Source organism: Rana temporaria, chromosome 3 (genome assembly GCF_905171775.1).
Source record: "Rana temporaria chromosome 3, aRanTem1.1, whole genome shotgun sequence".
In the NCBI taxonomy this organism is placed as follows: Eukaryota; Metazoa; Chordata; class Amphibia; order Anura; family Ranidae; genus Rana; species Rana temporaria.
Genome location: NC_053491.1, coordinates 261,702,274 through 261,774,362, shown reverse-complemented (window position 1 = coordinate 261,774,362; position 72,089 = coordinate 261,702,274).

Below are 72,089 nucleotides of genomic sequence, written 5' to 3'. Positions count from 1 at the left end.
AATGATCGTAAGAAAGGTGAGAAATCAGCCCAGGACTACACGGGAGGAGCTGGTCAATGACCTGAAAAGAGCTGGGACCACCGTTTCCAAGGTTACTGTTGGTAATACACTAAGACGTCATGGTTTGAAATCATGCATGGCACGGAAGGTTCCCCTGCTTAAACCAGCACATGTCAAGGCCCGTCATAAGTTTGCCAATGACCATTTGGATGATCCAGAGGAGTCATGGGAGAAAGTCATGTGGTCAGATGAGGGAAAGTGATTGTCACCGGCGCAAAAATAAGTTCTAAATAATACTATATTGACCTGCTGCAGTGCTGTATAAACCTTCTATGAGGTTTAGGTGAAAAAATTAGAAAGGTGTTGGTACTGCGCTGGTATATTAATGTGATATCAAAAAAATTTATAAGAAAACAAATTTTTTTTTTTTAGTTTACCCCAAAAAAATATTTTTTTCTATTTGACCCCTATAGTGATATAGTGTTAGATCCAGTATAGTGATGTACGTGATGGGTCAATATAGAAACAGCTCTTGTGAACATATGTACTAGCGTGATGCTATGTGCATATGCTGTGCCATCAAAAATAAATAAAAGAATATATAAATAAATAAATAAATATGGCTACCCCAAATGATGTGCTTGTGAAACAATATTCCAAAGTGCTATAAGTGAGTCTATAAACTATTATGAATATACATGCCCAAGTGTGCGAACATATAAATAATGAGTAATATTATTATGTGTATATATTAATAATATTATTCATTATTTATATGTTCGCACACTTGGGCATGTATATTCATAATAGTTTATAGACTCACTTATAGCACTTTGGAATATTGTTTCACAAGCACATCATTTGGGGTAGCCATATTTATTTATTTATATATTCTTTTATTTATTTTTGATGGCACAGCATATGCACATAGCATCACGCTAGTACATATGTTCACAAGAGCTGTTTCTATATTGACCCATCACGTACATCACTATACTGGATCTAACACTATATCACTATAGGGGTCAAATAGAAAAAAATATTTTTTTTTTTTGGGTAAACTAAAAAAAAAAAATTTTTCTTATAAATTTTTTTGATATCACATTAATATACCAGCGCAGTACCAACACCTTTCTAATGTGGTCAGATGAGACCAAAATAGAACTTTTTGGTCATAATTCCACTAACCGTGTTTGGAGGAAGAAGAATGATGAGTACCATCCCAAGAACACCACCCCTACTGTGAAGCATGGGGGTGGTAGCATCATGCTTTGGGGGTGTTTTTCTGCACATGGGACAGGGCGACTGCACTGTATTAAGGAGAGGATGACCGGGGCCATGTATTGCGAGATTTTGGGCAACAACCTCCTTCCCTCAGTTAGAGCTTTGAAGATGGGTCGAGGCTGGGTCTTCCAACATGACAATGACCCGAAGCACACAGCCAGGATAACCAAGGAGTGGCTCTGTAAGAAGCATATCAAGGTTCTGCCGTGGCCTAGCCAGTCTCCAGACCTAAACCCAATAGAGAATCTTTTGAGGGAGCTCAAACTCCGTGTTTCTCAGCGACAGCCCAGAAACCTGACTGATCTAGAGAAGATCTGTGTGGAGGAGTGGGCCAAAATCCCTCCTCCAGTGTGTGCAAACCTGGTGAAAAACTACAAGAAACGTTTGACCTCTGTAATTGCAAACAAAGGCTAATGTACCAAATATTAACATTGTTTTTCTCAGGTGTTCAAATACTTATTTGCAGCTGTATCATACAAATAAAGAGTTAAAAAAAATCATACATTGTGATTTCTGGATTTTTTTTTGTGATTATGTCTCTCACAGTGGACATGCACCTACGATAACAATTTCAGACCCCTCCATTATTTCCAAGTGAGAGAACTTGCAAAATAGCAGGGTGTTCAAATACTTATTTTCATCACTGTATATATATATATATATATATATATATATATATATATATATATATATATATATATATATATACGGTATATATACCACACTAACAGTTCAGCAGTCAATAATATGCTACTACTTTTTCTGCTGGCCAACTCATTGCGGACCAACTGTTGTGGTGGAGTGCTCAAGGCTCCTTAAAAAATCGATGCAGGCACTGCCACTATGTTTTTACAGAAAACTCTGTCCCTTTTTTTATCAAGGTTAAGTGCAGGGTTAGTCAGTGACCTCTCACAACTCTGTGTCAGCAGGGGGATCTCCTTCTGCTCACTGGCAAAGTGTACCCCAGTCAGTGTCCTCAGCGTCCAGCTCCTTAATCAGGCAGCAGGCTCAACGAGCATCCTGGGGATTCCACCAATGTTCTGGAATGACTGCCACTGTGTCTCTCCTTAATCCAAATGCAGCAGTCCCCTTGCATATTCGGTGCAGCCAGGACACTGTTTGTTTTTAGGGTGAAGCAGCCTATTCTCTCCTGACTAGTAACAGCTATCATCAGATTAGAAGAAATGGCACATGAGCAGGAGGAGGATAGTGCATTAGAGCAAAGTGGTTGCTGGATCACGAGATAAAGTGGTGTTGGGCTTCAATTTTAAACCTTCTATTAATCTTTTTGAGAAGTAAGTATGATTTTTATGGATTAACTCCTTAATACCTTCACATCTTGTTTATTGGTTAGACGTATAAGAAATGATCTTAACAGACTGCTAACATTTTCGCAAGAGCCAGACTCTTGACACAAAGTGGGGTTTCCCCACCATTCGCTTCTCTTGTGGTTAGTGGGTTTTGATGTGCAACAGCAGAACCAGTAGGCATTAGTGAATACTCATATTTTTGTATTCACGACTTGACTTTTGGATTTGCCAGTAAATTGCATAGTCAGACATATTTTATTTAAAATGTAATTATTTGGGATCTGCACTGGACTCAACACAAAAGCATCATATCTATGTATTCCCATCTATATAACAGTCCCATGTACAGTATATATTAAAGAGCAAAAAATAATATCTAAAAACGAATAAGTCATAATTCTGTATTGTTTACCAAATACCTTCTTACCAGAACAATGTTTTGTACCTTCCACTATAAATTGGCATTATTCATCTTATAAAAATTTGATCACTTAATGAATGGACTCATGCCACCAAATATTATTATTGGCCGTTCCACTCCTTTCAGTAGGAGTATTTTTGTTTCCCTGAAAGCATTATGTAACACCGGGAGGATATTTGGGCTGCCAAATTCTACAGTGGTTTGGAAAGTAGCTTCGGGGTGGTTTATGTTGAGCAGAAAGGAAAGTCATAGAGAGAGAATTTGTAAATTCATTTGTGCTGGTATTCTTAGTAAAAAAATTTAAAATATTACCATTTTCACTTCAGGCATTGACAATATATGTTTATATTGAGAATATGGATATATTCGAAAGATTGCTCTATGTACCAAGATTCCTGTCCTGCACGGTTGTTTACTAAGCGTCTTATTTTTATATAATTACTAGGGTTGTCCCGATACTAGTATCGGTATCGGGACCGATTCCGAGTATTTGCGGGAGTACTCGTACTCCCGCAAATACCCCCGATACCGGAATAGAATACTCCCCCCCCCCCGCACCGCCGACGCGCCGCATCCCGCCGCCGTTACGCCGCATCCCCGCTACCGCCGACTGTGTAATACGCGCCGGGAACATTACAGCTTTGAATAGCTGCAATGATTCGCGCCGCGCATAGACACTCCCCCTTGCTCAGGTGAACTGTCCAATCCCGAGCGAGGGGGAGTGTCTATACACAGCGCGGCTCCAATCATTACAGCTATTCAAAGCTGTAATATCTGCGTCGTTTTCCCCACCCAGGAGCAGACTGTCTGTCACTGACCACTTCCTGAGGTCGGAGGGTCAGTGGGTGGCACCATGTACTCCTTTCCCCCGGTTCCTCCCACCTGCCGTGCACCGCGGATCTCTCACTCCGGCTATGTGCAGAGCTTGAATAATGCCTGCAGTGGCTGAGCAGCTCCCCCGGCTCCCCAATCTCCTCTGCAGGGAGGAGGATCTGAAATGGAGGACGGTCATCACAGCTGACGCCCGGCGATCATCCAGGAGCCAGTCTGCTAACAGCCTCAAAGGTACAGTCCTGCCCATGCCTGACACTGGCATCACGTGATGTCACCTCCTGACTGAGGGCGCCCCGAGAATTACCGCTGCTTTCCTCTCATGTCCTCACAGCCCTGAGTGATGATATGCATGCTATCCGGCATATGATGACACCTACTGACCCCATGCCATCATTATCCTCCCCTTTTCCCTGTTCCTGGCATCCTACCTCCTGTAATACTTGCCAGCTTCCTACCAACTTACCCCTGGCTGTCATCTCCATCCTCATCCTAATCCCCCTGTTCCTGGCATCTCACCACCCTACAATCATCTCTGCTGTACCCACTGCCAGCTGCATACCACCTCACCCCCTGTCATCATCATCCTCTACCCCACATCTGACATCCTACCACCCTGCCTCCTGTCATCATCATCGCCATGTACATGGCTGGAATATGTGGGGGACATGGCTGGAATATGTGGGGGACATGGCTGCATTATGTGGGGGACATGGCTGGAATATGGGGGGGACATGGCTGCATATGGGGGGGACATGGCTGCATTTGGGGACACATTTAAAAAAAGTAACGGTATTCGGTATCGGTGAGTACATAAAAAAAAGTATCGGTACTTGTACTCAGTCCTAAAAAAGTGGTATCGGGACAACCCTAATAATTACCCAATACACAAGGATAGACATGCTTGAAAAACGATGAAAAATCAATTATGGGCTTATGGGTCTTTGGAAACGGACAAAGAATCAAAGAACAGTCATTTTTATTGTATATGTTGGTGAGTTCATGGGAAAGATAGGTTTCAATATTATTTTAGACTTTGTAAATTTGTAAACATTTTCTGTTTGGGCAGAAGTCAAGCCTGTGCTTAGTATTCAAGGGGCCCCACAAGATTATACAGATCAATGAAAAGGCTAACACAGCTGATTGCAAGCATCATGCAAGGTCTCTGTATTTTAATACTGTGGTCATTTCAGAAATGCTTTAGGCCCCTTTCACACTTTTCACGGTTCCAAAGTCACATGATTTTGCCACGATTTTGACAAAACAGTAATACAACTGTGGATCCGACTTTGTCCTCCGACTTAAAGTCCGACTTCAATAACCAGGGATCCAACTTTTATCCCCGAATAATTAGGGGGAACTCCACGCCGTTTTTTTTAAACCGCCATGGGTTCCCCATCCAAGAGCATACCACGCCCTTCGGTCTGGTATGAATTTGAAGGGCGAAAAAATGGCGTGGGGGTCCCCCCACAATCCATACCAGACCCTTATCCAAGCACGCAGCCTGGCAGGTCAGGAAAAGGGATGGGGACGAGCGAGCGCTCCCCCCCGAACCAATGCTAGCCGGCACTAAAAACTGTCCCTTTACAGCTGCTTCATAGAGACCTTCACCTAGTATACAAGTTAAGAGGTACCTCCCGGGAAACAATGCACCCAATCCTAGCCATTCTCTTAGAGTGCACTCTGGACTAGCTCTGTTTATTGCTGATTTTGTTGATTCCTAAATTAATCCTAGTCTAGTGGTGCAAAACTGTATTCTAAGTTACCATTACATAGTGATTAGACTGTATCTAAGCCTACCTTCTGTGTGTTAGATTATGCTTAAAGTGGGAGTTCAACCAATTCCTTTTTTTTTTTTTTCCCTTAGCTTCCTGCTCGTTTTGTCTAGGGGAATTGGCTATTTGTTTTAAAATATGATCCGTACTTACCCCCTTCTTCCGTCGCTTCCGGGTATGGGTCTTCGGGAGCGGGCGTTCCTTCTTGATTGACAGTCTTCCGAGAGGCTTCCGACGGTCTCATTCATCGCGTCACTCGTAGCCGAAAGAAGCCGAACGTCGGTGCGGCTCTATACTGCGCCTGCGCACCGGCGTTCGGCTTCTTTCGGAAAATCGTGACGCGATGGATGCGACCGTCGGAAGCCTCTCGGAAGACTGTCAATCAAGAAGGAACGCCCATACCCGGAAGCGACGGAGAGGATGCATCTCGTAAACGGGTAAGTACTGCTCGTATTTTAAAACAAATAGCCGATTCCCCTAGACAAAACAAGCAGGAATCTAAGGCTAAAAAGTGCCCTCTAAGGGTGAACCCCTGCTTTAAACCATCATTTATTCTAACCAGTACCAATACATTGAGTTAATTTACCACTAAACGGTTTAGTGTCTATTTCCTGGTGCTAATTGACAGCTAAGTTAAAGGTATCTATACTTGTGTTCCTTTAAGTGCATGCATTTACTTTCTTTCAACCAGGTGTGTTGTTGAGGTGCAGAGCAGAGAACCCAAATTACCAAGTGGCTCCTGTGGGGGTAGCAAAGTGCTACACACTAACTCATTATATACCTATATATACACATCCTATACACATGCTGTACACATGCTGTCCATAAAGTGCAATTTGTTTTCATTCTGCCTGCAGGCTAAACAAAGAAAGAAAGTAAAAGGTTCCTTCATTCACACTATTCAGTGCGCATGGATACATCTGCTGGCTATTGTATTCTGAAAGCTGGGGCTGAACAGTGTTGGCATCTGACTGGATACAACTGCTGTTTGTTTAGCAATTCTTTGCTTAACTACTTTGATTTTCTAACTAATGTCGGGTGAGAGGTTGCGGGCAGGGTCACCCACAAAGAGATTTTTATCCGATTCATCGGGAACCAGATGATATTCGATTAGTGTATAGCCAGTTTAACACATGCATTCTCTTGCACGCATTCTCTCGCAAACTCACCTACTGCTCTCACATGTGTTACTTCAGCAGCCAGATCTGCTTTTGCCCGTCCTGATTTCTCACAGTCTTCTCACAGTAGCATTTTCCAAAGCAGCTGCCTCAGTTACTGACTAGAGCTCTCTAGCCCCGTTCACACTTACGCAACATATCATGCGGCTTTAGACACATAAAGTCGCATGACAAGTCAAATTTTAATAGGTGCCATCTTAATCAATATGACTCAAATTGAAATGCCAAAAAAGGTTCCTGCACTATATTTCTGCGACTTTGGTATGATTTGAATGCCATAGACTTCACAAAATTTACAAGCAAGTCGCAGGACTTTGGGGTCGCAGCATTGTGAGCCCTTTCTTAAGCTATCAGATTAAGATCAGTAAATTGTACAAAAAATACAGTTTTTAAATCGATTGTACGATAATCTGTTTGTTAGTACAGAGCTTTCGAGAGCCAATCACGACAGGTCACGTGAAAATATCTGATGGGACAAGCATTAAAATATTTCTCATACGACGCCAGATAGTACAATTTTTATTTAATCAGTACAATTTTCGTCCGAAAATACAATACAAATACAATACAATACAATACATTACATCAATTCAGAATTTTTATTTTGTCATACAAGAATTTTTGTAACTTTAGTAACCTCTTCGTTTTCCATATGGAGACCAGCATGCAAAAAAACCTGATGATCTTTCGTCTGATAATCTGTGTGTACCAGGCTTAAAGTATACTAAAGTATACTAAACCTTCGGCTTTTTTTTTTCTAATCCTGCTCCTTTAAGATAGTGTGTTCACTCACCTTTTCCTTCATTTTCGTTTAGAACTGTGTTTTTTGGGGTCCGTTTTGCCTACTTCCTGTCCTTTTCCCAGATAGGTGCCCCATCTGCAGAGCCATTCTAAAGGATTGTCCCATGCATGTGTGCTCCCAGGGACTACATCCCTGCGGGGAGACGCTGTGTGCGCTCACAGGTACTTTGCCCCCATGCCCTTTGATTTACATGGGAATCAGGAGCACATGACCGCAACCCCAACTTTCCTTCCTTTGCTTTCTATAAATGAAAGTGGCTCTAGAAAGAATATGGTCATGCTGTGGGGCGGGAATGGGTGTGCCTATTGGGAGGAGCATCCGCCGAGTACTCGTCAGTGGCTGACAAGAACTTACGCGTTCTCAAGCAAGCAGGAATTGAAGGGAAGCGCATGCGCGATATCGCAAGGCATGTCGGGACATGTAGTCCCTAAAGTTATGTAATGTGGGAGCAAGGAGCGCACTAAATAGAACAGAAGTTACAGAGTAAACCAGGAAGAGCCTCAGATCGGTGTGTTAAAAAACATGGAAACATTTTTTGGTGCAAAAATATACACTGATATAAGATGCTAATACCACTAGTACTTAAAACAAGTTAAAAAAGCTGAGGGTTTACAACCCCTTTAAGTGTCCATGCCCCTGAGAAAGAAACATATAGCCCGTACGCAGTTTTTGAATTGTGTACTCTATTATACACTGTGTTGGATTCTGGGCAACGCAGCGGGTTGTTGTGGTAGAACTCTGTGTGGAGACAACTGAATATGAACAGGCTGGACAAACCCTGGAGGCTGCAGAACTACTGTACTTGTCTTGCCCTTTACATAGCAAAAAAAAGGTAAAGTAGGCTTCCTGTCACAGCCTACACATCAAAGACACCTCGTGCCGCGTACACACGACCGTTTTTCATGACATGGAAAAAAACTTTTTTTTTTCTCAACGTGATTCCTCTCAAGCCTGCCTTTCAAACACACGATTGTGATAAAAAATGCTCGAGAAAAGCGCAGTGACGTACAACACGTATGAAGGCACAATAAAGGGGAAGTTCCATTTGAATGGCGCCACCCTTTGGGCTTGATTATGCAAATTTCCCTTCTCATAACTTGCTTCTGAGCATGCACGTTTTGTTCCCCGTCGTTAAAACCTACACAAGACCATTTTTCACGACGGGAAAAACGTAGAGAAAAAATAGAGCAGGTTCTAAGGGCCTAATCCACAAAAACCCGGCGCAACGTATTTTTCCCGTTTAAGTTACACCGCCGCAAAATCTCTACCTAAGTGCCTGATCCACAAAGCACTTACCTAGAAATTTTGAGCGGTGTAACTTAAATCCGTCCGGCGCAAGGCGTTCCTAATTTAATGGGGCGAGTCCCATTTAAATTAGGTGCGCTCCCGCGCCGGACGTACTGCGCATGCTCCTGACGTCATTTTCCCGACGTGCTTTGCGCGGTTTCGCGTTGCGCCGGGTTTTGAGAATCGCGACGGGCGCCCGACGTGACGAAAAAAAAAAAAAAAAAAAAATTACAGCGACGCGGGATAGAAGGGTCTACTTTTACAAGGTGTAAACAGTTTAGGCCTTGTAAAAGTAGCCCTAATTTTGCGACGGCAAACTAATACTTACGGAGAAAAAATGAAGCGTAAAAGCTTTGTGGATCTCCGTAAGTGCTAATCTGCATACCCGAAGCGGCATTACGACGAGAAATGCCCCCTGCGGCGGCTGTGGTACTGCATCCTAAGATCCGACAGTGTAAGTCCCTTACACATGTCGGATCTTCTGCCTATCTATGTGAAACTGATTCTGTGGATCAGTTCCATAGATAGAAACATGGATACGACGGCGTACCATTACAGGCCCCAAAAATTAGCCGACAGGAGTTCACCTGACAGCAAACAACTTTGTATTCTGTGGCTGGAGGTACATTAAGCTATTCCCCGGATACAGAAGTAAGTGTCGGCCATTACAGGCCCCAAAAATTAACTAACAGGTGTTCACCTGACAGCAAACAACTTTGTATTCTGTGGCTGGTGGTACAATAGGCATTCACCATATACAGAAGTAAGTGTCGGCCATTACAGGCCCCAAAAATTCGCCCACGGCCACAGGCGTTCACCTGACAGCAACCAACTTTGTATTCTTTGGTTGGTGGTACATTAGGCATTCACCGTATACAGAAGTAAGTGTCGGCCATTACAGGCCCCAAAAATTAGCCCACGGCCACAGGCGTTTACCTGACAGCAAACAACTTTGTATTCTGTGGCTGGTGGTACATTAGGCATTCACCGTTTACAGAAGTAAGTGTCGGCCATTACAGGCCCCAAAAATTAGCCCACGGCCACAGGCGTTTACCTGACAGCAAACAACTTTGTATTCTGTGGCTAGTGGTACAATAGGCATTCACTGGATACAGAAGTAAGTGTCGGCCATTACAGGCCCCAAAAAGTAGCCCACGGCCACAGGCGTTTACCATGGCCGTGTAAGATCTTCTGAAATGGGCCGAGATTTTCCTGGCCTGCCACAAGACGTCCTGGACCCCAGGGTATTTGGCAACAAATCGCTGCACGACCAAGTTCAGGACGTGTGCCATGCATGGCACGTGTGTAATTTTGCCCTGTTTCAGCGCGCTCAGCAGATTGGCACCAGTGTCGCACACCACTTTACCAACTGTCAAATTGAGCGGTGTTAGCCACTTGTCTGCCTGTGAACACAAAGCTGAAAGGAGTGCAGGTCCAGTGTGGCTCTTGTCTTCCAGGCACAACAGACGCAGCACAACATGGCAACGTCTCACCTGGCATGTCGAATAGGTTCTGGGGATCTTGGGCGGCGCAACGGAAGAGACGGTAGCATCGGAAAAGGAGGAGTCAGCCGAGAAGGAGAGGGAGGATGGAGTAGGAGGAAGAGGAGAAGAAGAAGCAGGCCTGCATGCAATCTGTGGCGGTAAAACCAAATCTACATGGGTGCCACGGGTTACATGCTTGACGGCCGTCAGAAGGTTCACCCAGTGGGCAGTAAAAGTTATATACCTTCCCTGCCTGTGTTTGCTAGACCACGTGTCTGTGGTCAGATGTATCTTGGCACGGACACTTAGCTAGATTCAGGTAAATGGGCGCATTTTTGTGCCGGCGTAACGCAACGTATATGCGCTACGCTGGCATAAGTCGGAGAGCAAAATAGATGATTCACAAAGCACTTGCTCTCCTATTTGCGCCGGCCGAACCTAAATTTGAAGGCGTAACCCGGTGTAAGTGTAAGTGGGTGTGAACTTATGCAAATGATTGTCTGAGCGTGGTGCAGTGGCTTACACCCGGCTTATCTTCAACGGAGCATGCGCAGTGATGTCTAAGTCTGATCGCTTCCTTGTGCGCATGCGCGCAACTAGGCTGGCCGAAATTTCCGTTGTACGCCGGCCTATTGTCTTGCGTCGAGCGCATAAATACGCCCAGACATGCGTCCGTCCGACGCAAAATTACATCCTGCTTTTCCCTCCCTAAGCAAGGTAATTTGGCTGTTCGTTTGTTATTGGATTGCTTCTTTTGCTTTATGATGTCTGCTCCCGTCAGCAAAAGGAAGAACTTTTCTCCACAGGAGAGGGCAATAATTATTGCTGGTATGGAGCAATATGATCGCTTCCTCCATGGTGTGGAGAGTTGGGATACCACCCATGCCAGGAAGCAAGAGACATTATTGCCACTCAGGTCAATGCCCTTGGCAATGTCCCCCGCAGCAGAAAGGACATTAATAAAAAAATTTATGATCTGCGGCTCCGTGTGCGGGAGAAGCTTGCAAAAATTCGGAAGCACCAGAGCGGCATGGGGGTGGACCATCCTACAATATTGAACTGACCCCGGAGGATGAGAGGGTTCCCCGGTGTCTGCATAGGGAGCAGGTGGAGGGAGTTGAGGGGTTTGATTCCCGGGATGATGCCTTGAGGACAGGTAGGTGTTTTATATCCCCTATCCGGTGTGTAGCATGTGAGGGGGTGGAAGGGAACATGTGACAAGTGTGTGGGTCCCCCAACATGTGACTGCTTTGTGTCATCCACAGATGTGCAGGAGGGAGTGGGCCCATCTGGTGGCAGTGGCCGTCCCACCACATCTTCCGCGGAGCAGCCTCAGGAAGACCCCCAAGATGCTGCGGTGGTGGGGAGTGTCCACACTTCTCCTCTTGAGGAGGTGGTGAAGGAGTCTGTGGACCTTGGCCAGATCGGCCTCATTATAGAGGAGTCCATTTTGATGGCTGGGCCCTCTCATACCTCCACCCCCATCAGGGGAAGCCCCTCTGCGTCTCCCACCAGCAGGGGAACCACCTCAAGGGGCTCCCCCTACACCCACTCCCTTGAGTCTTCTGCCCCAAGAAAGGCGACGCGGAAGACGAGGGGTGTACCCATTAATGTCCAGGACCAAATAGCCCTGGACCAGAGCCAGCAGACCCGGCATATGGGGGAGATAGCCGGGCACCTGCAGCAGATGGCTCATGATGCTGGCCAAATCCGGGAGGCAGTGCAGGATGTAAGTTGCAACAGCTCTGCAGTGGCCACCTGTGTGGTTGACCTGCAGGCCAACACTGTCAACATGGTGGGCAAGGTTGATAGCCTTATTGAGGCTGTAAAGGCAAACACGGCTGCCATACAGGAGGAGGGGAGACGGCGGCAACAAAATGAGCGGTCTAACCTCACCCGCCAGCTGAGGATGCAGGCCCAAACCAACCTGGTCCTCAGCCGGATTGCCGTTGCCTTGGAGGGCAGGCAGCCGTCACCTGCCAGGAGTGGCCCACCTGGGGATGAGCCACCTCCAGATGTCCCCCCCCCACCCCAGGCTCCCCCCAGGCAGCTGAGGAGCCAGAGAGGTGCCAGCAGGCGCAGCCGCCGTCAGGCAAAATAAGTGCCTTTTTTTTACTATGCTCAGGTGATGAGTTTATTTTTTTTACTATGCTCAGGTGATGAGTTTATTTTTTTTACTATGCTCAGGTGATGAGTTTCCTTTTTTTTCTATGCTCAGGTGATGCTTTTTTTTAATTTTGAAAGCACACGGTGAGGAGTGCTGCTACAGTGTGACTGGTGTGTGAATGTGGGGGGGGGGGGATGACACTTCTGCCAGTAAGGTTTGTCACCCTCAGTCGTTGGGGAGAAGTGATCCCCATGACCCGTGTGAATGGTGTATGAATGTAAAGTGACATAATTGGAGCCTTGGCGTAGCGTTGCTGCTCCCAAGTCCTGTGCGGTGTACTTTGGGCTAATCCAATTTGATAAGGATGTGGGGTGTGTGTGCTAGGGACCACAGTGGTGTGCATGCGTGCATTCTCCTTGTGCCATGATGAATGTGTGTGTTTAATGTGCAAACATGTCTTCTGTGGGGCGTCTTCTGACTGCTGCTCCCTCAGCAGACGGGGGACCCTCGGTTAGGGGGGATTGTGTGGTTCTGGTGTCAGGTCATCACGTAGCTCAATCTCCAGGCCCTTTCTCATGGAGAAGTTGTGCAGAATGCAACATGCACCGATGATCTGGCACACAAAGTTTGGGGAATACATCAGGGTCCCCCCAGACTTATCCAGGCATCGGAAACAGGACTTCAGGAGGCCAAAGGTGCGTTCCACCACTCCACGGGTACGTGTGTGTGCAGCATTGTATCTTTGTTCTCCTGTGGTTTGGGGAGTCCGGTATGGAGTCATGAGATGGGGTCCAAGTGCATATGCAGAGTCACCTGGAAGGGAAAAGACAGGAGGATGTTAGTCATGCATGTGCCCCTTGTGATGTCTGCATCATGGGGTCGGACAGTCATGCCTGACACCCATGTCACTCACCAACCAGCCAGCTGTCCCCATACATGTTCTCTTCAAAATCTGTTGGGATGTTGCTTTGACGGTATATGAAGCTGTCGTGGCTGGACCCTGGGTGTTTGGCATGGACGTGCCATATGAGGCATTGGGCATCGGCTATCACCTGTACGTTGATGGAATGCCAGTGCTTTCCGATTGCGGTATATGTGCTCTGTGTCACGGGGGGGCCGTAGTGCCACATGTGTGCAATCAATGGCCCCCACAGTGCGTGGGAATCTGGCAAGTCTGTAGAAATCCTCCATTGCCTTCTGCCGCAGGTGCTCCTGGGTGGGTCTGATGAAGTGGTGGGACATGTGTCTGAGGATTGCGGGGATAACCTGGTGCACACATCTGCTCATGGTGGTTTGTGAAATCCCAGACATGACTCCACTTGTACGCTGAAAAGATCCACTGGCAAGGAAATGCAGTGTTGCCAGGACTTTGACCAGGTGCTGGTGATGTCATCCTGCAGGGTTCTGGCTAATTCCTGGATGGCATCAGGGCTGAATCTGAAGATGCGATACACCTCCGAATCACCCATGCCAAAGATGTTTATGCGCGTGCGGTATATACTCTCCCGTGCCCTCCTACGAGTCGGTGGACCCATTAGTAGTGCGAGGAGCACGCCTGCCCCTGGCATGTTGGCACACAGCTGTGTTGTCCTGCAAGTGTGGGTGCTCAGCTTGCTCAGCTCGTCCATAACGCTGCTGTAGCTTCTCTCCAGCTGACCTGTGTCCGTCTGGTGCAAAGTTATTCCACCTTTTTGATGGAATAATTTTAGGCCTGACGTACGACTTGCACGCACCAGGCTTAGCCTGCGTCGGGCGCACTAACATGCGTGAATCGGCGTATCTCCTTCATTTGCATATTTGAATAGGAAATCAATGCGAGCGTAAGATGCGTCGCGCCTAAATATGCACCCAAGTTACTACATCCGCTGAAGAAGTCCCGCCCCTGGGACGCAACGTTCGGTAGGGAAGCACGTGACGTCACCCGCTGCCATCGGATTATGCTGTTTATCTGTATTTTACTCCTGGCACTGGATATAGTGCTTTTTATGTGAGTGCATTTTCATTATTAAATGTTATTATTATTATTGCGGAAAAACACTATGTTCTGTGTTCTTTTTATATTATCATTGGACCCCATGGCTGCCATCTATGCTGATTTATCCTGAGAGGTATCCATTCCCCTGCTTGGATTATGCTGATATATGCCTTGGATTCACCCATGTGGGAAAGCGTATTTTATTTTCAGTGAGGTGAGTGGCCATTGCTATTGTTGGTGGAGGTCTCCTGCTATCCCACGCTACATCACCTGCATGTTTTTCATTACCAGTCACTTGTAAAAGGATCACCTGGATGACTTTTATTTGGACTATTATTTTAGCGCTGCACTACCTTTTTAAATGCGCCCAAGTTAGGCCGGCGTAGAAAAGTTGCGTCGGTCGGAGGAAGCCTATTTTCAGGTGTATCTTGTTCTGTGGGTACGGAACAAAAATGCGCCGGCGCATATTTACACTTACGCCGCGTATCTGTAGATAAGCCGGCCTAACTCTTTCTGAATCTAGCTAACTGTGTGCCAGAGATACATTCACTTGCTGCTGTACATGGCCCTATAGCTCTGGGATGCCCTTCTGTGAGAAAAAAATCCTTCCTGGGACCTTCCATTGTGGTGTTCCAATGGCCACAAATTTTCAAAGGGCCTCCGAGTCCACCAGTTTATATGGCAGTAGTTGGCGGGCTATCAGTTCCGACAAGCCAGCGGTCAACCATTGGGCAAGAGGGTTATCCGGCGTCATCGTTTTTTTACGATCGAACATTTGGGCCACGGAAGCCTGCCTTTTTGCAGAAAAATGTAAGGACGGCATGATGGAAGGTGGAGTGGAGGACAATTGTGAGCATAGAGGAGAAGGAGAAGGAGAAGAGGATGGACGGTGAGAGCCTGGAGTGTGGCTTTGTAGGTTCTGATGGCGTTGCTCCCACTGGGCTCAGTGATGGGAGGCCAGGTGCCTTCTTAGGTCGTCCCTAGGTGAGTGTTGGGCTTACCGTGACTTATGCGTTGACTGCAAAGGCTGCAGATGGCAACACTATTATCTGCAGCGGACACGTTAAAAAAAGCCCACACTGCGGAGCCATGGGTCGGCGTCCTGGGAGCGCCAGATGTGACCGTGCATGGTTGATGGCTCGCTCCTGATACATTAGGAGTCTGGTTTGTACCTCCTATGCAATGTAAGTTCGGCCTGCTTCTCCTCCCTATCTGCTGGTCCATCTCTCCCCCTAAATTCCCCTCCTCTTCCTCTCTTGTGGGCACCCACATGACGTCTGTAGACACGTCATCATCGATGTCACCTTCCCCATCACTAACAATAGAGATCTCGGAGTAGGCAGCAACAGCGGGCACCAACCTCCTTGGGCTGATCTGGGTACTGTCGTCAGACTGCTGAATGCCAGCTGTTGCTACCTCCTCTTCCTGATCCAATGCCAAGAATGGCTGTGCATCGGAAATGTCTTCTGATGGATTGGAAAATAATTCCTGTGACTCAAGCGGAGGGTATATGGTGGTGGTGGTGTTGTTGGTGAGCCACTCAACCAAGTCTGGTGCATCCTTTGACATAATCGAACAAACATTGTGCCACTTCCCACGTTGGCTTCGGCCTGGTGCTCCTGCCGTACCCCTACCACCCCTGCGGAAGGGCCTGCCTTTTCCCCTGCCTGTCATTTTTTAAATGACCCTGTGACAAAAGTCTCTAGAGAAGGGTCCTTTCACAGGCTTTGCAGAATCAGGGAGGCCATGCAGCATAAGGGAAGGTTGTTGCCATTGTCGCATACAACCATTCCTTGCTGAAGCTGGCGTCGCTTTAACCACCTCTGAACCTGCCCCTGCAGAGCTGTCAGGATCTCTGTCCCAGTGTGGCTCCCCCCCTGTGATGCAGTCTGTGTGCTGCCCTTAAGCTGGCCCCTGCAGGGCATCCTGTCTCGTTGGAGATGTGCCTTCTCCTCTCTCCTATCAGGCACCCATGTGGAGTCAGTGACCTCATCATCCCCTCCCTCCTCATCACTCTAGCAAACCTGGCAGTATGCTGCAGCTGGGGGAACATGACTGCCAGGTTGCTGTCATTCTTGGGCACCCCCTCTCTCTGGGCTCACTTTACTGCCATAAACGGAGCCTTCAAAAAGCTGCGCATCCTCCTGCAGCATGTACCCAATACTGTGGTCAAACAGTTCGGGGGACTCCTCAGGAGTCATGGTGGGGCTAGGGAAAGAGTGACTGATTCCATTGAGCAGAGGGAAGAGGCCGCGTTGGCAGCTGCTTTGCCAGACAAAGTACCCTGAGCCTGGGTGAGAGAGGATGAAGAGGATGAGGACGACTTGGTCATCCACTCTACCAAGTGTTCGGCATGTTGCGGCTCAACACAGCCAGCTGCTGAAAAAATAGACGAGCGTGCTGATGAGGATCCAAGTTGTCCACGACCAGCACTGTATTCAGGTAAGCTTTAGGTGCACACTGTGCAAATGACACTAAGTTAAAATACTGCAGCTAGCACAATCACCTGCCTGCCTGTCAGTATATTAGGAAGAGCATACAGGAACGGATCTAGCTAAACTCAATACCGTGTATAAATATATAACACCTGGGATGCATATATATCCTCTACACACTGTAACTGTAACTGACTCGCCTGCCTGCCTGCTCTATCTAATTTAATTGAAATGACACTGTCTCTCTGTCTATCGTTAACTACCGCCGCTACACACTACACAAGGCCGCCACGCAGGCGGCCTTATATAGTGTGGGGCGTGTACTAAATACCCTAAAGGAAAAATTGGCCAAAGCCAACCTGGCTTTGGCCAATTACGGCTCTCTGTACAGGCAAAGCTGTGATTGGCCAAGCATGCGGGTCATAGTGCATGCTTGGCCAATCATTAGCCAGCAATGCACTGCGATGCCGCAGTAAATTATGGGCCATGGCGCGCCACTCAAATTTGGCGCGAACGACCAATAATGTTCGCAATTCGACGAACGGTCGAACATGCGATGTTCGAGTCGAACATGCGATGTTCGAGTCGAACATGAGTTCGACTCGAACACGAGGCTCATCCCTAGTTGACAGACTTTGGAAGAATCTAAAAGTGGCTTATGAGAAAGCTAACAAAGCCTCTACCATCAGAGAACAGAGGAACAAGAAAAACTTTGATCTCAGAGTGAGGGATCAGGATTTACAACCTGGAGATCGAATGTTGTTGTGCAATTTAGGGGTGCCTGAAAAACATAAGCTTGCTGATCGATGGCGTTCTCAACCATTCATTGTCTGTAACAGACTACCTGAGCTCCCTGCGTTCCAGATTCAGCCTGAAGGGAAGACTGGCTCTCTAAAGACTTGGTATCTAAACCATTGGCTTCCCATATCTGAGGCTGTCTGAGTACCACCATCCTCTTGCTTAGAGACCTATCAGTCCCCTACGCTGAGGCCTAGGACCGGGAAAACTTGCCGCACCCATGCACCCTGAAGAGGAGAGCGATGATGAAGAATTAACTCTTGATTGGTTGTGGGTTTCTCCTATGGAAGACAATCCAATCACCCCTAGGACTGAGGAAGAAGACAGTTAAGGGACACCCTTTAGGAGGAAGACACGTCTCCACCTGCAGGAAATTGAAGACGAGGAAGTCAAAGTGGAATCCAATGAAGTATCTAGTGTGATGGAGACTCACACTCCTTCTACTAATACAGCAGAGAAAGAGACTGTTCCTGAACCAGAGCCTGATTCGGAACCTGAATCTGGATCTGGAGGTAGTTTCTGGGGAGCAGAACGGGGACCGGAGCCTGTGGAAAATATCTACTGTAGATGAGATATGCTAAAAGACTGACGTATGAAACATTTGGAGAAAATTCTGACAAACTTATACCTACCGCTCAATGTTCCAGTCAGTCACTTGTCTCCTTTATTGAACCTTTTAGTAAAGGATGACCTTGATCATCCTCCTGACACTATTGGGTGGGACACTGGCTTGTTATTGGCCTGTCACAAAATGAATATGACTTTGCCTGACTATGTATATAATTTACTGTTAGAACATCCTTCTTTGGGTCAATTATTGGCTGTTGCAACTTCTGGTTTGTCAGATGATTAATCATCCATTATATTATGATACAGTAAGGTGATTCCACAGGTTGTGTTCTGTCTTAAAGGACCAAAGACTTTCAAGTGGGGGGAGGATGTAGCAATGTGGACTACAATTTCAAAGTACAGTGATCCTCCGGTATTTCTATATATCGCATGTCCCTCTAGTGCCCAGTGTTACTAACTGATCTCATTTTTGTGAGCCAAACTAAATTGATTGTAGGGATAGTAGTTCCTCAGAATGGCAATTGCTCCGCATGACTATACACCTGGACTACATATCCCAGGGAACTTTGCTACCATCAGGGAGATTGCTGGGAGGAGCTACAAAAGAAGTCATAGACCTGCCCCACGCTCTCTTCCTCCTGGGCCTGATGCATGACGGACCTCTCAATGCATGGAGAGTGGGGTCGTGGCCTACCACGTGGGGTACAACAATCCAACCCAGATGAGAAGGGCCTAGCACTGCTTGCTGTTCATTAGACATCCATCCAGCACCACCTCGGTCATCCACAACCCATGCTTCAAGCTTTGCATCGGGAGATCGTCACGGCGGATCAATATGCATGAGCATCGTTTTGGGATCTGCTATCCAGAAAGCATTGAATCGGCCTGGTCATTGGTGTTTCCCACCTTTGCAAACATTTTCTTATTACTTCACTGGGACACTGTGTACAGACAGCTTTACCTTGGGAATACATTATTACACCTACAGTATCTTTCAACACTTTACATAGATATCTTTTGCTTCTTCCATTTCAATAAATCTCATTGCTTGTTATTGTACCTTATTGGGTATAATTAATGAGCTCTGACTGTTGGTGAAGACCATGAGGCCTGCAATGTTGACATTGCTGTCATTACTACTTAAAGGGCCCTCATACCATTTATTTTAAGCCTGATCTCTCATTAGGATTAAAGGTTAACAGGCCAGCCTGGGTTTCCCTTTAGAAGTTTGCCAGTATAAATACTTACTCTTTGCTTATGCTTTCATGTTCAAGTAGTATTCTACTGTTCATGTGTGTATATATACTGTTATCTACAAATGATCTTGCCTTGTGTTTTTATAGGCAGGGTTCCTCTACTGAGCTAAGACTGTTGCCCAAAGCTCAGTAGATCTGTTGCCTCAACTGTGTAACAATATCCTCTTTGAATTGTTCCAGTAAACGTTAGTAGAATATAAACGCACTGAGTTGTTTACCTTATTACTTTAAGGTGGTGCAAAGATGTCTTAACCCAGAGTGTCAGGTGGGTTGGAATGTTCACAAGGTAATGGCGGTGCAGATGAGCAGGTATATCCAAGAAGTCCCCAAAAGGGTTGTGCTACATATTCTTGATTGTTGTGCTGAGATGGTAAGAAGAATGTAAATCCCTATTGGTAGCAAATCTGGCATATTTTCAAGACCTTCATGACTGGATGCAGTTACTTTTGTTTAACCAAGGTCATTAGCTAAAAATCTGCAATAATCTGAAGACCTGAGGCTAGGGTAAGGCCAAGGTTTGGGATGTTAGGTTGAAGTTAAAAAAATAATAATAATAATTTCAGAATTTGTGTGCGATGAATGACCTGTGAAATAGAGCATGCAGAAAAAATTTACCCATTTACAAGTTGGTGTGAAAAATTTGTGTCAGAATTACAGATGATACAATTCCCATGCTTAAAACAGATATGCCATTTTTAAGAATATGGTTTAGTTACTGCAATTTGTGTGTACTCACATTGCATCTCTCATAAATGATGCCCACTGTATCTTCAGAGGTCACCAAGACTGCCTTCTTGCATTAGCCTACATATGAAAAAATCTGAAAGCTCAATACTGGGAGTAGTGCCAGCTCTCTGCATGTGTTTTCCATATTGCTCTGGCTTTAATAACAAATACTTTACGTGGCATGTGCACTACTAGATTAGAAATATTATAGTGTATCTATGACACAAAACTGAAAATGCACACTACCCGCCCCATCAGGATGTGTGGAAAGATAAGGAAATGTCGGAAGAAGGAGCTAGTGATATCAAGAATTGCACACCACGTACTGCACATAGCTCTTTCTCTACTAATTTAGCTATGTGTAGGTTGCATAGATATTTTTAAGCTGGAGAATTGTTAATGTTCCTTGGCAGTGTTTCCTTCCAAATGCTGACAGAAGGGGAAGGCTGGTAAAATCAAGGATTTCCACTTAGTCACAGTCATTTTTGGTTTCCTACAACCTAACTGCCAAATCTACTTTTGAAGCAGCTGCCTCCTGTTTCCGCCACGTCCTGTTTTGGTGCCAGCTCCCGAAGAGGAGAAGCACAGTGTGTGTGTAATACAGGAGGCCAGAGTCATAATTAGCTCTGTGTGATGTCTACCTGTAGTCAGAGGAAAGACTAGAGCTGAATAAATCATTGCTGAATGCACCTAAATATCCTTAACAGATAAAGGGGAAAACTGTAAAATAATAACATGGAATTACATTCTGAAAACAGATAAATTCCGAAGTATTTTTCTTATAAACTGTGATCCAATGTGAGATGCAGTTTCGAATTATCATTGTTAGTGTATGTAAACAATCATTTTATTTTTCACTATGTTTGCCATCATGTCTCACGGTATACATTTTTCTTAAGCAATTTGTTGTCCATTAACCACTTCAGCCCTGGAAAAATTGACTGCTCAATCGACTGCGATTCGGCATTCTGCGTCACTTTAACTGACAATTGCGCGACGATGTACCCAAACAAAGTTGACATCCTTTTTTTTAAAACCAATAGAGCTTTCTTAGAGATTTCTTTTGGTGGTATTTGAGCATCTCTGCGATTTGTATTCTTTTGCGCTATAAACAAAAAAAGAGCAACAATTTTGAAAAAAAATATATTTTTTGTACTTTTTGCTATAATAAATATCCCCATTTTTTTTTTTTTTAAAAGGATTTTTTTTTCTCAGTTTAGGCCAATATGTATTCTTATACATATTTTTGGTAACAAAAAATCGAAATAGGCGTATATTGATTGGTTTGCACAAAAGTTATAGCGGCTACAATATGGGGAATAGATTTATAGCATTTTATTATTTTTATTTTTACTAGTAATGGTGGCAATCGGACACTTTTGACAAATTTTTGGGACCATTGACATTTTTACAGCGACCAGTGCTATAAAAATGCACTGATTACTGTAAAAATGTCACTGGCAGGGAAGGGGTTAACACTAGGGGGCGATCAAGGGGTTAATTGTGTTTCCTCGTGTGTTTGTAACTGTAGGGGGATAGGACTGACCTAGAGGAAATGATAGATCGTGGCTCCTAGCTATTAGGAACTCACGATATATCTTTCCTCACAGAACAGAACAGGGATGTGTGTGTTTACACACACACACGTCCCTGTTCTGCCTCTCGTGCCCGTGATCACTCGTGGCCAGTGGTCAGTGCGACCGCTGTTCACGAGCATTGGCACCCCCGCGCCATCCTGCTTAAAGGAGCCGACGTACAGCTATGACGGCTCATGGGGACTAGCCGACCTGCTGATGTATAATGACAGCGGCTGGTTGGCAAGTGGTTAATATATTTCAAAGTATCTTACCGAGAGAACCTGATAGTAACAACAATTCTTGTTACAGGCTGACGTAGGGAAGAGCGTAGGGAGCATAAGGAATCAGGCATTATCAGACGATGAGTTAAGATTTACTGTATTATTCAAAGATACAACTATAGTAAATAAATATCCTCCTAAAACATATGCCCTGCACAACAAACACTTTCAGTATCCAAGCACTTCCTGGAGTATGGAGTATGTACAGTATCTCACAAAAGTGAGTACACCCCTCACATGTTTGTAAATATTTTATTATATCTTTTAATGTGACAACACTGAAGAAATGACACTTTGCTACAATGTAAAGTAGCGAGTGTACAGCTTGTATAACAGTGTAAACCGCTGGCAACAAAAGTGAGTACACCTCTAAGTGAAAATGTCTAAATTGGGCTTGAAGTGACAATATTTTATGTGGCCACCATTATTTTCAGCACTGTACCCCTTTGGTCATGGAGTTCACCAGAGCTTCACAGGTTGCCACTGGATGTTAGAGACCTTGCTCTCCTCCACTTCCTTTGAGGTTGCCCCACAGATGCTAAATAGGGTTTATGTCTGGAGACATGCTTGGCCAGTCCATCATCTTTACCCTCAGCTTCTTTAGCAAGGCAGTGGTTGTCTTGGAAGAGTGTGTTTGGGGTCTTTATCATGTTTATATACTGCCCTGCGGCCCAGTATCCGAAGGGAAGGCATCATGCTCTGCTTCAGTATGTCACAGTATATGTTGACATTCATGGTTTCCTCAATGAGCTGTAGCTCCCCAGTGCCAGCACTCATACAGCCCCAGACCATGACACTCCCACCACCATGCTTGACTGTAGGCAAGACACACTTGTCTTTATTGAAGCATAAATATTAAAAGCATTGGATGAGTAAAGGCATGGGAAATGCAGGTAGGTTGACACGTTTCGAAGTGCTTTGTCAAAACCACAGAAGTTGCAAAAGTTACAATCACATTTAAAACACATAAATCACATGACAGCACAAGTGCATCTCATTAAAATCAAACTCAGCTTTTGCAACTACAAACCCAATAAAATCACCTGTTCAGAAAATAGTTTAAAAACAAAAACAAAAACACAAAAAAAGAGAGAGATTATATTCCATATAACAACCTTTAGAGAGCGGAGGAGAAAAAAGGAAATGACATACTCCCCCCCCCCCACCCAATTTTAAAAAAGGTTACACACTACTCAAAAAAGTGGATGTTCCTTAAATCAAAAGGAATTAGATGCCAGATACACAGAAAATACTAATGCCGCGTACACGCGATCATTTTTCGGCATGAAAAAAAACGACGTTTTTCGGCATGTAGAAAAAAACGAAGTTTTTCCAACTTCATCATTAAAACAACGTTGCCCACACACCATCATTTTTAAAAATGCTCTAGCAAAGCCGGGTGACGTACAACGGCACTATAAAGGGGAAGTTCCATGCGGATGACGCCACCCTTGGGGCTGCTTTAGCTGATTCCGTGTTAGTAAAAGACGATTCGCGCTTTTCTGTCTGTTACAGCGTGATGAATGTGCTTACTCCATTACGAATGGTAGTTTTACCAGAACGAGCGCTCCCATCTCATAACTTGCTTCTGAGCATGCGCAGATTTTTAACGTCGTTTTAGCCTACACACGATCATTTTTTACAACCCGAAAAACGACATCGTTAAAAAATGCAGCATGTTCGGAAAAAAAATGTTGTCGTTTTTCAGAACCCAAAAAATGATGTGAAGCCCACACACGATAATATTAAATGACATTTTTTAAAAACTATGTTTTTTTCATGCCGAAAAATGATCGTGTATACGCGGCATAATAATTTGACCAGCAGAGAACAAATTATGGAAAAATAAAAAAAAAATGACCAGCAAAGGAAGAAATGACCAGCAGAGAAAAAATGACCAGCAGAAAAAGAAAAAAATATTATTAGTAGGGTTGAGCGAACCCGAACTGTAAAGTTCAGGTTCGGTACGGACTTTGTTTTTTTTTGTTCCCGGACCCGAACCCAGATAATTGGAAAAAGTTCGGGTTCAGGTTCGGAGTTTGGCTATTTTATAGCGCGGCAGGCAAGAATGGGAGAGACGCAGCCTAGTCTTTAACACCCAACCCTCCCTCCCTTCTGCCTTTGAAAGACTCAAAATTCCCCCTTACCCCCCCCCCCCTTTCTCCTGCTGTCTGTAAAGTCTGAACTGGCAGATTAACCCTGTGTTTGCTGGCAGCCTGGGTCTCTTGAGGAAAGAGAGGAAAAAAAAAAGGGGGAAATGGTTTTTAAAAAGTAAGACAGACGAGTTGCAACTGTATATATATATATATATATATATATATATATATATATATATATATATATATATATATATATGTATATGAGTTTATCTGTTTCACACTACAGCAACTGTTAATGTTGATGCATAAGTATGCAGTTTTTAGTAACTCACAATGCTTATCTTTGAAGCTCATTTTTTTTAAGATGAGCTTCATTTAACTATTGAATGATGACCAGCTTACACTGATTTTTGTCGTTTTATCAGTCAGATTGTGTGATCTGTGGGGCCCTGCCTGTATTTCTCACTGAGTTCCACACCAAGCTTCCCTCATGCCACTTCCCCTTTGCCACTTATGCCCCAGCCATCTCAGCTAAGAAAGCCTCACATGAGCTACCTACCCTGATGGTGAAATGTGACCCACAACATGATAAATATATGGCTTGTTGCCTGTTATACTGTGATAATGTGGTGCCCAGGGCTGTTACTGCAGCTATTGCCCCCTTCAAGACCATGCCTGATGTTCAGTTTATGGACTGGTGCCCCTACTGCTTTCACTGTTGGTATTACCTATCGAACACCGACTGTTGTACCGGGTGGTGATCTGACCAAGGTTTAAGCTGCTGTGTGTATGCTGAGCAACACCACTGCTATTGTGGAAGCATGGGCTCTGCACGCATTCTGTTCTATGCTGGAGGTCCCTCCCCTTGCAAACAGGCCTTGCTCCAGCCTGACCCATCCTGCCCCAACCCCATGTGCCCAGTATTGCACTACCCCCTCTACCCCCTGTGAACGCAGATGGCATCCTATCCTGCCCACTGCCCATTGCCCATACCAGATTATGTGTTCTATAACCCACCAACCCTGCTACTCTCCTTTGTTTTGTCCAAGGGGGGTATCATGCCATGTCTCTGGACATAACAGGAAGAAGAGAATGGCGCAGACCTACCTGCTCCTACCCTGGATGAACATGATTGCTTTGAACTCATGAAGGTGGAATTTCGCTCATCTACCCTGTGTCCTGTGTGCCCCGACCACAATGCCTTAACTCACCTTGTGTGTTGATTACTCCAGATTCAGATATGGGGTAACTGGGGTGATAGAGAGTGATCAAGGTCCTAGGTACCACATTAATGTTTCACACACCTTACCACCCTCAGAGTAGTGGGAAAGTGGCCCCAAGGGTGGAGCATTCGTTATCCCCTTTTGAAATCTTGTTTGAAACAGCCTCTAGATTAGTTTGTTATTTACCCATGACAGTTGAAATTACAGTCTGATACTTTGAGAAATAATGTGACCGCTCTTGAAAAATAATTTACTAATATCCATGTACGAGTATTTTGTTCCATTGCAGATCCTGATTTAGATACAGATATTTACTGCATACTCCCTGGTGATTGGGTGATGGTTAAGAAGTTCCTTCGAAAACACTCTCTGGAGATATGATGGACTGTGCTACCCGCATCAGAATGAAACTATATATCTTTTTTCTTATATTTGATTTACTGTACTTTAATCTCCTTCCCTCCATTAGACTGGCTGGCTAATATGTTCAGGAACCATATATATATATATATATATATATATATGTGTGTGATATAGGGGATGATTGTGACCACTGGGAATCTGTGGGTTGGAATACAGGTGATGCCTGGGGATATAGGCCATATGTATATATAGATGCCATAGGGGTCCCAAGGGGGGTCCCAGACAGTGGCGGTCCGTCTATAGAGGGCACTGGAGCGCCGCCCCCTCTGGTGGCTCCGCACCACCACTGAAATAACATACATTCATGCATTACATGAATGTATGTTATTGTTGCCAGCTGCCGCTGGTCTAATTCAGATGGCCGGAACTTGAGCGCTGACCACCTGAATAACAATGGATACACACATTGTTTTATGCTACATTTACCCCATGACTCTCTGCTGTTAGTCAACCAGTGCCAGCATAGGTAGATGCTATACTCGGTCAGCCTTTAAATTACTCATTTTTGTCAGCTCAATCCTTGGGGGGTTTGTCTAATTCACTCCCGGGAGTTGCGACGCACACCGCGGCGATCCCTCATACTACCGCTATTATTGTAGTCGCGGGTTCAGGGGCTCGCACTCGTTATGCGTCGACGCCACGCCCACCTGCCGCGTCAATGACGTCACCACGCGCCACCGTACGGCGGCTTGCTGGGTTCCATCTGGCGTGTAACATGAGGATGTTTAGGCGCCTATATAATGAGCGGCTGCCGCTCGTTACAGGCTGCCTCCCTCTGCACGTCCTACGTGGCGTTGGTGGGACCTTTTGGACAGATGGGCCACTGCTTCACCACCATATCACCTTGGAGCACCTACTCCAGTCCCTTCACTGCACTTTACCCACCAGGCATTTTTTTCCTGGCCCTATGGGGACTGCCCTTGTCCCCTATCTATGCACACTTGGTTCCTACTCTTTCCATCACATCTATCTACCCCTTGGTATTGGTTCTGTGGCTCTCATCTTGTCACTGGTATTTCTCCACCCTCCCCCCCCCTGTTTTTGATAGTCCTAATTAGTTGTCTCCCTATCTTTGAATAACATCACTACCATCCCTTATTTCCACAGAAGCCTTTATTGCTTCCCTCACTATCCCAACCTTGGACGAGTATGTTCCTCTTATGAGAAGTTCATCCACCTACAACTCATGGCCTTTCTGTCGCTATATGGTCGTCACCTCAACTCCCGTGGGGGTGCTTTCCACTGCCCATCATTGCTGCTTATATTTCATACCATGATATATATATACTACTGATTCTACCCATAGGTAAGAGTGCTTGGACTTTAGTTCTATGGGTCTCTCCTTCCTTGTGCTAATCAATTACCATTGATTACCAATCAATTTTCTATCTATTTTAGGTAATACCACGTATAGTCGCTCCTGATGAGTGGATTGAGTCCACGAAACGCGTAGAGCCCCCCCTGCTATGTTGACGTCATGTCACAGTAGTCATGTACATACCATGGTTTTTTTTTTCTGTTTGAATCATCTAATTAATATACCAATCATTATGTTGTTACTATTTCCTACCTGAGTCAATTGTTGGGCCATGTTTTATCACGTATAACAATGTTTTATTATATTACCAATTGTATTATATGATTACCAATCATGTGATATTTCAAGTATATGATTACTAATCATGTGCTTTTCTATTTTTTGTACTATACATGAATTGTCTATGGATACCATGATTGCACTATGTTCTATTATTTGTGAATAAACTTTTATTGCTATTTGATTCAACGTACCCCAATGTGCTGTTTCATACAAAGTCCCCCCCATTTATGGGTGTTTCTCTCCCCATTTTCACCTTTCCATCATACATTAGGGATGGAGACCTATGTACCTTTGAGTCATGGTCTCATGTAAAGTCCCACTCCTTATATATATGTGTATGCTATACACTTATATATACATATTGACTAGCTATTAGGGATGGATACACACATTGTTTTATGCTACATTTACCCCATGACTCTCTGCTGTTAGTCAACCAGTGCCAGCATAGGTAGATGCTATACTCGGTCAGCCTTTAAATTACTCATTTTTGTCAGCTCAATCCTTGGGGGGTTTGTCTAATTCACTCCCGGGAGTTGCGACGCACACCGCGGCGATCCCTCATACTACCGCTATTATTGTAGTCGCGGGTTCAGGGGCTCGCACTCGTTATGCGTCGACGCCACGCCCACCTGCCGCGTCGATGACGTCACCACGCGCCACCGTACGGCGGCTTGCTGGGTTCCATCTGGCGTGCAACATGAGGATGTTTAGGCGCCTATATAATGAGCGGCTGCCGCTCGTTACAGGCTGCCTCCCTCTGCACGTCCTACGTGGCGTTGGTGGGACCTTTTGGACAGATGGGCCACTGCTTCACCACCATATCACCTTGGAGCACCTACTCCAGTCCCTTCACTGCACTTTACCCACCAGGTATTTATTTATTCCGCCGGGGCATTTTTTTCCTGGCCCTATGGGGACTGCCCTTGTCCCCTATCTATGCACACTTGGTTCCTACTCTTTCCATCACATCTATCTACCCCTTGGTATTGGTTCTGTGGCTCTCATCTTGTCACTGGTATTTCTCCACCCTTCCCCCCCCTGTTTTTGATAGTCCTAATTAGTTGTCTCCCTATCTTTGAATAACATCACTACCATCCCTTATTTCCACAGAAGCCTTTATTGCTTCCCTCACTATCCCAACCTTGGACGAGTATGTTCCTCTTATGAGAAGTTCATCCACCTACAACTCATGGCCTCTCTGTCGCTATATGGTCGTCACCTCAACTCCCGTGGGGGTGCTTTCCACTGCCCCCCATTGCTGCTTATATTTCATACCATGATATATATATACTACTGATTCTACCCATAGGTAAGAGTGCTTGGACTTTAGTTCTATGGGTCTCTCCTTCCTTGTGCTAATCAATTACCATTGATTACCAATCAATTTTCTATCTATTTTAGGTAATACCACGTATAGTCGCTCCTGATGAGTGGATTGAGTCCACGAAACGCGTAGAGCCCCCCCTGCTATGTTGACGTCATGTCACAGTAGTCATGTACATACCATGGTTTTTTTTTCTGTTTGAATCATCTAATTAATATACCAATCATTATGTTGTTACTATTTCCTACCTGAGTCAATTGTTGGGCCATGTTTTATCATGTATAACAATGTTTTATTATATTACCAATTGTATTATATGATTACCAATCATGTGATATTTCAAGTATATGATTACTAATCATGTGCTTTTCTATTTTTTGTACTATACATGAATTGTCTATGGATACCATGATTGCACTATGTTCTATTATATGTGAATAAACTTTTATTGCTATTTGATTCAACGTACCCCAATGTGCTGTTTCATACAAAGTCCCCCCCATTTATGGGTGTTTCTCTCCCCATTTTCACCTTTCCATCATACATTAGGGATGGAGACCTATGCACCTTTGAGTCATGGTCTCATGTAAAGTCCCACACCTTATATATATGTGTATGCTATACACTTATATATACATATTGACTACCTGAATAACGGCAGCTGGTTGGCTGTGCGGAAGTGCCTATCAGAGCCAGCGGCTCTGATAGGCTTTCTGAGTACAGCCCTCATCTCCCGGAAGCTTATCCTCGGAACGTACGGGGGGTGCGTTCCTTGGATAAGACTGACGGCCGTCCCAGCCAATCAGGTTCACCAATTCTGGTTATCGGTAACCTGATTGGCTGAAGTGCCACCAAGGCGGGAGAAGACATCGAGGGACATGGAAGGAGAAAGGTAAGTGCATTTTACAGTGCACAGCAGCGACAATAGGCACAGAGGCGACAAAGGGCACAGTGGCATCAATGGGCACAGTGGCGACAAAGGGCACAGTGGGACAAAGGGCACAGTGGCATCAATGGGCACAGCGGCGACAATGGGCACAGAGGCGACAAAGGGCACAGTGGCATCAATAGGCACAGTGGCGACAAAGGACACAGTGGGACAAAGGGCACATTGGCATCAATGGGCACAGTGGTGGCAATGGGCACAGTGGCAAAAATTAAAGGGCACAGTGACATGCACAGTGGCAACAATGGGCACAGTGGTGATAATTAAAGGGCACAGTGGTGACAATTGGCACAGTGGCGACAATTAAGGGGCACAGTGGCTGCGTTTGATGGCATGGCACAGTGGTGACAATTGATGGCACAGTGGCTGTGTTTGATGGCATGGCACAGTGACTGCGTTTGATGGCATGGCACAGTGACTGCGTTTGATAGCATGGCACAGTAGCTGCGTTTGATGGCATGGCACAGTGACTGCGTTTGATGGCATGGCACAGTGGTGCAAATTGATGGCATAGTGACTGCATTTGATGGCATGGCACAGTGGTGACAATTGATGGCACAGTGGCTGCATTTGATGGGCACAGTGAGGCTGCAATTTTTTTTCCTTTGCGCCCCCCCAAAAATTTTGAGCACCAGCCGCCACTGGTCCCGGATAAGTTTAAAGCAAGAGACCAAGTAGCTGCAGGTTTTGAGTCCCTGAGTCCCATAATCACTGTGATATATTCCATAGGGTAATTAGTCAATTAATGTCAGAGTGTAAAGAAGTTATTTAATGAGGAAACTAAGTTTAATGCTGCATGTAAATGTTTATGAATATTTTTACCCTAAAACGAAATTGTGTTATTACATGTGGTCATTTAAAGCACAAACATGGGATCAGAACAAAGTTTTAAGAGAAAATTATTGATTAAGATTTTAAATTTTAAATCCAGACAATGGTAAACAACAAGGTATTTAGTATTTAACAGAAAATCCTACAGATTTGGTTGCAGTAAATAATAAGTTGAGGATTGAGCAATTTTTTACAAAAGATTCTGAACTAGGATTTGGTTGTTAAATTAAGGTAGTAGATTGCTCTAATTTACTTAAGGTTACCCAGGAAAAATATTAAAATATGAAAGTTATGTTCAATCTAAAAAATTATAAAATTATAAAAAATTGTAAACAAACAACTGTTAAAAGTTTTTGTAATTTGATATTTCTGATGAGAGTGGAGACTCTGGTTGGGAGGAGGAGTTTCTCGGGAAAATGGCCAATTCACAGTTCATTAGGCTGGAACTAATCTGTGAATTTCATGAGTTTGTCCTCTAAACAATTTTTTTTTGTCACTACTGTAGTCAAGAAACGTCATATTATAATGTAATGTACATGATTTTTGGCAGATGTACAAACCAAATATGTTTAAAAATTAAAAAAAAAACGATAAAATTAGATTGTAATCAAATTGTATAATGTATGGTATACAAAGCGTTGGATGATTGGGTCTAGCAGTAACAGCTGTTTCTTTGGAGATCATTACATGAAAGGAATGTGTTCCCAGCAAAGAGATCAGGTTACACAGCCTGAGAGTACGCTATGATCGTTTTCCCTTCTGTGAACCTTGGAATAACATTTTTGTGGAATAAGGTTCATGGATGAGGAAAATATATTTAGAGGGTATTACGATACTTACTAAAGTAATGGTTTTAAAACATTTTTTGAGCCTAAATAACTTTTCTTGAGAGTTCATTGAAATTTTTGAAGACGAAATATCTGTCTGAGTGAATGTTAATGAGTTATAAAGGCTTACTATAGGGCAAATCTTTCTTTAATAATAAAAGATAACTTGTATGCAATCATTTGAAGATCTAAAGAAAGCCCTTATTAATTTAGTATTTTTGATTAATATAGAGATCTCTCTCTCATACATTTACATTGTATGTGGGTTTTTGCACCATTTTGTTATTTTAAGGAGGACATGAGGTGTCAATATACACAGCTTTGACTGAGCTTTGTCTAGTGACAACTGGATGTTAAAAAGAAAGGTTGGTTAAAATAGTGTATAGAGACATTATGAATGAATGATGCAGTGTGATAGAGCCACAGTTGTGAATTAAAAAGTCACTTTTTCAGGCTTTTGGTTGACGAATGTATTTATTGGGGAGGAATATTGTGCTTTTATAAATGGATCCATATATTAGCACAGTGGAACTTCCTGTATGTTTGTCTACACTGAAGGATGAACTAGGACTGCCTTGGGTTTGTTTAACAGTCATAGTGTGACAAGAGCATATGTGGTTCAGTCGATCATACTGTATGATTTTTTCTGAAAAATTGTGTAAATCAACATGAATACATATTTTTTTTCAGATATAAAATATTTAGGAAAGCCCAATATAAATTAATGTTATTTTGCAAAATTAAAATGGTTATAATTGAAAGTATAGTAAGAAGAAAAATACAGTAATCCGGTAAGATTGTTGCTTTTACAAAATGTAATTTAGTAATGGGATAAAGAGGGTTCAAAAAAAGAATGTAGATTGGAATAATTATATTTACTATAACCAACAGAGGTTCATTACCTATAAACAGGGATGCACTTCAAGGTTTAGCTGAACAACTAGAGGCCACTTCACAAATGACTTTGTATGGCCCTAGACATAATTTTAGCTGACAAGGGGGACAGTATTTTGGGTGACAACGCATTTGTACTCAGATAGGTATAGCAATTTTGTTTCTGCTTATATTGGTTACGATAATGTTTTGTTGTATTGACTGTATCCTCCATTACAGTCCTTACCTGTTAAAAACACATACAGCATTCTCAAGTGAGGTAAAGAATAGTGTTTGACTGCCTCCTGACGTTTTGTTGGTAAAGGACTACGGATAAGCCCTGTCTGGTCGCTAGGCGAAACACAAAAAAGATGCTGATAGGGAGGCCAAGCACAGGGACAAAGAGAGCATAGGGACAGTACTGATAAAATAGTAATTTTAAGGGAGGACTGTGATGGAGGTAAATAAAATGATTATTTTGTGTTTATGTTTTTTTTTTCTAAACCACTCAAATATTGGTTTCCTTTCGTATATTGTTTTATTTATTTTATTTCTTGATCTATATATATATATATATATATATATATATATATATATATATATATATATATATATATATATATATATATATATATATGTATACATATATATGTGTGGGTGTATACAAGTATTATTATCCTTAAAAGTCATTATAGAGTTAAATCTCAGCCTGAAGGAAAACTGAAGACAGATGGCCCCTTCTACTCCTTACTCCAAACCCCTCCCTTTTACTCCTTACTCCAAACCCCCCTCCATCGAGTGAAGTAAGATGGCCCCCGTGAGTCTGAGTGAAAGCCACGAGGTCAAGAATAGACGTCACAATGAGAAAAGCCATATATGAATGATGTCATTCTGTCTATAAAGCTGTGATAATAAAAAAAGGTTCCGTCTCTTTACGGCTGGACACAGAAAGAAGCAGACTGTTCCTCTCTTTCTGCATGCTTTCACAATTTGAATCAGAGGCAGAATGGTTATGCCCTGGAGTTGTGCCAGGGGTTATCAATCCTTATCACCACCTGCCCATAGAAGTCAATGGGTGGGCCACTTGGATCTGCCTGAAAAACAGACAGATGGATCCGAGCGGTCCAATCGCATGAAAGGGGCCTAATACTTAATTAAATTCACCTCCGCTTCTGATCTTGTCTGTTTTGTGAACATACAATGATACATCGGGGTCCGTGAAAACAGATATTAACTGACATTAACGGACAATGTTTGTTGACGTCCGCTCAGTTAAGATCCGTTTGGAATAAATTACATTTTTTTTGTATATATGTGAAGTCAACTTTTGACCCGGGTAGTAGTTGGACAATATGAAGTACACCCCCAAGGAGAAACATGGCCAGAGATGTCTCCCATGAGCACCTAATAAACCTGGTGCATGAAAGGTCAGGCTTGTGTGACACAACATGTCAGGAGCACAGTGACAGAGTGGCAACACAGCAACTATGGGAAGAATTCTATAACCTAGCGACACCAAATTGGTCCACCATGACTGCCAAACAGCTTGAGGCACGTGTTAAGTATTGCCCAACTGTAGCTTGCTCTTTTGTCAGTGTTTTTATGGAATCATACGATTATGGAAACATGTGGGTAATGTACTGTTCATGTGGTACTCTGCTTTGTAGGTATTGTTATTTACCTTTTGCAGTAATGCACGTGAATTTGAGGTCAGTGCACATCCTTTCTGGCCTCTCTGATGAAGTGTGCACCTTGTCCCAGAAGGACATAATTTCTGTGTCTATTGCTGTCCTTGTTACACGCTGAGTTTGTGGTGACCCAAGCATAAAAATATTCAACATATACCAACTTGGTACTGCAATGATGCCTTGTTGTCCATCTGAATATGTTGACAGCATTCTGTGCACATGATGTTTAATATTGTGTATAGGCAAGGGCAAGCTGACTCCTCCACAGACTATGGTGTCCTATTGGTTATAGGTTTTTTCTTTGCCACTTTACTCAAAATCTTTCTTAATGTTTGTTACAGGATTTCAAATTAACACAAAGTGGCATTCCTTTAGAGACCGTTTTCGAAGAGATTTGAAGAATGAGTCAGAGAGTGCAAGCAGTTCCGGAGCTACCAAAAAGAAAAGTTCTGTCTTCTTTGAAATGTTGTCCTTCCTAAGGAAAGTCATGGAAGTTAGACCGTAAGTGACATTTGGATGTTCCATCTAGAAAGCGAAAAAAAGTAGGTCTCTATATGGTAAGGTTTTGTGACCAAATATTCCTCCTTTTTCTTTTAGTACATCATCAAACATCTCAGAGTGTGAGGAGAATGCTGAAGAAAACCTTAATGAGACAGAAGCAGTGCAGGAGGTGAGTGAGTGAATAACTTGTATAGCGCTACAAATGCGAACTAAATCTCCTCAAGGCGCTTGGCATCTTGAGCAAGCCATTACTCAAGAGGGAGAAGCCCAGTCCCAGTCTTTGGCTGAGACAGCACGTCTGAGTGCACGTCCAAGCCCTTTGCAATTATCCGTACATATAAGCATACTATTGATTACTAGGCTTTATCAGATGTACACCAAGGCATCATTGTAGTTCTCAATCTGCATATTATCTCTACAGGTTAGTCATGACAGGCCAACAACATTAAGATCCTTGTGATGTGTCAAAAGTAGGGTTGAGCGAACCCGAACTGTTAAGTTCGGGTTCGTACCGAATTTTTTTTTTTTTGGACCCAAACCCGAACCCTAATAATTTGCTGAAAGTTCGGGTTCGAGTTCGGAGTTCGGCTATGTAATGGCACTGCACAAAGTGTCATTTCTGAAAGGAAAAAAAAGTCATTTAAAACCGGCTTTGCGGCTATAATGAATTGTTGGCTTCGGCAATTCAGAGAGGATTCATTCATAAAAAAAAAAAATATATAGTGTGGGGGTCCCCCCAAATTCAATTACCAGGCCCTTCAGGTCTGTAATGGATATTAAGGGGAAACCCGCCATCAATTTAAAAAAAAAAATGACGTGGGGCTCCCCCCAAATATCCATTCCAGACCCTTCAGGTCTGGTGTGGATTTTAAGGGGAACTCCACCCCAAATAAAACATTTTTTTTTGCGTGGAGTTCCCCCCAAAATCCACACCAGACCCTTATCCGAGCACGTTAACCTGGCCAGCCGCAGAAAAGAGGGGGGGACAGAGTGCGGCCCCCCCCTCTCCTGAACCGTACCAGGCCACATGCCCTCAACATGGGGAGGATGTCCCCATGTTGATGGGGACAAGGGCCTCATCCCCACAACCCTTGCCCAGTGGTTGTGGGGGTCTGCGGGCGGGGGGCTTATCAGAATCTGGAAGAGCAACAAGTATGAAAGGCAGGTCTGGTCCTTCAGTTCCAGGCATGGGCTGATGAGATGTTATGTTGAATCGCCCTTCTTGCAGTCATCGACCCATTACAGACTCACATAACACTCTGGAATCAGAACTGCTGCCATATGCCCCAATGTTCACAGCGATAAATTTATAATTGCTATCGCAGATAACCATGAGTACCAGCGAAAATTATTTTTTGTAATTAGAAAAATTTGGCTCAGAACATGGAAGCTTTTGGATACAGATATGTTTCCCATCAAGGGCTCCGATACAGTTTGGAAAGTTTGCCCAATTCCAAAATCCATCTGCTATTCTTTGCCACATGTTTCCATCTGGTAATGGCATCATTGCTGGACACAGCTTTTCCCATATGGCTAAGCAAGTATTATGCATTATCTCTAAAATAGTTGAAATGCCCAGTAAAAAAAATAATGATTTAAAGAGGTAAAGGACTGGCCAGTTGCAAGAAACCTAGAACAAATTGAACATCTTTTTAGCTTTTTAAGATAAACAACATTCTTTTGGCACATCTGATGGATACAATATTTATTATATATACATATATATACACACACACAGAGTAGACCATAAAAAAAATGACACTTGATAAATGAAAGACATCTTACCTCAAGGTCAATAAGAGACGTATATCTGCAGGTACAAGCCTTCTGATTGTTGATATGTCTCTGCTGCAGCAGTGGGTGCAGCTGGTCCAGTAAGTAGTCTAATGTGCCTAAAGTCATCTTGGTGAAGTTGAAAAACTTTGTAGGATACTGTTGGAAATGAGCATAGTGCAGAGCCACAAACCCTTCAGAAGGCCGCTTCAGTAGCATGGGATGGGTCCAAAATTGACAACGTCTCCTAGCCACAATCTGCTTTTTCTTGCTCTCCTTTCTCCACATATAGGCAAATATGACAAACAATGTCATGCTGTCCCAAAAATAGTTGGAATCCATCTCACAGCGTAGATAACACACACAAGGACATGGACAAAACAGGGACACATTCACTGAAAACTGCAATGCAGCATGAGCGGAGCAATGCTTTTTGGGTAATGTCATGAAAGCCACAGAAACTGCTGTAAACAGATCAAAATGGATGCAAAAACGGATGTAAACGGGTAAAGAAACAGATGTAAACAGATGTTAATGGAACGGAAGACAGATGTAAACGGAGATTAATGAAACTTACGACAGATGAAGACGGATGAAGCAACGGATAAGAACTTATATGTTTTCACCGTGGTTAAACTGACGGCGCTTGTGTAAAAGGGGCCTAAGGGTCCTTTCACACTATCGATCCCGTGAGGATCTGTTCCTTATTTATCCATTTGCTCAGCGGGGATCGCTCCGTTGATCCCCGCTGAGCCTGCAGATGACAGGGAGCTCTCTACACACTGTGCAGGGAGCGCCCTGTCAGATCTCCACTCTCCCCTATGGGGGGATTGGATGAACCCGGACCGTCAGTACGTTTTCACCCGATCTGCTCTGCAGACGGATGGAAAAATAGGATTTTCCTCCGTCTGCAGGATCGGAGCATAGCGGACACCAATGAGATCGGGTGTCTGCGGATGTTCATCCGCTGACACCCGCTATCCCATAGGGATACATGTATGTCCCTTTTTCATCAGTAAATGAAAAAACAGACATACGTTCCGCTGGTGGGAAAGGGCCCTAAAGCTGGTTGAAAGAAAAATACTGAACTGATTTCCCCATCCACACATTTGAAATGTATGGGGAAGTCCTCCTAACTGTGTTATTGTATTCTGACAGCAAGGAGACATTAATCAGCACTGCAGTCTATAGCCTGCATTGTTTGGAGGCTTTTTTCCGACAGGGTGGTTTAACAGAAATCAAATCGGTAGATCGACTTCTGTTCAACCACAGTGGCCATAATTAGATCTGATTTCGTCCAGCCACTGCTGAACCAGCTGAATTTCGATCCAGGAATGGCCAGCTTAGGGGATTGATTTACCAAAGGAAAATAGACTGTTTACTTTGCAAGGGAAGTTGCACTTTACAGGAGCATTTGCCACAGAGCATAGTGAATGAGGTGACTTCTATCTTCCAATCATATTCAAGCAACAATTCTGTTTTATCAATTTTACTTCCAAGTGATTGAGTATTCTTTGCAAACTGAAATTTTATCACATTCATTAAGTTCTGGAGCAAATTTCCTTGGACAGTCCTACTTCCCTTGCAAAGTGAACAGCCTGTTTGTTTTTATTAAATCTATTAAATGATTGCATTTTGAAAAGTCAGTATAAAGGAAAATTATTTGTGAAATACAAGCAACCAATATTAGTTCTCCATGATCCTGGGTGGGGACATGGCACGTGTATGTGTGTGTGCCAATGACTTTTCTATGTGATACAGTGACATTTCTAGTGTAAAAAATAAGCCCTGTAACTCAGGTAGGAAGGTTTGGTTGATAGCTTTTTTCATTGCATAAGTGACTTTGGTATGTGGGCACAGTGACTCTGAAAATATGGGAAAGTAATCTGATAGGTAAGCTTAGCTACAGTGAAAGTGGCATAACTGTGTAATTTTGCATAGTGGTTTTTGGGTGTGGGTTGATGATCATGATATACATTAAGTAAAGCCTAAATGACTGGCAGGTCAACTAGCCACTTTGGAATTTCTTCACATTTAATGAAAATAAAAAGTAGCAATTTTAGGTCAATTTCAACTACTTCTCATTCACTAGGAATTGCAAATATGATTGAAAGTAATTTTCAGAAACTAAGCAATCCATCAATGGTTAGACCCACCACCAAAATGAATTCAGTTGTGAGGCCAAAATAGGCTTGTATCAATCAAATACATCTTTTGATGCACAGAATGTTATTTGCAATCAAACTAAAATGCCATTGAAATAGAACAATCATGTCAAAAGTGATCATATTTTTTCACTGTGTTCAATTAGGATCATTTCAATTCGATTTTCTTACGGGCCATTGAAACCATTATTTTCTTAAAAGCAATTGCCCAATCATTTTGCCACATGTTTGAGCAATTTAACAATACTAATATTTCTCTATCATTGCCTTTATCTAGACCACTCTGTAAAGAAAACTGTTTCTGTTGATAAGACTACGATAGTTAATTAATTTGGATAGACTACTGTACCTGTGGGAAATGCAGAGAAAAGGTCCATGCACCTTTTCTAAAATCACAGTTGCTATGTGTTTCTCAGCATGGGATAACCCACTGCAGTTTTCAATGCGTGGGAATGCCATTAGGAATTAATAGCAGCTCTGCACGTCTGCCAACAGCAGCGCATTTTTCCTGCGGGTGTGGGAAAGAGTCCCCACACCCACATAGATGGAAACCTAAAAAAATGAAATGCTATTCAACTGGTTTAAATATATGTTGTTCTAATATTGCTCGCAACTAAATATAATTTTCCTGTAAAGAGAACGAGAGAGAGAGAGAGAGGTTACAGAAAAAGAATCTTTGACTCTAGTTGTGAATTTTTAAAATTTCCAAACTGAATATTTACATTTTTTATTTCTGAACATGTTCCCCCCCTTGTCTGTATCCTGTTTACATAATGTGAAAAACGTACTACGAGGTGCTATCCCAATAGAATACGATGTAAGGTGTTTTATGCCTTCAACGTTGCCAGGGTACATTGCAGCAGTTCAGCACTAATCATCCTACAGTAAACAGGACTCTGTTTGTATTCCCGGAATAAGAGGGTTTTCATTTATATTACAAATGCAGTCATCCTTCCTATGTGGAAGAGATACTCCTGGTCACATGTAAATATTGGGCTAGGGCTCAATATTAGTAACAAGGATTATGCCATTATATAACGTTGAAAGACTTATTAAGTAACTCCTCTCTGGCATCAATTGCACATTTGCTGTACAGGCCAATTGATTTTACTATACCCAGCTATGTACACATCCTGTTCTTCTAAGTGCTTTATTTATATCCGAGGTATAGCACACACTGTGCAGTCCAAAATTTTGTACACACTGAATTCTCAAATATGTATTATCTTCTGGAGAGCACAATGTCTTATGTTCAGCAGGCCTTATATTCTGCTTGCATGCACTGAAATTGTATTTGGCAATTGCCCTTACTGTTGCTTTATTAGAGGTAAATCATTAACCTGTTGTGCTGTGATATCCAAATGTTCCCTATAATGTTTAGTCTATAGCCTCCTGCATACATTCAAGCAAACAAAATAATGAACATATTTTGTATTGTGTATATAATGTGCTAGCCACTTTTTGTTTGAATTCATAAGCACAGTTACACCATACCTGCAATCCTGTATACCAGGGGTGTCCAAACTTTTTTCAAATAGGGCCAGATTTGATGAAGTGAACATGCGTGAGGGCCGACCATTTTGCCTGACATTCTTTGAACCATTAAAATTCGGTCTAAGTGTGTTTGTTCGAGCACTAATACACAATAATTTTCTTCCCTTTGTTCCTGTGTGTGAGTAAAGAGATGAGCTTGGGCGTGTTATTTGGATATACCGTATTTATTGGCATATAACACGCGCCTTCATTTTAAGAAATTGCAAGGCAACCACTATTGCCAGGAATGCAGCACCCACCTTTGCCAGGAATGCTGCACCCACCATTACCAGGAATGCTGCACCCACCATTGCCAGGTATGCTGCACCCACCATTGCCAGGAATGCTGCACCCACCATTGCCAGGAATGCTGCATCCACCGTTGCCATCAGTGCAGCCTGATTGATGCCCATCTATCTTCAGCTTTGGAGGGGGCAGGACGAGCGCCAAAAGATTACATACAGAAGAAATTCCTGTTTACATGGCGGCCTCTTTAATACAATGTCCCGCCTCTTATAATAGACAGAACAGTCGTCCAATGGCAGCACAGGAGATGGGACTTGCTATTACAGAGGCCTCCCATAAACAGAAAATTCCCCTCCTGTATGTACAGCACTCGTCCCGCCTCCTCCCTGTCACCTCCAAGGCAGCCAGCATATATATCTTTTGTGGCCCCGGCGCTGGAAGATCTTTGGGGCCCACAAAAGATATATATGTCCAAATAGCCAGACGGGCCACTCAAAACCGGAACGCGGGCCGGACTTTGGACATGCCTGCTGTATACAATCCCTTCTGGCATTCATATACCAGAGATGCTCCCTATTTTATATTGGGACCCTATATGAGTGTCCTCTATTGTACCGATGCTTCAGTGTGATTTTTTTGCACAAAAAATTAATTTTGTTTTTCCAAGAAATTACAAGACTAACTGTGAAGTGGAAGTAGTAGCACAATATGATAGTACAAATGAAGGATCAAAGTAAGGCTTGCAATATGTAGATGATAGTATGCTACCAAAGGAAACCAGCTAGGTTGAATTATAGAAAACAGCAGAGTATCTAGCATAAGGATCATATAAAAGTCGGATAATCTTCTCTCGCCTTGTTAAATAGTAAGAAGAGAAGGTCCACTGACTCTTGCAATCTTCAAAACGAATGAGGTGGGTTGGGATAGGGAAAAAAAGGTACACCTATCATCTGTGAAGAGTTAGAAACTGAGAAACCTGCCTGGGAGAAGAGAGAAGAAAAAAAGGGGGTGAGCGGGGACACCTGTGGTCCAACCGGGACCCACATTACTCGTAACCCAGATAGTTCACAAAGAGAGCAAGTTATGATCTATATTCGTCTGAGTATTGTAATCAATCCAAGGACTCCAAACTTTGGAGTACTGGGTATGTGTGTCTTCTAAGATAGATGTAGGCTTCTTGTGCACCATAAGTCTTTCTTTTACAAACCATGCTCAAGCGAGGGTTTGCCAGGCAGTCTCCTGTAGCAGGGTCGTAGCAGGGTCTCCTAGGGGTTACGAGCCAGAGAGACTTTAAGAACAGACCGTATCATGGCATAGACTCATTTCCAAAACCGGATTCACCGTGATTTGAACCTGAACTGAGCTCAATAGTATGAATTTCATGTAAAATGATTAAAGAAATCCCCAAAAATATTTGTGGAGCTTATTTGTAGACCAAACCTCCATTTTGTTTACTTCTGGGGTATAGTACTTAGCTATTTTGCTGTCCTATGTTTTTAGGTAGACTGGCATATCGATAGCTAGCTTGTCAGTCTATCTTATTTGCTATTACCTGATTTTAACTATCTAGTCCAAAAAAGTTTGAGATCAGCATGTTGTAATCATGTGTCGTGGACAAAACAGGAGGGGTCTGTATGAATGAGTATTGGAATTTATTTGGGCCTGGGTACTCAAAAACTGTATATGAAACCTGCACTGAGATAAATAAAAAGGCTGCCATTGCTGATCTCACCTTCTGAAACTATTAGTTGCCCGTCATGCTGATCCAATAACCTTAAAAATTTCAGTTAGTTATCTGGAAAAGGTATGCAGATAAAGAATGCTGACTCAAACCAAATAGACAGGTAGACACAGTTTTTGACTTCAAATAACTCCATTCTCTTTATCCATTGTATTATGTATTACAAGATGACCTGAATTTAGTTCCTGACTATGTCCAATTATCCCTGCATCATTATGATGCTGACATGCAGCACTTTACTGTACAGAGAAAAAAACAAAACAATTCACAGGCATTCCTGTTATCAAAGAGCTTATAAAAACTCACCTCAGTATCCCTGTTGGGAAAATACATATTCCATGTGGCCTCTGTGCTTTCTTTTAAATGTTTAAACAATATGTATGTAGCAAGGTCTCCTGCCTCCTTTAGTCTAATGAGAACCTCCAGGGCCAGAGATAGCTGACATCCTTCTGTACGTAGTGGGTTGTGAGGCACAGTGGGTGCAAGGTGGATAAAGTTGTTGGACGCCAGACACATCTTGAATGCAAAAGAGATGTTTATTTCTCTTACAAATTTTTTGGAGGAAAGAGGGTTAGGTCCAGGACACCCTTGAGTAGTTGCAAGTTCAATTAGCAGACTCATAGACTTCAATAGGAGTACAGCCTTGCAGGGAAAGGCCTCCAGCAAGAAGCCACATCTGCATGTGCAAGAATGCTGTCTCATATGGCAGTTCCTAACACAAAGCGTAACAGTTCTTTCACCTTCACTACAACTTCTCCTTGTAGTTCTTCAGCCCACTGAGCTCCCGGTCTCTCACTAGACCCTCTGATTCACTGCCACTGAATCCCTTGAGCTCCTCCAATCTTCACGGTGGTATCTTTCTCAAGCGTCACCCACGATTCTCTGCTGGGTCCCTAGCTTGGCACTCCAGATACATCTCAAGCTTCACCCCACTGGTCTGCTCGGTCCCTGGCTTGACACACAAGGCTGCTCTGCAAGTGTCACCTCTGCTGGCTGGGTCCCTGACTGGCTCTCCGCCTGAACTTTCCCGATTCACCGCCGTGCCCATTTGGTGGGAATACTGCTCCGGTACTTGCTTCAGTTACTCATTGTGGTCCCTGGTAATAATGTGGTTAGCCCCTTAGTGGCAACAGCTTCCCTTCTACCTCCGACCACTGACAGAACCGTCACTTCTGATTGGACTGCAAGCCGCAATACCAACCCTGCGCTGCTCTCTTGCTTCTGGATAGACCCTCAGAAAGCCTAGCAGCCTGATGCCCCCGAAATAGGCCCAATCTGTGGCATGGCAGCCCGGGGCAACATGACATACGTCCACCCAGACAGCCTTCCAGGTGGCACAGAACAAAGATCACCCGACTTCACCCAAATATATAGGCTCTCCCAGCAGGCCAAGGAATTTAAGAAAATCCCTGCCCATTGGCTGAGATACCCATATACCCATAACCTGACCTTGAGTTGCCCTTTTTATATCTAGTACCACCAAGTGCCCAGCCACCTAGTGGTAGAAGAGAAAAGAGAAAATTGTGGGCAGGTAGATATCTGCCTGTTCTTTGGCAAGACACTGGGAAAGCAGGGCTCCCTACAATCCTTGCCTGACAGAGAAAGAGTTGCTTGCAGCAGCAGATTGAAAAAACGCCCTCTGCAATAACAAGTGCCTCCAGCGGTCATTGTTATTGTCATCAATGAGGTCAGAAATGGTTAAATTAATTCAAGCTGAAATTGGGAGCTTCGCTTGCTATTATACGGCAATTGGTGGTCACCCTACTTGCCATACACTTGCTACTGTTGTTGTTTTATTTTTGCGTTTAGTCACAATTATTTGCAGGTCTCTAATAAACAGAACATACAACTGAACGAGGGTGTCAGCTGACAACGCCTTTTCAAGTGACCCTAAACAGGTTTTAATTTCTGCCTAATTTTTGTTAATTTCATTGTTTAAAACTAAGAAATGATTGTGATTGATTTTAAGCCAAATTGCTAAGTGGAAGGCCAATACAATGGTACAATAAGAATTTTAACTTCTCTAGTTTTCATGTGTTTTATTAAAGGTTCATTAATGGCACAGGATTACAATAAAGCACATGCTTCTTTTAACCACTTAAGGACCGCCGCATGTACATATATTTCGGCAGAATGGCACGTACAGGCACATCCACGTACCTGTACGTGCCTGCCTTCCAGCGGGTTGGGGGTCCGATCGGGACCCCCCCCCCGGTACATGCGGCGGTTCGGTTTGCGGTGGGAGCAATCCGAGATGAGGGGGCAGCTATTCGTTTCTGGCCACCCCCTCGCGATCGCTCCCAGCGAATCACCTGCTGCCTCTGCCTTTGTAATGTAAACACAGGCAGAGGAAGTGATGTCATCTCTACTTGTGGGGGTCTTTTTTATCCGGCAAGAGGAGAGAAGACATCACACGTGAGTTGCACCTAACAGTACACTGACACCAGGTACACATAGGCACACTTAACCCCTCCCAGTCATCCCCAGATCACCCCCCGATCACCCCCCCAGCTCCCAGTCACTGATTGCAGTGATTTATTTACTGATCACTGCATTTAGTGTCATTTGTGACAGTAAAAAGTGTCAGGGCAGTTAATTTTAGGCCCCTTTAGGTCCAGGGTAGCCCCCTACCCCCCAATAAAGGTTTAACCCCTTGATCCCCCCCCCAGTTAACCCTTTCACCCCCTATCGCCAGTGTCACTAAGCGATCGTTTTTCTGATCGCTGTATTAGTGTCGCTGGTGCCGCTAGGTAGCCAGTTAATTTTTGAGGTTCGCCGCCAGGTTAGGTACCCCCATAAATTTTCAAAATAAAGGTTTTAACCCCTGATTGCCCCTAGAGTTAACCCTTTCATCAGTGATCACTGTATAAGTGTCACTGGTGACGCTGGTTAGCCAGTTAGTTATTTAGTTATTTAGGTTCGACGCAAGGTTTTTATAAAGCGTCAGGTACCCCCATATATTACCTAATAAAGGTTTTAACCCCCTGATTGCCCCCTAGTTAACCCTTTCACCAGTGATCACCGTATAAGTGTTACGGGTGACGCTGGCTAGTTAGTTTGCTGTTTATAGCATCAGGGCACCCGCCGTATATAACCCAATAAAGGTTTAACCCCCTTATCGCCCAGCGGGTGATATCAATTAAATTTTAGAGTCAGTCAGGGTCTGCGTCACCCCAGGCAGCGTTAGGTTAGTGCCAGTAGCGCTTACACCCACGCCAAAGCATACACCCCCCCTTAGTGGTATAGTATCTGAACAGATCAATATCTGAGCAGTTTAGGGTTCCCAAAAACGCATTGTTCGCAGAATCAGCCCAGATACCTGCTAGCACCTGCGTTTTGGAAGCGGTTTCTACATTTGCTGACAGGTCAGGTGCTTTTTTACCTCTGAATCATTACTAGTGTACCACTAAATTTAGAGCCCAAAATGGCAAACCGAATGTACACTAGTGAAGAGGCCTACACGTTTCTGAGCCTGACAGATAGTGAAGAGGAGGTCACGCATCTGTTAGATTCTGGCTCAGAATACGATCCTGTAGACGACAGTGGCTCCATGCCAGATAGCTCTGACAACAAAGTTGTGGTCCCTGCTAAGGCCAGGCGTACCCGACCCCATTCTGATGTTGTTGAGGAGCAAGAACCGCAGGACCCTTGTATGGAGCAGAGAGCCAGTACTAGCGCCCCTATTCCTTCTGGTGAACTGGCAAGCACCAGCGGCCTAGTACACCCTGGTCGTTCATCCAGCACTGCAGTATCACGTGGTGACGTGGCGAGTCCCATAAGTGCAGTTCAAGCTGGCGAGGTGGTAAGCGCAAGTAGTGTCCCTCTGCCACCAAGAAGAAGAAGGCAAAGACAGGCCTGTCGTGCCCATAGTGCCTATCCTGATTGGGTCCCCACCACTTCTGCAGAACCCGTACTTCCCCCATTCACTGGCCAACCCGGTATTCAGGTGGAAACAGATGATGGAAACAGAGTAATTTATATGCTGGTACTTACATCGCCACCAATCTTCAGTCCGTCCTTGACAGAGAATGGAAACCACTTACGGTTTCCGAATTTAAAACCTTTCTGGGCCTTTGCCTCAACATGGGCATACACCAATTTCCGAAGTTGCAGACTTATTGGTCCACAAGTCCACATGACCAAATGCCCATGTTCTCTGCTTCCATGGCCTGGAAACGATAGGAGTAGATCCTGCGGTTCCTGCATTTCAGTGACAATGCACTTTGTCGTCCGCGTGGAGACCCTGAATACGACCGGCTCTACAAAATTTGGCCCCTCATAAACCACTTCAACAAACGTTTTGCAGCCTTGTATAATCCCCATCAAGTTGTCTGCGTTGATGAGTCCCTAATTAAATTTCTGGCCGCTTGTCTTTCAAGCAGTACTTTCCCAGCAAGCGTGCCAGATACGGGGTCAAGCTCTATAAGCTCTGTGACAGGACAACAGGCTATACATGGAGCTTTATGGTTTATGATTGAAAAGATAGTCAGGTAGAGCCGGAGGGCTGCCCAGATTAAATAGGGAGCTCTGGCAAGATTGTGTGGGACTTCGTGTCACCCTTATTCGGAAAGGGGTACCACTTGTATGTGGACAATTATTACACCAGCGTGCCACTTATTAGTCACTTGTTTGATCATCAGATTGGAGCATGTGGCACCGTGCGACCTAATCGCCGGGGCTTTCCCCAGCGATTGAAGTGGCGGGACAATAAGAATGTTTTCGTTCTTACCACCCTTCACGCAGACACGACAGTACAAATTCGTACGGCGGCTGGTGCTGTGGAGAAACCCCTCTGTGTCCAGGAATATAACAAAAATATGGGAGGGGTGGACCTCAACGACCAGTTGATGGCGCTGTATCATATTGCCCGTAAGGCGAGACGCTGGTACAAAAAAGTGTCTCTGTACTTATTTCAATTGGCTTTACTGAATGCTCGTGTCATATACAGAGCTTCAGGATGGACTGGATCCTTCCTTCAATTCCAGGATGAGATCATCTTAGAACTCCTGTATCCAGGCGGTTCTGCACCTCACCATTCCCAACCAAATGCAGTAAGCCGACTGCATGCGAGGCATTTTTCGTATGTCCGCAAGAGTACCTCTACCCAACGAGCCCCCCAAAGAAGATGTCGTGTCTGTACCAAGCGCGGATATAGGCGTGACACCCGTTATTATTGTCCCCGCTGTCCTGACAATCCTGGTCTTTGTATTGGAGAATGTTTTGAACGCTTCCAAACACAAGTGAAGTATTAGCGTAGGGTAAAGCATTTCACACGCTAGGCACACTTACACAGGGTCTCCCAAGATACCATCGCATTTTGAGAGACCCAAACCTGGAACTGAAAAGTTGAACAGTTACAGTTACAAAAAAAGTGTTAAATAAAAAATAGTTGTCGTTTTATTGTTCTCTCCCTCTCTATTCTCTCTCTATTGTTTTGCTCTTTTTTTTTACTGTATTCTATTCTGCAATGTTTTATTGTTATTATGTTTTATCATGCTTGCTTTTCAGGTATGTAATTTACTTTACTGTTTTCAGGTACGCCATTCAGCTGCCATTCGCGGATTTATTTATCTTGACAGCAACAGCGTTTGCTCCCACGATATATAAAGCCGTGACTCCAGTGCTGTAGGAGGTGATTTCACCATCACAGTTAAAAAAAGAGCATATATGCCGAAGCATGGGGGCATTAGGGGCGGAGCAGCGATTTTGCTCCTAATGCCGTGTACATACGGTCGAAATTCCGACGAAGGCTTGCCCATCATTAGAAGTGGGTGGATGAAGGGAGGTATTCTAATGGTGGGCATACCCACCGATCAATCTTTTTTTTCATTCAGCAAATAGGCTGCATGAAAAAAAAGATTACAATACATGTCCAACAAGAACCATCAACGTACTGGTATGTTGCTGGACTTTGAATGGTTATACCAGAATGATGCCTGCAGGTTTACATATCATCTTGGTATCATTCTTTTCAGCCAGCGGTCGGCTTTCATGTAAAAGCAATCCTAGCGGCTAATTAGCCTCTAGACTGCTTTTACATCCAGTGGGAGGGAATGTCCCCCCCGGATATAAACAGCGCCATTGGGAAATTGGGAAAGCATTTTATCACACCGATCTTGGTGTGGTCAGATGCTTTGAGGGCAGAGGAAATATCTAGGGTCTAATAGACCCAATTTTTTCCAAACAAAGAGTACCTGTCACTAACTATTGCTATCATAGGGGATATTTACATTCCCTGAGATAACAATAAAAATGGTAAAAAAAAAAAGCATCCCTGTCCCTGTGTTCTTGCGCAAAGGCGAACGCAAGCGTCGGTCTGGAGTCATATGTAAACAGCAATTGCACCATGCATGTGAGGTATCACCGCAACGGTTAGATCAAGGGCAGTAATTTTAGCAGTAGACCCCCTCTGTAAATCTAATGTGGTAACTTTAGAGACTTTTTGGGAGCCTAGCCGCGTACGGGACCCCGAAACCAACCACCGCCTTCAGGCTTTCGAAGGGTGTAAATTTTTGATTTCACTCCTCACTACCTATTACAGTTTCGGAAGCCATGGGATGCCCAGATGGCACAAACTCCCCCCCCCCAAATGACCCCATTTTGGAAAGTAGACACCCCAAGCTATTTGCTGAGAGGTATGGTGAGTATTTTGCAGATCTCGCTTTTTGTCACAAAGTTTTGAAAATTTAAAAAAGAAAAAAAAATACATTTTCTTTTCTTTCTTCATTTTCAAAAACAAATGAGAGCTGTAAAATACTCACTATGTCTCTCAGCAAATAGCTTGGGGTGTCTACTTTGTGCTATTTTGGCATTTTATGGCCTTCGAAACTGTGATAGGTAGTGAGGAGTGAAATCAAAATTTAAAAAAAGAAATTAAATATTCAATGGGCTCAACATGCCTTCTCAGCAAATAACTTGGGGTGTCTTCTTTCCAAAATGGGGTCATTTGGGGGGTTGTGTGCCATCTTGGCATTTATGGCCTTAAAAACTGTGATAGGTAGTGATAGGTAGTGAGGAGTGAAATCAAAAATGTATGCCCTTAGAAATCTTGAAGGCTGTGCTTGGATTTCAGGGTCCCGTGCGCGGCTAGGCTCCCAAAAAGTCCCACACATGTGGTATCCCCGTACTCAGGAGAAGCAGCAGAATGTATTTTGGGGTGTAATTCCACATATGCCCATGGCATGTGTGAGCAATATATCATTTAGTGACAACTTTGTGCAAAAAAAAATCAGTTGTCATTTTCCCGCAACTTGTGGCAAAATATAAAATATTCCATGGACTCGAGATGCCTCTCAGCAAATAGGTTGGGGTGTCTACTTTCCAAAATGGGGTCATTTGGGGGGGTTTTGTGCTATTTTGGCATTTTATGGCCTTCGAAACTGTGATAGGTAGTGAGGAGTAAAATCAAAAATTTACGCCTTTAGAAATGCTGAAGGCGGTGCTTGGTTTTTGGGGCCCCATACGTGGCTAGGCTCCCAAAAAGTCCCAAACATGTGGTATCCCCGTACTCAGGAGAAGCAGCAGAATGTATTTTGGGGTGCAATTCCACATATAACCATAGAATGTGTGAGTAATATATCATTTAGTGACAACTTCTTGTAAAAATTCTTATTTTTTTTAATTTTTTTGTCATTATTCAATCACTTGGGACAAAAAAAAAAAAAATATTCAATGGACTCAACATGCCTCTCAGCAATTTCCTTGGGGTGTCTACTTTCCAAAATGGGGTTTGGGGGGGGGGGTTGTACTGCCCTGCCATTTTGGCACCTCAAGAAATTAGATAGGCAGTCATAAATTAAAAGCTGTGTAAATTCCAGAAAATGTACCCTAGTTTATAACTTTTGCGAAAACCAATAAATATACGCTTATTGCGATTTTTTTTACTAAAGACGTGTGGCTGAATACATTTTGGCCTAAATGTTTGACTAAAATTTAGTTTTTTCGGATTTTTCTTATAACAAAAAGTAGAAAATAAATTTTTTTTTCAAAATTTTCGGTATTTTTCCAATTATATTGCAAAAAATTTAAATCACAGAGGCAATCAAATACCATCAAAAGAAAGCTCTATTTGTGGGAAGAAAAGGACGCAAATTTTGTTTTGGTACAACATTGCATAACTGCGCAATTACCAGTTAAAGCAGCGCAGTGCCAAATTGTAATAACACCTCTGGTCCTTAGCTTGCATATTGGTCCGGGTCTTAAGTGGTTAACAGATCAGTGAAAATGATGAAATATAAAATATTATTACATTATATTATTTATTGGATCTCTTTTTACTTTAACATCCGTACTGTCCAACTTTTTTATGCTCTAGTTATTTTGATTACATGATCTCACACCGGATTCTGTTAATCAACTGCTCTTATACAACAGTGTGCAATGATCTCTTGGAACATGGGGGTGAAAAAGCTTCGGCAAGGTACATCTGGACTGTATGTATTTACTTGGCCCAGTTCTGGGATACCTTGACTCTCTAGCCTCTGAATGTGTGGTTTCTTTTAGTCTGTCTATGTTATAGTCATTTTTCACAGATTTCAGATGTTTTCCATGCAGTGGGAAAAGAAAAGAAAAACTGAGGTGTTGTGTGTTGTGTATACACATACTCTATATTTCTCTCCAACTCCTCTCTTTCCTAAAATTTTATAAGGTGACATATTGCTACTCTAAATAGCCCTAGTTGCATTTGGATTAAAAGAACTACTGTGGATGCAGAGTAAAAATCACACATAAACTCACAAGGATAGCATTCGGTTCCGGGCCAGATCTATGGGGTTTCTGGGAAATTTCAGTCATGCCCCCCACCCCTCCCCCAGGACCAGAGGGTTTAATGGGGAAGCACACAGCCTTGGCAATGCTGAGTCAGCAAATTATCTTCAGAACTGTATAACTCATTTCCATTCTGCAGGGGCAGACCAGGACTAATGATGATTTTTGTTGCTATGGTGCCAGCGGCGCGCTTGCATGAACCATGGAAACGTATGAAATTGATCCAGGGTAGGGATGCAAAACAGGATGGAAATCCATCCAGACCTGCTATTCCTCCTATTCACTGTCATGATACCGCAGCCATGGTGAGGATTTAAAGGTAAAACCGCTGTGAAGCGGGCTGACTCTAACATGATGGGGGCAGACCGTGACATGATCGGAGGCTGACTCGAATGTGAAGGGGCAGACCCTGATGTGCAGGGGGGCTCTAATGTGAAGGGGGGACTCTGATGTAATGGAGGGTCATACTGTATATGTAGTACATTAGTAGGTGAACATGTTTATTGCAATACAGTTTATATACAGATCCTGTTATTGAAGTCAACCCTATCTCTTCTGGTCTGGAATTCTATAGGTAGTTTTAACTAGCATAGGCTCGGGCCAGGTTAGGCATCCAATGGCAGGGCCGCTGATAGAAATCAAGGGGCCCCGTACAGCCTACCTGATGGGGCCCCCTTCAGCTCCTCCCCTGCTCCCTCCTACATTACAGCATTGGCGGCATTGGTGGCACTTTCTTTTTGCAGGCAGCACATTCGTTATAGGCTAGAATGCATGTGCTACCTGCAGACAGTGCCACCCATGCCGCCATTGCCCTATTGTGCTGCAGACAGTGCCACCCATGACACTAATGCCATAACGTATGTGCTACCTGCTGACAGTGCCCCCATGATGCCAATGCCATATTGTGCTGCAGACACTGCCACCCATGACGCCAATGGCATAATGCCATTGGCAGCATGGGTGGTACTGTCTCTGCAGGCAGCACATGCGTTATGGCATAGCGTCATGGGTGGCACTGTCTGCAGCACATTACGGCATTGGCGGCACTGTCTGTAGGTAGCACATGCATTATGCCCATAACACATATGCTACCTGTAGACATGCCGTAATGTGCTGCAGACAATGCCACCCGTGCTGCCAATGCCGTAATGTGCTGCAGACAGTGCCGCCAATGCCATAATGTGCTGCAGACAGTGCCACCCATGCTGCCAATAGCATTATGCCATTTGCGGCATGGGTGGCACTGTCTGCAGCACAATATAGCATTGGCGGCATTGCATGGGTGGCACTGTCTGCAGCACAATATGGCATTGGCTCCATTGGTGGCACTGTCTGCAGGTAGTACATGCATTATGGCATTGGTGTCATGGGTGGCACTGTCTGCAGCACAATATGGCATTGGCGGCATGGGTGGCACTGTCTCTGCTGGCAGCACATGCGTTTTGCTGCCAATGGCATAATGTTCTGCAGACACCTTCAGAGAACATTATACATGTATTGGTATTTCAATGGTGCAGTTCACACTAAGCTTTTACCTGTGATTAGATACGATCAGTTTGACTGTGATTAGGAAAAATAGAATTCTGTGCGTCTAGCACCCAGTTACAAACTCTAAGTGCGCCTAAGCCTGTTTTAGGCCTCATTCACATGGGCGCTGATGCCAAAAATCTGTAAATGAAAATCTCCTCAGTAGTAGTAGAATTCCTCCCCCCCAAGCATGCACACAACTGTGTAATTGTTAGTCGTCGGGCCCCAGGAGTCACTTTCTCCCTGATCCTGCTGCTGCTTGGACAGATGCGATGCGAGCTGCTTCTTTTTTTTTTTTCTTCTGCCACTGTCGCTTGCCTCACTGCTTCTTCTCTCACGCGGAGGGAGAGGAATCATGCCGTAGCGCCAGGGGAGGGAGGCACGCTGGCCGGGACTTACGCCAGCACAAGGAACGGGCGCGGAAGAGGCATTCTTCCGCACCCGAAATATAAGAAATAGTCCCTCCTCCTGCCGCCGCCACATGCAATAACACTCCAGTCTGCCGATTGCTATTGAAAAATAATAAAACGTAAAAACTCTTTGGGGGGGGGGGGGTGGGCTTAGGTTCGGGAGATTTTATTGTCGGATGGACTAATTGGTCATGGCTAGAGGATTTTTTTTTTTACGTTAATTAATTAGCTATCTGTTCAGGCTGCCTGGGCCCCCCTGATGGCCGGGCCCGGTACAACAGGGCCAGTTGTACTGACCTATGAGCGGCCCTGTCCAATGGCCAATACTAGCAGTTAGAAGTCTGGTCCAACATCAGATCATGAACTACTAGTTAGGGACTAAAGCACAGTGTGGGTAGGATGACTCTGAGTTTCAGCACAACACAACAGTTACTGCATGTGAGAAGCTGCATTCCATGCTGGATGGACAATAGTTGGGGGATCTCCCCATCATCACTGATCAGGTCTCCAACACAAAGACATATGCTGCATTGTGATCATACTTTGCATAATTAATAATCTTTTATAATATAAATCTTGAATTATTTCCATTCCAGTGTGCATCTATATACTTATATTTAATATTATATATGGGTTGCAGTAGTTTCTCTGCCTCCCAGGAAATAAATCTGCTCTGTTCACAGAGACCGTGTCCTGGGTGGAGGGACCTGCAACTTTATTATCAAACCCACAATTTCACTTAGTCGAGGTTTTGGTTCTTACAACCCCCCCCAAAAAAAGAGGACTACTGATCGACAGACTAAAGCTGCATTACAGTTCTTCACAGAAGGGAAACATTGTACATAACTTGATATTCTTTACTTGACTAGAGGGGAATTTATCAAAACCGGAGCAGTCAGAATCTGGAGCAGCTATGGATGGCAACCAATCAGCTTCTATCTTACACTTTGAAAGAATAACTGACCAAGCTGAAGACAGAAGATGATTTTTTCCCTGCATTGCTACTTCTGATTCTGGCTGATAAATTCCCGATTGGTGTGTCTCCAACTTTAGAGACAGGTTTAGATACTTTAGCAGAGGTTCAGGCTCTTCTTTTTACAAGCAAGGCTTAAAATCTATCCTGTGGGTGAAAGTACGTAACCTGGTGGCCCTCTTTCAGCACCGCTATAATCCTTGTGACAGAGAATCTCTACCTCTTCCAAATAAGTCTGGTTGGTCTATTTATTGTTACACAGTATGTGCTTTTATAGTCTCTTAAAGTAGAACTTTAGGCAAAACTTTTTTTTTCCATTTTGGACAGAGCAAGGGAGAGTTATAACCCCTGTCAGTTTTTTTCGCCATCTGTGCTCAATTGCAGAGATTTCTCTTCACTTCCTGTCCCATAGTCAAACAGGAAGTAAGAGGAAATCCCTGAAAATGAAGGGAATTCCTTGGGGTTCACCAGAACTAGTGTTCCGATTGGAAGACTTCACCACTATTATTTTTCTGGGGAGCATCCAATATTTGGGATTTTCTTGTTTTGTTACTTTCACTCTCAATGATAATGGTAAACAGGACAAATAGAGAGGGTGAACAAATAGAGAGGGGCCACAAACAGCAACAAAAACCTGACAGGAGTTTTAATTTCTCTCCACTCTATCTTCAAAAATAGAAAAAAGTTTTGCCTTTAGTTATATTTTAAAGTGGTTGTAAACCCTTTACCTACGGGTAAGCCTAGATTAAGGCTTACCTGTAGGTGCTTGAAATATCTCCTAAACCTCCACGGTTTAGGAGATATTTACAAAAATGTCGGGCGCCGATGTCTACGGTGCGTGCGCCGTAGACAACGGCACATTCGCACTTAGCAACGGCAATCGTGCCTTTCCTAAAGGAGGCCGTTCCTTTGTCTTGCAGGTGGTGTTTTTTGTTTGTTTTTTAAAGGTGGGTTTACTTTCTCTTTAAATAATGTCTGCACATACTTTTTTCTTGTAACCCTACTAAACACTAAGACATATCATCCAAGACCACTCAGTCCAAAGCACACCTAAAAGTTATGCATAGCCAAGTTTTGGGAGTTAAAACTCTTACCAGTTTATACATAGTCTCAGAAGTGCAACAGAAAGTTGAGGAAAACGAATGGTTGAAAAATCAAAGTGTTTGTGGAATGACATTCTGTGTAATGTCTAGTTTTTATCTGAAATTTATAGAAGGACTTTCACAGTGCTTTATTTCATGCTGCAGACCCAAACATTCATGAAGCATTTTTTTCCCATTTTTCCAAGTAAATATATTTTCATTGTTTACGTATCTGCCTTTTGCTTTCTTTAATAAAAATATAAAATAAATCCTGTTTTAAATGTGTTGCACTGGCCAATAATGGGGTTGTCATATGTGCCAGGTTCTGCTCTAAAAAAAAGCCAGGATTCCCAGCAACCTTTTGTCATAGAGACTTGGAGTAAATAGGGAGAGCTGGCAGAGTACTTGCAGGGAGAGATAGCTGCTGTTACACAGTGCTATATTCAGTGCTATAAAAAGTGCTGCATTGAACTACATTGCAGTGATTTGCAGCGTGGTGGGCTTGACTACCGTATAACAGATGTACCTACTTTTTTACCTTACCCCTTCTACCCCATTTCTTCCTTATACCTAAGTAATGAGACCACACCAGGGGGTTGGAGAAAACATAGGCCGTAGCCAGGGCCGGACTTACCATTGGCCTTGACTGGGCTCAAGCCCAGGGGCCCCACCCAATAGGGGGCCCCCTTTAAAAAAAAAAAAAAAAAATTTTTTTTTTTTTTTTTTTTTTTTTAGGGGTCCGGAGGTCCCCAGGGGCCCGGAGGCCCCCAGGGCCCCGGACGGCAACCCCCCTTTTTTTTATTTATTTTTTTGTAAAAAAATGTTTTTTTTATATATTTTTTATTTTTATATATATATATATATATATATATATATATATATATATATATATATATATATTTTTTTTTTTTTTTATTATTATTATTAAAGGGCCCAGGGGTCTCCAGGGCCCCGGACAGCAACCCCCCTTTTTTTTATTTATTTTTTGTAAAAAAATGTTTTTTTTATATATTTTTTATTTTTATATATATATATATATATATATATATATATATATATATATATATATATATATATATATATATATATTTTATTATTATTATTATTAAAGGGCCCAGGGGTCTCCAGGGCCCCCAGATGGCAACCCACCTTTTTTATTTTTTTATAAAAAAAAATATTTTTTTTTTTATATATATATATATTTTTAATTAAAGGGCTCGGAGGTCCCCGGGGCCCCATGTGGCAACCCCCCCTTTTTTTATTTTTTTTATAAATGTTTATTTTTTTATTTTTGTTTATTTTAATTTTTTTTATTAAAAGGTCCCCAGGGCCCCCGGGTTTGGCAACCTCCCTTTTTTTATGTATTTTTTATAAATGTTTTTTCTTTTTTATTATTAAAGGGCCCAGAGGTTTCTTTTTTCTTTTTATTAAAAGGCCCAGAGGTCCCCAGGGCCCCGGATGGCTACATATATTTATATATATTTGTTTTCTTCTTTATTTCTTCTTTTTTTTGTAAAGGCCCCCCCGCTTCTCAATTTGCGGCAGCCCCCACGCTTCTCAATTTCAGGCGGCAGCACCCCCACCCCCCCTAGGTTCTCTGCTTCAGGGGGCCCATGCCTTAAGCTGTGCAAGGGGCCCCAAAATTCCTGATGGCGGCCCTGCGCATACCTCCCAACACGCACGGATTCTGTGGGACTTTCCCGCACAGACAGCTTCTTCCCGCAGTCCCGCAAAAGGGTTAATTTTCCCGCACTGCAAGAGGAGGCAGCACGGAAGCAGGAGGAACCGGAGTGGTGTGTGGAGTACTGTGGCTGCTGAAGGGAAGAAAGCCGACAGCCGGGCTAATGACAGTCTGTGGCCCCGGCTGTTGGCACAGGTGAGAGGCACTCCCCCCCTCAACAACTGCAAAACCCCCCCCCCCGCTCAACAACTTTAATGCGCTCCCCCCCCGCTCAACAACTTCAATTCGCCCCCCCCCCGCTCAACAACTTCAATTCGCCCCCCCCCCCGCTCAACAACTTCGATCCCCCCCCAATTCTCGGCTCCAGGGGGCCCCTTCAACACTCAAGCCCAGGGGCCCCCACCACCCTAAGTCCTGCCCTGGCCGTAGCAGCCTCCTTTATTAAAATTCTATTTAATTTAACAATGAACATCAAAACTCAGTTATAAAGCCCTCAGTCAACTAGTGTCAATATTTGCAGGAAAACTTTGATTAAACTTCCGTGTACATTATTGCACTGCGATACCTCTCAAATCCGCTAATAGGCCCCAATCCAACATGCTGGCTTAGAGAAAACCATGGCCACAGTGCACCCATTCCCAATGCTTCCAGCTAAGCCTCCGCTAACTGAAAGCCCAACATCAGGACCCATACCAACGACATGTCCTGAACACTTCTTTCCGAGGTATCTTCCTTCCCCTGCAAAGACCAGACACCCACCACAGCACCCCACTGTAAAAACCTTTACAGTTTGGTGCCCCTTCACACCCTGAGAGCCCTCTGGATGCCATCCTGTATTCCCAAAGCCCACATATCTATCCCCACGTCATTCAGATGCACCCCGTTCCCACGAAGGTACCGCCATGTGTCCACCTCTAACTCTAAATGATGTATGACCAACCCCCCATTCTTCACCATGAACCTGGCCACATCCCTATTAACCTTCCTCCTGGCCCTGTTAATGCCCTCCAAAGACCTGGCCATCCGCCATGATGTACGAGCCACCATGTTGGACCACACAATCACCATGTCCGGGAATGCCATGCGAAGACGCAGGACATCAGATTTGATGTCCATCGTCACATCCAACATAGATCTGACGCCCAAATCATTACTGCCTACATGCAACACTAAAACGTCAGGCGCGCGGTCCAGACGCGCGAAACAATGCACCTCTGGAACCATTCTACTCCACAACATTCCTGGCACTCCCAGCCAGCGAACGCAGGTTTCCTGCCTTGGGAACCCCAACTGCCGACCTTCCGGCCTAGCCTCTGCCCTCTTACCCCCCCAGAACACGTAAGAGTGCCTAAGTATCCAGACTAGGGTCGGCGTCGCACCTGAAAAAGAAAGACAAGTGTACCACCGTAACCCAGCAGCCCCAAATAACAAAAAAAACATAACACCTTATTCAGAAACAAAACCAGCCATCAATCATCATCAACCCCCCCCCCCCCCACCATATTCACAAACCTACCACCAAGTGAGGGCGTACGTAATTGCGAAACCTGCTCGACTCCCACCTACCGATGCGCTTTACTGATTCCGCATCCAACCCACTCTGAGCCGTAACTGCCCCAATTAAAAAAGAATGCAACAAAAATTCCTTGTCCGCCAAGCCTAAGGACCGCAAACACTTTCGAAAAAACAAAATAAATTACAATTTCGATAGCGGGAGCCCGTCCGCATGCATAAGGAAAGACCCCTCTTTCCCCGAACGCATCTCCAAAAATCCATGAACTGCCCCCACTGGACACAGCGGCGAATCTCGTAGTGAGAAAACCTGCACTCTCCTGCCCTTCCCCATCTGATCTGTCTTAGATCTGCGCAACCACAAGGACACACTGTCCCCGTGGCAACGTACCTCACTACACCTGATCCCTCCTTGAACCTTTTTAGATGGGCTAACCAGCTCGCTGATCCTAAATGCCCCAAAGAATGCTAAAGCAAATGCCGCGCAAAATAACGCTGCCTCATATGCAGAGGAGCATACCTCCGGTAAATGAGCCAAAATACCTTGCAGAACCTCAGACGACACTGGTCGCCTGGTGTCCTTGCCCGGTCTGGATCGCCTATAACCTTTGAGTAACTGGTGCACCCAAAAGTCTTTCGTAAAGTCCAGAAAACCCTGCCATTTGAACAAAAAGGACAACCCTGCCACTTTCTTCCCTAACGCCTAAAGCGACACCCCCTCTTCCATGCTCCTGGAGATAAAGTACAAAACCAGCAACCTCACCTCCAGCCCAGCAGTATCCACTCCCATCGTGCGACCCAAATCCGCCCATTCCTGCCAAACTCTGTTAAACGCGGCCCACGTCGTCTCACTCACCGACCTCTGGATCCATCCAGAAGCTACTCCAACGCAATCTTCCACAGCCAGTCGGGACACGGTACCCCCTGTTGCTCCGCCTCCGGTGCCAACTCTCGGAACCTGTCCCACTGGAAGCGAGATAAAGCGTCAGCTATGATGTTTTCCACCCCAGGAAGATGCACTGCATAGATAAAAACATTCAACTGGAGGTATCTCAACACTGTTGCAGCAACCGAACCACGTTCATCACCTGCACCACCCCCATGTTATCTCCGTGGAAACGCACCTTCCGATCCCAGAAGGCCTCGCCCCACAACTCCACTGCTAGCACCACCGGAAACAGCTCCAGCAGCACCAGGTTTTTTGTGAATCCTGCCTCCACCCAACAATGTGGCCAGGGCCCCGCACTCCACTTGCCCTGGAAAAAGGCTCCAAAACCAGTCGAGCTTGCCGTGTCTGTGAAGAGCTCCATATCAAAATTACTGACCGGCCCAGACATCCACAGCGCCCTACCATTGAAGGACTCCAAAAATGTATGTCATACCTGCAGGTCTGTCCTGTGCGCCTTCACCAGGCGAACAAAGTGGTGTGGCGACTGAACCCCCGCCGTGCTTGCCGACAGCCCACGGCAGAACACTCTCCCCATCGGCAAAATGCGACAAGCAAAATTAAGCTTTCCTAACAAGGACTGCAACAACCGCAACCGTACCTTGCGCAAACCCAACATACCTTTAATCTCCTCCTTCAGGGCCGCCAATTTGTTTTCCGGCAAACGACATTCTATGGCGTCCGAGTCCAGCGTGATCCCTAAAAACAAAACGACCGTCCTAGGCCCTGCCGTCTTTTCCGGCGCCAACGGGACACCGAAACATTAAGACATATTGTCATGGATCTGCCACTTAAGGGTTAATGGTGCAGACTGATTTCAGTGATTAACAGCAGGCTGGCCTATTTAAACACCTCAGCAGCACAGTGTCTTTGCTGCCTGATCTGCAGTTCTGACGTGGATCCTATCTGAGACCTGTTTGCTATCTGAAACCTGATTTAAACACTGAACTTGGCTTGTTTTGACTACTCTACCTGAAACCTGATTTGAACACCGAACCCGTCTTGTCTGACTCCTCTCATCTCTCCTATCCTGGCCCGGCTCCGTTTGACCATCCGCCTGCTTGACTTCACTGCTGCCAAATCCACCTGCTTGTTTACCGACCATTCTTCAGTCATCTTTCTGCACGATCCCCTGTTATGACCCGGCTTGTTTGACCCTGCTTTCCCGGTATACCTGAACTATTACTAACTTGTGCCGCTGTAGTCGCAGCTTCTGTGCGGGTCGCTGACCCATCCTACCTGAACTGTTAGTAACTTGTGCCGCTGTAGTCGCAGCTTCTGTGCGGGTCGCTGACCCATCCTCCGCTGTACGTTCAGCATCTACTTGCCAGAGGTATTCGTCCACCTGCTTCTACACATCACCACCCGGCACTCCTACCCCTCTGTGCTCCGAGCCCGCTGTCCCATATCCAGTGGCTCGCGAACCAGAGTCGTAAGAGAGGCTACCCTGCATCAGACTCTGGAAACCAGGTACGTAACAGTATCAGGCAGCCATGACAGAGTCTGCAGGCGTAGTTCCGGCTATGGAAGAGGTGTGTAAACACTTAGCATCACTTACCCAGGCCGTTCAAAACCTACAAGATGGCTACCTGAGATTGGAGGGGCAGGTTCAGAACTTATCAGCTTCTGGGGACGCAACTTCAGCATCCACTGCTAGATCATCGTCATCTGTGGGTCCGTCAGTTGTGATGTTGCCACCTGAACCCAGGGTTCCCATGCCCGAACGATTCTCCGGGGATCGAACCAAGTTCCGGGACTTCCGAAACGCATGTCAGTTATACTTTGCTTTGCAACCCCGAACCTTTTCTTTGGAAGCCACTAAAGTGGCATTTGTCGTTTCCCTACTCCAAGGGGAACCCCAAAATTGGGCACATCGCTTGTTAGAGGAGAACGGTGTCCAGACAGAGACTTTGCTAAACCTCTTCCAGACTATGGCACAGCTCTACGACGACCCGCAAAGGACTGCTACTGCTGAAGCTGCTTTACTCGCTCTCCAACAGGGGCGTAGAGCAGTGGAGGACTATGTTACTGATTTCCGCCGCTGGAGTGCAGACACCCAGTGGAATAGCGCAGCCTTGCGCCACCAATTTCGCTTAGGTCTGTCTGAAGCCTTAAAGGATGAATTGGCCCGTATTGGGGTACCTGACACCCTGGATGATCTGATTGACAAAGCCGTTCAGATCGACCGACGACTAAGGGAACGCCGAGCGGAACGATCCTCTCAACAGAGTCGCCCAGTCTGGGTCACCACCCGGGCTCCCTTGCCTCCTTCTCGTTTTCCACCACCTGTTTCTTCCAATTCTGCTGGTCCACCCATGGATACTTCAGAACCCATGCAAATAGGCGTGATGCGACCCACCTTGCCACCTGAAGAACGCACACGCCTCCGTCAGCACAGTTTATATGCGAAAGCTGAAAAATGCGAGTTTGAACAGCAAACCATCCAATTCTTAGGCCTGGTAATTTCCCCTACAGGAATTGAGATGGATCAGAAGAAGGTATCTGCAATCTTAGACTGGCCAACACCCTTGGATAAAAAAGGGGTGCAGCGTTTCATTGGATTCGCAAACTTCTATAGAAAATTTATTAGAGGGTTTTCGGCTATTGTGGCCCCTATCACACAACTCACGAAACAAAATCTTCGTTTCTGTTGGAACCCTGAAGCGCAGAAGGCCTTTGACATTTTAAAAAGACTCTTTACTTCAGCTCCGATCCTTAGACATCCCAATCCAACGTTACCTTTCCTTCTTGAGGTCGATGCCTCCGAAGTTGCGGTAGGAGCCGTTCTCTCTCAGCGCTTGGGGGACAAAGATTTAATACACCCAGTGGGATTCATCTCTCGAAAGCTTTCCCCCACAGAAAAGAACTATGATGTAGGAGATCGAGAACTACTGGCCATTAAGACAGCTCTAGAGGAATGGAGATATCTATTGGAGGGCGCCATTCATCCTGTACTGATCTACACAGATCATAAGAATTTGGAGTATTTGAAATCTGCCAGACGTCTTAAACCTCGACAAGCCCGTTGGGCTCTTTTCTTTTCTCGTTTTTGTTTCCATATTACCTTCCGACCAGGATCCAAAAACATTAAACCGGATGCATTATCCCGAATGTACGATAACCCAAAGGATACTTCTATTCCCGATACCATCCTGTCGGATGGCAACTTCCTGCTCCTACACACTGACCTAATCTCCATGATCCGAGGAGCATCTTCCGATTCGTCCAAACCCTCTAATGTCTCACTAACTTCCAGAAACGGGCTGTTTTGGAGAGGAAGTCAGGTTTTTGTCCCAGAAAACATTAGAGTGGAAGTCTTGAAACTTCTTCATGATCACCCACTTGCAGGTCACTTTGGAGTTAATAAGACTCTTGAATTGGTACGACGCACCTTCTGGTGGCCCAATTTGGAGGAATTTTGCAAGTCTTACATCAGTTCTTGTCCGATATGCAACCAAAATAAAACACCCCGAAAACTAGCCTGGGGTTTACTAAAACCATTACCAGTACCTAACCGACCATGGGAGATGATCGCAATGGATTTTATTGTTGAACTTCCTCGTTCCGAGGGATGTACCGCAATTTTTGTTGTCGTGGACCGTTTTACTAAAATGGCTCATTTCCTGCCTTTAAAAAACACACCTTCTGCTGCAGAAACGGCCCGCGTGTTTATCAAGGAAATCATTAGACTACATGGGGTACCTTCCAACATCGTTTCGGACAGGGGAGTCCAATTTACTTCTCGTTTCTGGAGAGCCCTCTGTGAAACACTACAGATTCAACTTTCCTTGTCCTCAGCCTACCACCCCCAGTCTAATGGGCAAACAGAGAGGACGAATCAAACCCTGGAACAATATATTAGGTGTTTCACAGCCTTCTCTCAAGACGACTGGGTCTCTCTGCTGCCTTTGGCAGAATTTGCATATAATAACACCAATCACTCAGCTACTGGGCAATCCCCTTTTTTCTCTAATTATGGCTTTAATTTAACATTTTTACCAGATTTCTTTTCAGAGTCAGCAGTTCCAGCTGTGCAGAGTACTATGGACTTTCTCCAACGCAACAATCAGTTATTGCACGACGCAGTAACTAAAGCCCAGGCCGATAGCAAGAGATTTTTTGACAAGAAAAGAAGGGGTGACTTGGACCTGAAACCAGACGATCAGGTATGGCTGTCTACAAGTAATCTCAAATTACCTTGCCCATCCAAAAAGTTGGCACCTAGGTTTTTGGGTCCATTTTCAGTTAAAAGAAAAATCAACTTAGCTTCTTACGAACTGTTTTTGCCTGACTCATTGAAAATTCACCCTGTGTTCCACGTTTCTCTACTCAAGCCTGCAGTGGCCGATCCTTTTCCCAACAGAGGATCCAGACCTCCCAAACCCATCCAGGTTGACGGTTGGGAAGAATACGTGGTGGAAGCTATCTTGGACTGTAGGAAGCGACAAGGCCAGAATCAATTCCTAGTCAAATGGAAGGGGTACGGCCCAGAGGATAATTCTTGGGAGCCAGAAGGTAATATACATGCCAAGAGGTTGTTACGTGCTTTTTTCCTTGCTCATCCTGACAAAGAAGCCCGACTGGGCATCCGGAGGCTGCCCCTTGCGGGGGGGCAATGTCATGGATCTGCCACTTAAGGGTTAATGGTGCAGACTGATTTCAGTGATTAACAGCAGGCTGGCCTATTTAAACACCTCAGCAGCACAGTGTCTTTGCTGCCTGATCTGCAGTTCTGACGTGGATCCTATCTGAGACCTGTTTGCTATCTGAAACCTGATTTAAACACTGAACTTGGCTTGTTTTGACTACTCTACCTGAAACCTGATTTGAACACCGAACCCGGCTTGTCTGACTCCTCTCATCTCTCCTATCCTGACCCGGCTCCGTTTGACCATCCGCCTGCTTGACTTCACTGCTGCCAAATCCACCTGCTTGTTTACCGACCATTCTTCAGTCATCTTTCTGCACGATCACCTGTTATGACCCGGCTTGTTTGACCCTGCTTTCCCGGTATACCTGAACTATTACTAACTTGTGCCGCTGTAGTCGCAGCTTCTGTGCGGGTCGCTGACCCATCCTACCTGAACTGTTAGTAACTTGTGCCGCTGTAGTCGCAGCTTCTGTGCGGGTCGCTGACCCATCCTCCGCTGTACGTTCAGCATCTACTTGCCAGAGGTATTCGTCCACCTGCTTCTACACATCACCACCCGGCACTCCTACCCCTCTGTGCTCCGAGCCCGCTGTCCCATATCCAGTGGCTCGCGAACCAGAGTCGTAAGAGAGGCTACCCTGCATCAGACTCTGAAAACCAGGTACGTAACACATATGTTCCAGCGTAGCCAGTAGAATCGCGCAGCTCCTAGAGCCGGCTAGGCCCACGCAGAGGAAGTCATCCAGGTAATGAATGACAGAGTTCACCCCCGCCACGTCCCTGACCACCCACTCCAGAGAGCAGCCTATTGGCAGGCACCAGTCCACGTAAAACTCCCCGTTCCAGTGACACTCCAATAGTCTGAAGCTATCAGGGGGGAAACGGCAGAAGTCGAAAGGCCGCCTCAACATCTGATTTGCCATAAGCGCCCCCTGGCCATAAAAGCGGCCCCAGCCAAAAGACTGCTGCATCAAATGACGTATAACTCACCGTGCAAGTGTCAGGATTGATGGCATCATTCACCGACCCCCCTTTTGGGAAAGAAAGGTGGTGAATAAGCCGAAATTGTTTCGGCTTCTTTTTTGGCACCACCCCCAACGGGGACACCACCAAATCAGGCAAAGGAGACGTTGCAAAAGGACCACTAATGCGAACCAACGCAACCTCCTTCCGCAGTTTTTCTGAAACAACCTCAGGACGTCGCAAGGCAGATCGCAAATTGCGCGGCACCAGGGGCACCACTTGCAACGAGCAAGGAATCCTAAACCCCTTGGCAAAATAAATGTGCTGCCTTCTTATCTGGATACCTACCGAGAAACAGCCGCATCCTTCCCACCATCATCGACGTCCTCCCTCTTGTTCGCAGACTCTCCTGAACAACCCTTTCCTTGTTTGAAGCATCTGGACAAGATATGGGATCCTCCGCAGCCAGAACACTCATGCTTGAAACGGCACGTGGCTCCAAACCTGCAGGTCCCTGCATTGTATTGCCAACAAACCCCTTTTGTCTTCCCGCCCGGTTGTCCAGGGGAAGACAATACACCGCCCCCCCCTGAAAAAACTGGTTCGGGGCCCTCGCCGAAGTCATCAGTCGCACCCAAACTTATGTCCTTGTGGTCCCACCTCAACTCCGGGCGAACCGCCATCCTCTGCCTGAACTGCTCGTCATCTCTCAGCCAAGCAGTTCCCCCATAAACCCTATACGCCTCCCCTATCGCTCCTTCTTGGAATCGTCCAGGTTGACCCTGTCCAAATTTAACTTCTCCAACGGTAGCAATGAGAAGATCTCCACGTAGCCACCCTTCCAAATCTTGTCCCGGACTTCCGCCTTCAAGTGTGCTCCTAATGGTCCCTCAAAACAGACATAGACCTCGCACTTAGCCGCATCCGCCAGCCTAACCACATCTTGCCTCCACCGTAGCCTTCGTACCCTCCGCCCCCGCCTGTGGCGTGCTGTCCACCACTACTGGCAGGGGAGCCGCCACCGTCACCGCAGGTACTGCCACGGCCGCACTACTCACCCCACCCCCCCATCGGGGGGGACCCACGCTGACGCCGGGCTCGTCACTCCCCCCCTGCTCAAACCGGCTAACCAATTATTTTATCCCCGCCAAAAAAAAATTAAACCAGCCTCCTGCCCCACAACTGCCCCAGGACTAGACATTACCCACACCAACCTGGCTACCACTTGCAGCCCCAGCACCAACCACCCCTGACTGATCAATAGAAGATAAAGGGAAAACTGACTTACCGGGCTGCTCAGGAAGAGACCCACCAGCCGATCATCCCGTCTCCATCGCCGCCGACCATCTGGGAAGCACCCGCTCCTCCTCAGATCCAGATACTTCTCCCTCAGACCTCTGCTCCACCTGTTCCTCTTCTCCAGAAGAAAGCCCTCCAGGGGAAAGGTCCCTGGATGCCGAGGGTCCTGCCGTCTCCTGGCTCCCCAAACCCGCTCACGGATTTCCTTGACGCCTTCCCCGGACCGGGGGGGGGCTAAGTCCTGCCCTGCTGCCGCTCTCCGAATCTGCTACCTCAGTCCTCAGCTCCACATCCCTCCAGTGAAGGTCCCCGGCCGAGGAGGAAGAAGGCCCGGGCACCGCCACCATCGATCTCCCCCACCGAGGCGCCATCCTGGGCCTCTCCACAACTCAACACTCTGGCCTTTTTTCACACATCTGCTACCAACAGCAAAATAGTGGTTTGCAGCCTCTACATATTAAGTGTGGTAAATCTACCTGGCATTTGGTATCACATCCATGGGGAGAGACATAATTGTTCACCACTAAGGTTGGTGGGAGCAGCACATCAATGATACTATTTGGCAGAAAAATGCCTCCCTTTCTCCTAATTTTACACAGTTTTCCATCTCTCCCCCAATTCCACAAGATTTTCCATTGAAAAAAAAAAGTAATAGGGAAGGAGACAAGGGGGTAACTTACACACGTCAAGCAGGAAAAAGGGGGCAGGATGGAAGTCAATTTTGGCAGTGGGCCATACATGAGTATTTGTGAGAGTACAGGATGAGGGCAAGCTTTAGGAAGCTGGCATACTTTTCACCAGGACAGTTACTCCCAATTTATATTTTGTGTACCATCTTGTCAGCATTCAAACAAGAGATCAAGATGGTGAGCCGCAATGAGGCAGGAGCATGATCCCTCAGGTGTTCCTGCTGGAGCTGCAAGGTGTAATAGGCTGATGTGCCACAAAATGTGCCACTTGGAAGAGGTGCTACAGAAGAACATTTCAAGAGAGTGGTAGGATCCCCTCTCGTGGCCTGCCACAATTACAAGCTACTGGTAACTGTTGATGGCCTGCGACCCTTGTTAGCTCATGCCACTGCTGCTGGCTTACCAACATATCCAGCTCCTGTCACATTTGCTAGCCTACCACAATAACCAACACTTGCCACTGCTGCTTGTGTACCACCATTACCAGCTCATGCTAACACTGCTGGCCTGCTACGATTACCAGCTCATGTGGCCTCTCGGAACTCCAACAATGTAAAGGTGCCACACATTTTTTTCTGCAGATGGGCCTTCTGCATTGCATGTCAATGTTTGCAGCCTATTCTGATGATCAGACACTGTAGTGACAAAGATTCACACATCATGTTTCTGCAGCAGCAAAGTTTCTATTATTTTCTTGAGGGTATCTCACACTATGCAGGCATGTACTGCCCATCGGGACTACCAGGAGTTTCCCGGTGGGCCGATGGCTCAGTGGGCTGGTTTCAACAGCCGCCTAATCTGCCTATTGGATCGGAGGTCCGTGGCGATCGCCGACAGCTGGCGTCTGATGGGTAGATCGAGATTTAGCCAGCATATAGAGTAGCGCAGGAAGCGTCTGTAAAAAGTTCTCTTTCATGTCACGCTGCTCCTCGGCGACCCCTCCTCTCTTCTCCTCCATCCCCATTGGCTTGTGACATCATTAGGGATGGACAAGAAGAGAGGAGGGGCCACCGAGGAGCAGCGTGACATGAAAGAGAACTTATTACAGACACTTCCTGTCCTACTCTGCATGCTGGCAAGTAAATGATGTGCCCTATAATGTTCCCTGATGTGCCCCATAATGTGCCCTGCTGTGCCCCATAATGTGCCATGTGTCCTGATGTGCCCCATAATGTGCCATGTGCCATGTGCCCTGATGTGCCCCTATGTGCCCCATAATGTGCCATGTGCCCTGATATGCTCCATAATGTGCCATGTGCCCTGATGTGCCCCATAATGTGCCCTGATGTGCCCCAAAATGTGCCCTGATGTGCCCCATGTGCCCCATAATGTGCCCTGATGTTCCCCATAATGTGCCATGTGCCTCATAATGTGCCCCATAATGTGCCCTGATGTTCCCCATAATGTGCCATGTGCCTCATAATGTGCCCTGATGTGCCCCATGATGTGCCCTTAATGTGCCCTGATGTGCCCAAAATGTGCCATATGCCCATAATGTGCCATGTTTTTCCCCCATGTGCCCTAATATGCCCTGATGTGCCATGTGCCCTGATGTGCCCAGTGCCCTCAGGTGCCCCGTGCCCTGATGTGTCCCATGCCCTGATGTGCCATGTGCCCTGATGTGCTATGTGCCCTGTTCCCTGATGTGCCCTGTGCACTGATGTTCCCCGTTCCCTGATGTGCCCCATGCCCTGATGTGCTCCGTGCCCTGATGTGCAACGTGCCCCGATGTGCTATGTGCACTGATGGGCTATGTGCCCTGATGTGCCTCAATGTGCCCTAATCTGCCCAGTGCCCTGATGTGCCCCGTATCCTGATGTGCTATGTGCCCTGATGTGCTATGTGCCCCTATGTCCCCCGAGCCCTGATGTGCTATGTGCCCTGATGTGTCCCATGCCCTGATGTGCCCGTGGGTATGTTTTATAGCAGAAAGTAAAAAATATTGCTTTTTTATATTTTTATATCATGATAACTAAAGGGGACCCGTCATGGCTCTATACATGTATAGGAGTATAAAGAGGACCTGTCATGGCTCTATACATGTATATAGAGGACCTGTCATTACTCTTTACATGTAAAGGAATATCAAGAGGACCTGTCATGGCTCTATAAATGTATATAGGACTATAAAGAGTACTTGACATGGCTCTATACATGTATAAAGGAGTATAACGAGGGACTGTCATGGCTCTATACATGTATAAAGAAGTATAAAGAGGACCTGTCATGGCTCTATACATGTATAAAGAAGTATAAAGAGGACCTGTCATGGCTCTATACATGTATATAGAGGACCTATCGAGACTCTTTACATGTAAAGGAATATAAAGAGGACCTGCCATGGCTCTATAAATGTATATAGGAGTATAAAGAGGACCTGTCATGGCTCTATACATGTATAAAGGAGTATAACGAGGGCCTGTCATGGCTCTATAGATGTATAAAGAGGGCCTGTCATGGCTCTATACATGCATATAGGCGTATAAAAGGACCTGCCATGGCTCTATACATGTATCCAGGAGTATAAAGGGACCTGTGAATTGCTGGCGGCCACAATGTCTTTTGCGCAAACTAATCAATGTACGCTAATTGTGGTTTTTTTTTGGTACCAAAAATATGTAGAAGAATACATATTGGCCTAAACTGAAGAAAATAGTTTATTTTTCAAAATTTTGGGGATATTTATTATAGCAAAAATTTTAAAAATATATATATTTATAGCACAAAAAATAAAAACCGCAGATGTGATCAAATATCACCAAAAGAAAGCTCTATTTGTGGGAAAAAAAGGACATCAATTTTATTTGGGTAGTGGAGCTGGCGGAACGGGCTGGCGGGCATCAGTATGCTGCCCCCCTAAAAGTGCTGCCTGGTACCCATGGTACCACCCGGTCCCATCATAGGGCCGGCCCTGGGTATTAGATAAAAATAATAAAAGCTGACCCACTCTAACTGCTACTTTGTCTCGACAGCTTGGTCTGATAAAGTAAGTTGAAAAATAACAGACTTACTGGTGGGATCAGGTAAAAGTAAAGGAGAAAAGCCCCCCAAAAAAACTGATGCCATATCTAAGAATTGGTAATCTGCAATTGAATACATTTTTGTTTTGGGTTTAAAACTGCTATAAATTTCTAATGAAGGATAAACATTCTATATTAACTTTTCTGTAACATTTGCACAACTTTTTGCTTTGGGTAAAAAGAAATTCCCTAGAGCATGTTCATTGCAGCTGTCAGCGTAATACAAAAGGCATTCATAACTGGATTTCAACAATAATAATGCTTGTGTCTCTGTGTCCTCACTCTTCATAATACAGAGCGGAAGTTATGAAACCCTCGCCTTTATTTGTTTCATTAATAGTCTAATAAAAAACGAGCCATGGTTCATTTTGGAATGCGGAACTGCTGCTGCTCGCCAAGGACACACAAGCACGCAGCACAGGCCTGATGGAATGTTTAATCAAGTCAAGGCTTCCGATAGGCTCTGACAGACTTATGTAATTTATTGTTTATGCATAATTATACCAGAAAGAGGAAATATATTTTGTTTTGCTGAGCTGACATCCAGCAAACACAAAGCACATCTATGTCAGGCAAGACAATTTAGGCTGGAAAATTGCTTCATAAATACCTTCATTCTTTAACATACAACTGTATTATAATTTTAATATTGCTTAAAATGTTTAAAAGGTTAAAACTCTTTTTTGTTTGTTTTGGGTAGAGCGGAAAAAGTACTGCAAGTGTCCCCGCTACTGTATTGAGTTTTGGCTTCTCTATTTGTCACATGATGGCTAGTCCACTATTACTTTTTACTATTGCCTCCAGAACAGGAGATGAGGAAAATCTTTGAATGACATCTAGGGAATTTGCCCTGTTTTTAACCACTTAAGCCCCGGACCAATATGCAGCCTAAAGACCCAAGGTGTTTTTACAGTTCGGGACTGCGTCGCTTTAACAGACAATTGCGCGGTCGTGCGACGTGGCTCCCAAACAAAATTGGCGTCCTTTTTTCCCCACAAATAGAGCTTTCTTTTGGTGGTATTTGATCACATCTGCGGTTTTTAGTTTTTGCGCTATAAACAAAAATAGAGCGACAATTTTGAAAAAAAAGCAATATTTTTTACTTTTTGCTGTAATAAATATCCCCCAAAAACATATATAAAAACATTTTTTTTCCTCAGTTTAGGCCGATACGTATTCTTCTACCTATTTTTAGTAAAAAAAATCGCAATAAGCGTTTATCGATTGGTTTGCGCAAAATTTATAGTGTTTACAAAATAGGGGATAGTTTTATTGCATTTTTTTTTTTTTTTTTTTTTTTACTACTAATGGCGGCGATCAGCAATTTTTTTCGTGACTGCGACATTATGGCGGACACTTCGGACAATTTTGACACATTTTTGGGACCATTGTCATTTTCACAGCAAAAAATGCATTTAAATTGCATTCTTTATTGTGAAAATGACAGTTGCAGTTTGGGAGTTAACCACAGGTGGCGCTGTAGGAGTTAGGGTGCACCTAGTATGTGTTTACAACTGTTTGGGGGTGTGGCTGTAGGAATGACGTCATCGATCGTGTCTTCCCTATAAAGGGAATGACGCGATCGATGCGCCGCCATAGTGAAGGACGGGGAAGCCGTGTTTACACACGGCTCTCCTCGTTCTTCAGCTCCGGGGAGCGATCGCGACGGAGCGGCTATAAACAAATAGCCGCGCCGTGGTCCCGGATCGCTCCCCGAGCGGACCCGACCGCCGCATGTAGCGGGGGGGGTCCCGATCGGACCCCCCACCCGCTAATAGGCGAGGACGTACCCATACGCCCATGTGCCTGTACGTGCCATATTGTGGACGTATATGTACATGGGCTGGTCCTTAAGTGGTTAAAGAGATTTTCTCCCATGTCCTTTATTGTCTCTAAGACCCCATACACACTATTAGATTTTCTGCAGATTTTTCCCTTCAGATTTACCAAAACCATATAATATGGGGTCCTTAACCTCCCTGGCGGTATGATTCTGTCTGGAATTACGTACCAAAAGCGGTACATTTATTTTGCAAGGAAATTGGCGTTTTATACTGTAGGCCTGTAATTTTTAGAAATAACTCACTTAAATCTGACCAAGCAAGAGTCTTGTAGGCATCCCGGGTATGATTTTTTTTTTTAAAACAAAATTATAAATTATAATATAATAAATAATTATAAATAATTATAACAAATAATAATATAATTATAATAAAAATTATTCAATAATGTAATCAACTCAAAATCACTGAAATTTGCAGTTGCAGAATTGTCGCTGTCATTATTTTATTTTTTTTATGACGAATTTCCCCGCAAATCGCTATCGCACATTTCTGCAAGTGATTATAATTTATTATCGCTGTTTTCTAGCTGATCTAAAACCATTTTTGACATAAAGGGACACTTTTGGACAATCTACAGTTTTTAGGCAGAAATGACATTTTTTATTATATAAAAGTACATGCAGGACACTGGGCAGACCACTAGGGACAAGGGGGGGGTGTATTTTTTACATACAGTACTGTAATCTATAAGATTACAGTATACTGTATGTAATGTGTTTGTTTACTTTTTTGAATTTGGCGCCGTTCTCCGTCCCCGTGCGTCGTAACGTCGCAGGGAACGGAGATCGGCGTCACACGGGGACTGTGAATCGAGCGAGGAGGTCCCGCTCGCT